A 60,948-nucleotide genomic window follows, 5' to 3' on the forward strand; every position below is an offset into this window, starting at 1 on the left:
TTATTAGGAACTATGTACATGTGCTTATTCATGTAATCATCCAATCAGCGGAGAATGATCAGACCAGTTTGAGTTGACAAGAAAGGTGCAATAACTCAATAACCACGCTTCACAGTTGTGGTGAGCAGAAAAACACCTCAGAATGGCGGATGGACTACATCTCAGGCGGATGGACTACAACAGCATGTCAGGTTCTGCTCTTGTCAGCCAAGAACATGAATCTGAGGCTACACTGGCCACAGGTTCACCCAAACTGGACAGACAAGGGTTGGAAAAATGTCACCTGGTCTGTTAAATCTTGATTTCTGCTGCAACATGCAGATTATAGGGCCAGAATTTGTTGACAACAGCATGAACAGTTCAGGCTGGTGGTGGTGGCGGTATAATGGTGTGAGGAAAGTTTGTTTGGCACACATCAGCCCCCCTAATACAAATTGAGCGTTTGAATGCCACAGCCAGTATATTGGCTATTTCCAGCATGATAGTGCACCATGTCACAAAGCACAAGTTGTTTCAAACTTGTTCCATGAACATGTATTCATTGAAACAGGTTTGGTTGCACTGTAATAGACTTGGTCATTTTCATATAATTTATGTATTTAACAGAAAATCCAGCATGCAATCCAACAATTTACTTATAATTAGTTGTTTACCAACAATTATCAATAATTTACTTACAATGAGTGCAAAATTACCTATTAATATTAGGTACTTACCGTTTTTAAAAAAAAAAGTACATTTATTACATCCATAACTAAAACTTTAGTTGGATTACAGATCAGAATGTTAAAATGTATTCTAGCTGCTGGTAGAATGTGGGTAGAATGAGACTACGAAATTAGTAAAGGGAGATCTGAGGGACAAAATTTAATATAAAACAAAAGCACACACCAGTGTTAGACTTTTAAAAAGACACATATTGGACTGACTGAGAATAATAAAATGGTGTGTTCATTTGAGAAAGCCTTCCTATGTGATCCAAACTAATTACAGCCATGTATTACAAGCAGAGCTGAAAATAAGATGATGGCAATGGACTCAGGAATGAGTGCAATCTGTTACCTTTAAAGAGATATGAGATTTCATGTTCATCAAATAAAAGTAGCATTTGCAGTGTATCTGATTCCTTGACACATATTTATCTTGACTAATTTGTGTAATTTAAAGTAGTTTTCTTGATATTGTTTTCTCAGTCCAGTACACGGTAAAAGGTAGCTTTCTGACCTACTTTGATCAACAGATCCAGTACACACACATTACATGACTATGCTCTTGGATCATACCGTAGACTACAGTATATGGATTATACCACCATGGACAAGAAAATTTGCTAGTTGCTGCTTTATCCTTTTCCAATTCCTGAGTTATTATTTATTTCTAATCATTGTTTCATGTCCTCTGTACCCAGTTTACATATCTTTTGTAGGCCTATCTCCAGGAAATCTAATGGGCTAATAGAAAAATTTTCATGCTTTCCTAACTCAGGAGGAGTCCACAATCGGATGTTACTTGACTAACATATCCAGCTGAACTCACCCCTGCTGGTGGCCAGGTGTATCATACCCTCTGACCACAAACTACAACACTACTAAACAGTCTCTGCTTTCTCTCTTCTGCTAATAATAAAATGTGTGATGGGTCTTACCCTCCACACATAAGCTCCAGTAGGGAAGTCCCTAAACATCTCCATCCTGAGACAAACTTCACAGTAAATTAGTCACAATTAGCAAACGCGACATTGGTGCTCCGGCCCCACTAATGCCATTACGAACCCACCCAATCATAACTTACAGTCTACTGGATCATTTCTCAAATCAATGATCTTGGTAAGTACTTCTAAAAGGGCCCTATTGCCAAATCAGCTGGATGCGTCCAATTAAAAGGAAATGGGGGGAGAAAGGGAGGAGGGTTAGGGTTGATTAGCAGTTAGCTTCAGGGCAACAGCATTATTATGCAGCGAATGGAGCTCAGTCAGAGTCAGGTTAAATGCTTTTAATTCACAAAACCTCCCCCCACTGGCTTTCAGAAAGAGAAGAGTGATAATGATCAGTGTGGATATAGCACACTACATTAAGAGCAGAAACAGATTATCAAGCTGAGGACTAGAACATAGATTTTACTCATGTAGCTGTGGCAATGAGTTTGCAAAACACTTGCAATTAAATCTTAATTTTAGTGTTTACCTTCTGAGAAGAAATTATTGTAATTTAGTTAATTTCATTCAGCAGTGTAGCTTTCTCCTGATGATTTGAGTAAAGACGGCAACTAATGGAACAAGGTCAACAATTATGATGTGGCTTTTTCTTTTTCTTTTAATGACTATGTAATATGTAAATATAGTTCATGTCTGTCCAATCTTGCTTTGTAATATCTTGCATGTCCTTACCAAGAGACTCTTAGCTATTCTTCCTACACTTTCATAAAAAAGTTTCATCTAGCACAATCATGGGTTCTACAGTTGGTCCCTTAAAGGTTCTTTGTAAAATTCTACAACAAAGGAGCTTCCTTTCAGAACAGGTTCCAAATAAAACCCATTAACCATTCCAATCGCCCCTGAGGAACCTTTTTTTCCAAGCATCCTTGTTTATCATGTGTCTCTTTTTACCTTGTTTGTGGACAGTATGAATATGGGCTTGCCTTCAATAACCTGCTTGTGTTCTGATCTGTGCTGTGTGTTATGAGAGCAATTATTACAATAGCCCTAATCGCGTACAGTACTGTACTCTTACATCAAACTGCCTCCAGTGATTCAGTTATTTACATTTTTTTAACCATGTGGTTACACTTTACATTAAGGTTCTCTTAACTAACATTATTTATTGCATTTAATTACATTAACAAATGTTAAACATAGCATTAATAAACCATTAGGCATTTAAACAAAGTAAATTAACACATGTATCAATTGATTCAAGTGTTTCTTCAATCCATGACTAAAAATAAGTCCACATAAATGAACAAAGCTCTTAATGAACTTACTGAACTCTGGTCTCCTTGTATAAAATTTAAAGTTGCTGTAACAGCCACAATGTGAATTATAATGATGGTTCAAATCTTACTCATTGATGATGGTTAATGATCACGTCGTGATTATTTGGCTTATTTTGTTTATTATTAAAAAGATAAATAATAATAAAGTGTTCATTTTTTTGTTAAATCTATTATGGTGTTTTATTACTGAAGTTCACAGTTTGTTATGTTAATTAACACATTAAATGATGTAAAGTATTACTAACTACATTATATATGCTTCCATTTGTATTGGTATTAGGCTATTTATATAAAAGAAACTGAATTAATGAGCAGCTGGAAAAGTAATAAATCATTATTCTCAAACAGAGGTTTATCCAATGTTTTTGTTTTATGTAGCATATATGCCTTAAAGCCATGTGGTCCTGATCAGTAGAATTGTTTTATAGACTATTTCTGTCTCTATACCTGTATTCTTGTAGCTTGAAACATCCCACCTCAAATTTCACAGCTTAATCTAAAATAAACACGCATTATTACAAACATATAAAAAATATTGCTGCTCCATACTTGTGTTTTCTACATAAAGCATTAACCTGCAGTGTAGCAGGAATCTATAATGATGGCTTGCTGTTATTCTGTCCCACAGTCCTGTACACACCAGATCAGTGCAGATCAGTGGAAATCGTTTTGTCTCTCTGCAGGACCATGGCCTCATGGGAGTTTTAATAGGTGGCGTAGCTGTACTCTACGCTCCAGCTCTCCACCCAGGCACCAGGTACCAAGGCTGTACCGCCATGAAATTAAGGAGAAAACGTTCACGCCGGTGGATTAGCTTTTAAAAAGCCGCCTAATGTAGCATGAAATGCTGCGGCCATGCTCCGGCGATCAGATGCACATGCATATGACCTATTTTCACTCTGTTTTGTCTCTTGCTACTTTTATCCTTCCCCCCACCCCTTCTCAATCCCCATCCCTGCACATATCAACATCTGGATACTGAGAACATTTAGCTGGTAATTGGTTTGGGCTTTTATTATTCTGATGGCAACAGAGAAAGCGTGTGGGGTGAGGGGTGGGGTGGTGATGAAAGGAACAAGCTGAGACTGGTATGTGAAAGACAGAAAGTTGGCTAATACAGGAAGAATGAAAGCTTCAGAGAAATGGTGGTCCAAGAGACATGTAAATAGTGTTACAGTTCATAGGAGCTAACCATGGTCAAACCTTCAATATTGCCCATTATATTCTCTATCAGCTCATAAAAAGGAATGTCCTCCATTAGCAGATGATGTGAGACATCATTAAGTGGTTTTAACTCAAACGACAAAAACAAATATGTATGAGCTGTACAGTATTAGGAGAGAAGACCACAGTTGGAGACCATACTTGTGACAGTTGTTTAACCATAGCTGAGCTCAACACATAAGCCACACTGTGACAGATATGTGGCAAGGCTACAGAGACCTCATATTGTTTAAGAAGATCATTGATTGCTTTAAATGTCTTGCTGTCAAGGAAACTTTGTGAATTTAAAGACAATATGGGAAAACTTTTACAATAATCACACATAGCAGCAGAGCTTTCCAAAGCCATTTCTGAGATCAGCTCTGACAATTATCCTACTTCCTTAAATCAGTCTGAGCTTTTTGAGTGGCATTTGTACAGTTGATGTAGACTGCAGTTGTTGTTGCATGCATGACAAACTTGTCTGTATGTGGTATTCACAAGGAATGTGGACAGGTCTGCTAGCCCAGTGAAAAATTGAGAATGCTTTCAAAATGAGGTAGTGTTTGTCTGTCTGTACATAGCTGTAATGAAAGATAATATAGACAGAGTTATTTAATCATAATACAATGTGCTCTCTTCCAATGAAAAGCATAGCACCATTTTGTATAGGCAGCTACAGTAAAGGCCTGGTAAAGCATTTCAAGGGAGGAACCTCAGCATTTGGTGATGTCCATGGTTTCAGACTTCAGGCAGTCATTGACTGCAAAGGATTTGCATCCAAGTATTAAAAATAATCCTTATATTTATAATTATGTTAGTTTGTCCAATTACTTTTGAGCCTAAATGATTAGTGTAATATTTTTGTTAAACCCCTTGAATTAAAGCTGAAAGTCTACACTTCAATCACATCTTGATTGCTTCATTTCAAATCCATTGTGGTGGTGAACAGAGGCAAAAACTACTAAAATTGTGTCAGTATCCAAATACTTTCAGTAATTTGTGATACAGTAGCTCTTCTGAGGGATCGGACCAGACAGGCTAGTCTTTGCTCCCCACTCGCATCAGTGAGCCTTGGCGCCCATGACCCTGCTGCTGGTTCACTGGTTGTCCTTCCTTGGACCACTTTTGGTGGGTACTAACCACTGCAGCACCCCACAAGACCTGCCGCTTTGGAGATGCTCTGACTCAGTCATCTAGCCATCACAATTTGGTCAGTGTCAAAGTCACTCAGATCCTTACGCTTGCCTATTTTTCCTGCTTCCAACACATTAACTTCAAGAACTGACTGTTCACTTGCTGCTGAATATATCCTACCCCTTGACAGGAGCCACTGTAATGAGATGGTCAATATTATTCACTTCACCTGACAGTGGTTTTAATGTTATGGCTGATCGGTATTCACTGTGTAATGATTTAAGTAGTATAAACTAAGTAAGATAAATTATTAATTATGACTCACACTTGATAAGTCATAGCAACTTACACATATCAATTTGTATGAAAATATTATCCAAATATTTAACCTTAATTCTTACAAAATCCACTTACATCACTCAAACTTAAATAAAATCCAACTACATTGCTCTAACTCTCATAAAAATCCCACTACATCACCCTTGCTTCAAATTCTAATTTTTCATAAGATCATGAAGTCGATGAAGCCTGTACTGTATTAAATTTTTGGTAACACTTTATACAAGGGCTGTCTATAATACATGTATGCCACGTATATTGTACTATTTTCAGTGAAAACGTTTGATATCAGAACAGCCAAAAATGGTCTGACTTTGCCTTTTTAATACATAACACATTTACCTGAAATCCCTAATATTTAGATCTTTTAAATGGAACATTAATGTGGTCTACTTTCCTTCACATCCTACTGCAGTATGTGTAAGGATTGGACTGTTATGGCCCTGTAAAATGCCCTTCAAAAACAGTGAGTTTTCAGTTTAAGTAACTTAAGGTTCGTTTTATTAAATACACACGATTGCTTACAACATATATACTTTCCATTGCAAAACAAAATTTATTAGCAAATAATACAATTTACAGGTTACAAATAAAAATTTTACAAAATTTAGTACACTGAATATAGTACAATATAGTACACTGCCATACAAAGCAATATTCATAGGTGATTCATATAGTATTTATGGAGGTGTCACAAAATGCATAAAAATATTTAAAGTAATTTAAATTACTTAAAAGATAATAATTATTAAATTTTATAATGTCACAACTGGAATGAAGATTAGTTTGAAAAGTAGGGACAAAAATTAATAAGTAAATGGAAAATTAAAAAATAAAAAAAAAAGAAAAAATATTTCAAAAGCATTTTGCTTTATAGACATTTTTTTTGGTATGTTTACAAAGTATTTCTGAAGCCTAGTCTCTGTCTTTCGCTCTCTCTCTGACCTGTTAAGATTCAGTCTAGATAACATTAATGTATATACAACACTTTCTCTGACTCTAAGGCATAGATCGTGTGATCATGTGATACATCCTCCCAAAAAGACATGCCTCTTTCAGAGCAAAAATAGGTATTTCTACACTAATCATAGGCATTGATGACTCTGATGACTTTGATAGAAATTCATAACTAAACTCATAACTAAACTGAAAGATCATTAGTTACATTATAAACACATCTGTGAAGTCAGATTAATAACTATATCAAAGTAAACAGAAACTGTACTTTCTTACAAGAGTAAGCAGGGTAAATCTTAATAAAGTGAAAACAGAATAATTTTTAAAAAAATTTTAAATACAAAAAGAGCATATTTAGTGAAGTTTACATGATGTAAATAAAGCACAAATCCCTGTACAGTGATGGAATAATTCCCAGGGTTGTCTTTCAGGGTTCACTGCATTCAGTTGAACTTATTTAATTTCTGTAGATAGTTGATTTTTTTACTGCAGATATCAAATTGTGAAAACGTCATTTTTCCCAGTGCTAATGTGGCACAAAGAAAAACTCAGTATTACCATCTTTCTCATCTCATTTGCACTGTTTACTTTAAATATTGGAAGAGTATCTTTTAAAATATGATGCTTACTAAAGGTCATAGTAAGGCTTAATATACCAAGGTGAATAACTAATGAGAACATTATATGTATATCATTACTAAGTAGGACATTTCTGTATAGCTTCCATCAGCCCTGTTTTTACTGTTGCTGTTGTAGTCCTGCAATTTATTATTAAAAAAAACAGTGCTGTTCTTATACATTCATGTCCAGTCTAATTTCTAACAAAAGCACATGTACAGCAGTGTTACTGGGAATAGAATGCCATGTCTCAAATATTTTTTCCATTATTAAGAATCAGATACATGGCTGTCTTTGTGGCTTTTTGCAGTTTGCTTCAGGGCAGTGTTACACTCTGGGGTTTGCCCTGTATGTAGTTTGCTAACCTCAATAATAATAATCCAATATTGCAAATATGAAGACTCAGTGTAGTAAGACAGGAATATTAGCCTATATTATTTCCCATATGTATGAATAAATGTCTGGAAATGTGTTTGCCTGCTATGTTATGCTGAGATTTGGATGGATTTACTACTCACAATGTGTTATTAGCCACATTGTGACACTTCAGAGGTCAAGGGATAGTGGCATGATAAAGAACATCATTAAATGCATTATTATTATGAATGTGTATAGCTGGACAGAACCTGGATCATTCACACTGGTTACACAGTACATGAAATGCATTCACTGTTAAACTCCAGCATATATGTTTTATATATGTATTCTACATTTCTTACTTTTTTTCCCTAAATATCTACATGTTCAGAGATTACAATCAAAAAGATTAAAACTTTGTTGCTGCTGTTGGAAGTATGTTTTCCTTAAAGTTTCGTTGAATGTAAGAATGCTGATAAGTTATGAGCATAAAGAGATGAATATTGAGAAGAATGTTAAATATTACAGGTAAGTTATGTAAAATATAAATAAAAACTAAATGTAAGGGAGAGTCCTTTAATTCTTCCAAAATACAGAAGGAATATAATATAGCAAAGAAATGAACCAATAATTAAAATATTATAGAGACTGTATTCGAATATATCCTATATCCTATATCTTATTAATAGCCTGGTGTTATGATCTTAACATCATTTTTTTCCATCCAATCTTCACCTTATTAAAACATACACACAAATGCATCAATTACTTTGTACCTGACACCCTGTTAAATAACCTTTTCTCTCTACTGGCCCTAAAATGCTGCATTAATTGTTACTCTCAAGTTTAAGCCAAGACGTTCGCATCAATCAAAGTCTCTGCATGGCCCCAGTTTTCTTCTATAAGGTGACAGGGCTTCCGCAGACACCAGCCTAATAGCTATTACATGCTAATGATGCTAAAGACCATAGATAGACTCTAACGTTTCTCTCCGCAGGCTGTCTTATTGTTCCCCAAATGCCATTTTGTTCTCCTTTATAAACATGCAATACTAATGATGTTCTTCCCCAGAAACCAGTATGTAAAAGTGCAATGATGAATGGGAAGATTTGGGCAGCATGGCAAAGCAGTAACGGTCGGAGAGACAGAGGGGAAGATGAGCAAGTCTGCGGCCCTCAAATGATATCCAAGACAAATAATTATGATAAACATGTTATTTTGCTCCACCAGCGACTGCACATTACCTAATGATGTTCAATGGCAGTGGTAAGTGATAAAGACAACAAATACATTACTGCTACGCATCGCAAATGGGAGTCCCCAAGGAAAGCCATCTGAATTTCAAATTTTGTTGCCATGCTCATTTTTCATAACAGAAAATGCATGTGGAGAGGCGCATTTCAAACAACTGTGTACTTAATGTGTAATGTTTAATGTTCTCAATGCAGACCATTTAGGTATATATGTATTTATTCTTATGAAATGTGCACTACTTACGGTTGTCATGTAATATATATATATATATATATAGCCAGTGATATAATACAAGTCTACTCCACACTAAAACTTTAGCTAAAGTAGGAAGTGCTAAGTAGATCCAAAATGAAATGATACCGAAATGCGCAATTTGGTTTGGATTTAAAAGTAAGGGCCTCTATTCAGAGGGCAACAGTGGTGCTTTCATTCTGCAGTGAATTAGTCATTAAAGTAAAACATTGGTGCACTCTGATCCTCTTTGTAAAGGAAAGGCTGGCAGAGAAGCGAGTGAAGGCATGACAATGTTGAGTCCTTAGAGACGCAAGCCATGGCCAGCATTAGGACTGGACTGCCATTGTGCAGTGGAAAATGGGTAAAAATCCTGGCAGGTGGATATGACATTGGATCCGAATGAGATGGAGGCAAAAGAGAGTGTTGGACTGTGTAGATATTTAGGAGGGAACAGGATTTGTAATAAGAGGGTTCCTGGGCTCATACAGCACTTCTTTGTTGCTGCAGATCCACAAACCTGTCAGCACTGTTCATTTAAGCAGGCCAGGAGATCTCCCAAAGGTATACAGCTCTCACCCAGACAGAAAACACCTATAAATCCCTGCATTTAGGCCATGAAAAATAAAATAAAAGTAAAAATAAACTAAAATAAAAAAATACTTTAAATGATACATGTACTGTTGCTTTATCCTCACAAACTTGTAGCATGTGAACATGTTGGTCAACCACAGGAACTTTCTTATGCCTTAGATCCCGGAGTAAGGCCTCGGGGACCAGTAGCCTGTATTTGAAAATATATAGAGAGAAATAACATTTTACTTACATATGAGAAATGTGACTTTTAAAAAGTTAACATTTTTATATGTTAAAAGAACTACAGAAACTGTTCAAGTTCAAATTTTAACAAATGCTCTCCATTTTCCTCTGCAGTAGTCTATAGTATACACTGCCTCCTTGAAATCAGGTCTGGAGACTGTGAGCTTTATGGCAAAACTTCTTTCTTTTAGTCCTTTTGATACTATTCTGTTGTTTCATTGTATGTTTTGAAGCATTGTCTTTGCTGCATGAAATACCACCATTTCATTTATAACATTTTACATATCTTATATTTTTTTCAAGATAATCTTCTGCCCCATGCCTCCAGGAAAGACTCCTATATGCACCATGATCCTGACAAGAATAAAGTGGGTGCTGAAGATGAAATTTTACAGTCATTACAGTATGTGTCCAAACAGTCTCTATCTGCATCCATTGTCCAGTTAAAATGCAAAGAGTGAAAAAATTCAGCAATTCTGTCAACTTTAAATGAAAACAGTAGAAATATCTGTGGGGTCTCTTAAACCCAGACACATGGACAGATAGAACCCAGAGGGGGCCTGAGCCCTTGCCCTTTTGCCCTCAGACTGTAAAAGTGCCCTCTTGGCTGCCGTGTATTATAATTACAATTTATATGGTCTTCAGGTGGCTCCCGGAGCAAAGATGTAGCCTGGAGTGCACCTGAGACCCAGGGATTCAACCCTGGCAGTGGCACTGAACCAGATCCGCTTCAGTGAGGCAATTGGCTCAGCCTCATCTGGGAATAGAGTGGATTTGGTCAACTTCAGTTCCAAGAGCTTTATTTCTATTGAGCACCATTCAGCTCAGCAGGTGGGAAATGATGCACGGTAAGAATTTGTATTGCAGCTTTCATCAGGTAACTTTGAAAAGTTCATGTTTGCCTACACTGTTGAACCAGATTTATGATCATGTGCATGTGCCTTGTGGCTCAAGTATGTTGTTTTTGGTGAGTACTATGACAATGCCTTTATTCTGTATTTTGAGGAAAGTTTTTTTTTCCTCTAAAGACCCCACTGATCTAATGTGATGGGCTGTAAATAACTGAGCCTTGAATCACTGCATTGCTTTCAGTGGACTTTGAATAGTAATGTGTGATTATTAATGGTAATTAATAATGATTTAACCATGAGTAAGTGTGTGTGTGGGCTTTGGTGGGGTGGGGCTATTTTTTTTTTCTTGAGCGTCTGCCCCTAAGATGTGCATGTGCTGGTGTGAAGTGCTTTTGAGTTGCATCTAAGAGTTTGCAACACCTAAGAGTTATTACAGGCAAGACAAGGTGCATAATCAAGTTAGCTCCACTAAAGTTAATTGTAACTTAGTATGTTTCTGTATTCTCTAAGGCAGGGCTTCTTAAACCTTTGTCCATGAACCTCTGGAGTAAAGTTTTATTTTTCCAACACAACTATTCAGATATTAGGCTAATTATTTAAATATGTACACTAATATTTTGGTTACTTATCAGAGCCAAAGAGCTTTTTATTTCCTGAAATGTCAACTGACAGAACTCATTAGGCCGCAGTTGACATGATATTTATATTGATAATATTGATTATTAGAAATTAATAAATGTAATAACTTTGATAATGGTAGGTGATTTTCACCGCTGTATGAAAATAAATAAATAATCAAAGACCCCTGGTGTTTCATGGACCCATGGTTTTCCTGGAGTGTCCAACATTTTTGCTTTGTGTTTTGGACTGTGAAAATCAAAATTGTGAATGCAAATATAACTTTCACAGTATAAAACACTGCTCTGAAAGCAATGATTGCTCTGTTTGTTAACACTGAATTTTATACAAAGCAAAATGGTGGTCAGATCCTTTCTTTAATTCTTTAGAGGACACACAAACGTACTAAGCTGCAATGCTTTGTGACAGGCAAGTTATATATGTAGTCATTAGCCTGTGGTTATAGTATTTGTTTTGCGATAGACCTATTTGAACGTTGATCTAGTTATCCTACAGATACCAGTTGCTGTCTGCCTGAAGCAGTCTGGGATAAAGTGTCCCGCTTGAAGGAATAATGGTAGTTGTGGGGCTTGTTCAGCTGGGACTAAACCTTTTGGTTCGAATTTGATGACCACTGCACCACCTCAACCTCTATGGACTTTGCCAGAAGGAAAGAGGTGATATGTGCACTGCAACTTTTTTCTGTAGGTCAGTTGGCTGCCTTTGTTTTATTGTAAATCTCACACAGCTGCTGTTTGCACCACAGATGATGCAAAGCCACTGTAATTGCTTTTGGTAAATAGATTAGCTTGTTGTTGCCAGCCAGTGTAATCTTACATAGGACACAAACATAAATCTAGCGCATGTAATCTGTCATACCAAGGTTCATCCCTGTTATAAACCAAAAGCTAACTAGGTTATCTAACATGAAGCAAATTATCACTTAAGGTCTTAAGGCGAAGTCAGAAATACTGTAGATTTCTTAGTGCTTCTATCTTCTATCTTACTTTTGGTTCCAGATGGGCCAAACCTTCAATAATTTTTTACCAGTTCAGCCATATTTGGGTTCAGCTGACATTTCCACAAGTAATCACACCCTGGTCCATTAGTTTTTTTTCTACTTTCCTTTCAATGTGTGGTCTATTTAAGGTTATGTTGTTTTGTGTGTGTTTTCTAGAGGCAAATGATCTGGAGGTCTGATCTGGTTTTCCTCACATTCTGTTGCTATGAATACAGAAAAAAACAAATTGTGTCAAGTTGTTTAAAGATATGCAGTTGTGGTAGTGGGAGTGTGGTCAAGTGTCACCTGTGGATGGAGAGGAAGTGGGAGAACCGGCAGGTAGCACGTGATGATTATCACCTGTGCCTTATTACCGTTAGGCTACTTATGTGTGCTTCTCTGTGCTTTCAGTGACTGCCATAACAAGAGAGAGTGGCATAACTGACAGAGCTTGCAACACACACACACACACACACACAGAGAGAGAGAGAGGGAGAGAGAGCGAGAGCTTGAACTTGAATCTTGAACTTGAGGTGGCGAAAGCCACACATTAGTAATGGCCTCTTTTCAGAGGTTTGTTTGATTTTTTTGGTTGAGTTTTTGTGCTGAAAAGCGCAGTGAAAAATAAACACAAGCCGGGAGCTCTGCTGAAATTCTGCCTTCCTCCCGAGGCTTCCTCTGTACACATACACACCGGGTTCTACAGCAGGTTAATATGATTATTTTTCTCTAAATGTCATACTGTTGGTTGCGTGAAACAGACCAGTTTCAGAACATAGATCAACCATCAAACAGCATTTAACTGTGTCGTCTCAAGTCCATTGCATGAAAATTTATTTTGGTGCTTAACCTTCAGACAAAGTAAAGGTCACAACACACACAAATATTCCAAATGACACTCTTCTCAATCTAATTAGCTACATTCTAATTTTATAAACAATAATAATAATCTCAGTTTATCCACTGAACACTGAATCTAGATCAAATGAAAGTTGTTGCTGTGGTACGATGGCATGCTTTTTCTTCTAGAGCCATTCCCCAAGGTAAAGCAAACATATTACATTCTATATTCTTGCTCTGTTGCCCCTTGAATTGTCCTTGATGCTGAAAGTATGTCATAACGGTACCAAGGGGACAGCTGTTAATCTGTCATTCGGGAAGAACACAGAGTCTAAAACAGTCAACTGCTATCAACAAAGCACTCTGAAAGGCGTCTGCTCTGATGGTTCCCCCCACAGTTTCATTCTCTGTGAGCCAAAAGGCAGGCCATGCATTGCCTGTCATCATGTGCTGTGTACTGAGAGACCAAACACTGGTCTCTAACTATTCTATGGGGATAGTAGTCTTTGTGCAGGGATCACTGAGGTTTTTGATGTGTCAGTGACACAGAGGATTATGAGATAGCGGTCAAATAGCCACGTCACTGTCAGGACTGACCTGGATGTAAGCAGTGGAAAAACAAATTAAGTGGAAATTAACAAGTGTATACATAAATACAATAGTAATACAATATTTTTTTCTTGAGCAGCTCTGACAATAGTGCCAGCTGTAATGCAAATCACCAGTTTATATTAATGTGCTCATTCTAAAACATTATTATTTCTATAGTAACAACTTCCCCAGGTGCTTGTATGGCAGGCAAACCACTTAAACAGATTTAAAAACAGCATTAATATTGTGACGTTTTCTGAGACATTTATTTTAGCATTTTTGAAAGGAGTTTTCAGTTCCAGTGAAAATATTGTAACAGTCAGAGGTAAAGCTGTAACTTTACATTTTCTGGCCTATTGGTCTTATTAAGTTTTTGTCTTATTAACTTCAAGGGAGAAAAAAAGAGGCTGGTGAAGGAACGACTGTAGGTAAGCTGGGGAGAAAAACTGATAGCTGTTATAATGTAAGTGTTAAAGTGTTGTGTTGTGTACATTAAAATGTGCAATTTTTGGTATGAGAGAAATAAAGCACTTGGTATTGGCATCATGCCACCCTGTAATTGTTGATTATTTCCCTAGCCCCATTGCCTTTATTCCTTACATATTACATCTTTCTTTTAACAGTATAAACCAAATGAGACAATAGATAATTAAACCAAATGAGACAATAGCTAATTAAAAAAAAACATTTTCCAATATGATTAATTGTAATATTGTTCAGTAATATGACAAATAACAGTATATCATGTGAAATGTGAAAATCTGTTCTATTTATCATTTTTTATGATTTTGTTATGAATGAATATTTTGGATAGTTGAAGAATACAGTGTAACTTAACATCAAAACTACTCAAGATATTAAGAAAAATCCCAAGGCTGGCCAGGATTGTAAAATGTCTGACATGATGTTGATGTACTTCCCTCAGAAGCTAAAAATGAGAGAAAATGATCAAACAAAGTAATTCTAGGAAATAATTAATCTTATATCATGAATCATATCATGATCTTAGGAAATGTCTATACATGAATCACAGAACATTATTCTATAGAACACAAGCGTTTCAACAATCTCTTAGGTAGAGTTATAAAAATGCCTCTTGAACTTCTGCCTGAAAAATAAAAAGGAATAAAATTAATGTGCCATTAATGGAGACATATATATATATAAAGAGAGAGAGAGAGAGGGAGAGGGAGGGAGAGAGTAAGAATTTATGCCAGTAATTGTCTATTTTTGGACATATTAAAGTTTGAAAGCTAGAGATGGAAAATAAAAAATTATTCTTGTATCCTATAAATTATCTGATAAATTTATTAATCTGTTAATTTGCTTATAGGATTATATTCCATAACGAATGCCTAGTAGTATAGCAAACATGTCATAACAGTTTATTTGTTACCCCTCACTGTTTAAAGGCCTCCTACAGCAGCTCACAATTCAATTCACGGTCCAAGAGCCCACGTTTGTTAGTGACCAATCTTTAACTGCATGCATTACATAGCTGTACACCTCTTACCCATGGTGCCCATGACCCATTCCATGTCTTTCCCTTTTTTGCTCTCCTGCAGGTCCCCTCGCCTCCCTCCACTAATTATCCTGCCATCTGTCCCACTCCTTTCTTCACAACCCTCATTTCTCCTCTCAGTAGGACTGAGATGAGTGTTTTTTTTTTCTTTTTTTTTTTTCTTTTGTGTGTGTGTGACAGAGAGTGAACGAAATTAGAGTCTCTCATTCTCATTCCGCTTGATCTAGTTCATAATCCTTTCTGGTGTGCTTAGAATAATTATTTCAAGTTAAATGTTGACATTGCAAATATTAACAACAGAACAGCTACTTCCATGAATAACTATAGCCATATTAGTTGTAAACGTTCAATTTGATCTTTTATTTTTCAGAATAAATAGACTAAAAAGGCTACCTGAAATGACGTAACTTCAGAATCAAGTTTGTAGTATCAATATAGTTTCTTCAACAGCAGTGTGACGGACCTAACAAAAACTACACCACTGGCCTGTCATCATGTGACATTTAACTTGGACCTATAACACATTAACTACATTAGGCATACATAACGACAATCCAAAGCTAAGCCAATAATCTGCCCATGACTTACCTCACTTAAATGTATAGATATGTCTATGTGTTGATTTGATGCATTATGTTGATTTGATGCGATTGATTTACCCTGCTGGGTTAAATGAAGACGATGCAGATGAAACACAGATCTCATATGAGAGACAGCACATCACATGAGTTGAGAAGTGACCTGTGACTTGAACGTGACAGCTACTGCTCGGTGCAGTGAGACGAGGCAGCTATGTTTTAAAGGTGGGTATGTATTGGTTATCCATCCTTCTCTGTGCGTTTACATTAGGCACATAAAACCTGCAGTAGCTCATGACCCTAGATTTTGGTGAGGAAGGATGAAATTAGCCTCAAACAAAATGATGTGGAGATGCTATCTAATACTGATAATATCTAGTGAATTTTAATCAACCCCCTTAATAGGCACTTGAGAATCGACAACATAAAGTTGTCGTTTTGAGCTGTTTCAGACATACCTTTTTTTCAACTGTGTTAAATACAGAAGTTGTGTTTCCTGTCATAGTGTGTGAAGCACACTCAGTTACTTACTTATCCTCTTTGTGTCCTTTAGGGCACATAAGCCTAATACAGAAGAGGTAATATTAACCAGCATTGCCAGGTTTTATCAAAATTTTCAGCCCAATTAAAGACCACAGAAAAGAACTGAAACTAGCCCAAAATATTCAGCATCGGAAAAGGGAGACAAATTTTTCTTCTTTTTCTTAGCTTTTGCATGTGGTTCTGATGTACAGACATTATTCAGTCCATTCTTTTAAGGATTTTTAAGCAATAATTAAGTAATTTACTGGCACCAGCTTCAGTAAAGTGCTGTAAATTTACAGTAAATAATGGTGTATATTCACAGTAAAGTACTACAGTTACTACAGTTAATTACAGGTAATTATTTTATTTTTACAGTATATCATACACAAATTTGAAATAAAATATAATCCACTTCATTCACTCATTTGGCTAACACTTATGACTTATGACAGTTGAACAGACCCAACCAACTGACCTTCTGATCTACTGCTCAAAGCCTTAACCACTGAGCCAGTAATTCCCTCAACTGGTTTGCACTGATTCAACCATGGCTACCATTAACTCACACTAAAGTTCAGTGCTTTGCTAAATCAAGGATTTTACTATCAGTTAAGCTTATGTTAAAGAGGATTTGTGTTCTCTTAAAATAGTCACTAAAATAAGTGTCACAAAAATGATCCACTAAGTTGCATGTCTACACAAAGAGAAACTTTATCATTCTCACTACCACCTAAAATGTTATAGATTTCCCACTATGAACTATATTTTCTGCTGTATTGTAAACTAATGCACTGTTCAGTTGCCAGTTGTTTACAGTATAATCCTGTAAAATAATACAAGTATTTTGCCGTAAAATAAATTTACAGCAATGCTTACAGTGTACACTGTACCCTTGACGATGCTGAGTAAATATACAGCTTGCCAAGCTTGTAGCTGTTACACCATTTACCCACTCTGCTCATAAAAGAGGACTTCTACAGCAAAGCATATCCATTTATAGACTAACCATCAGTACCAGTTGCTTTCCAGAGGTTATTATGATCTTTTAATATTTTTCCCAAGAGACTGCACACACATTCCACTGGAGGAAGATACAGTAGGGCTAACTAGGTTAATTTCAGTTAATTATATTGCGAAGCTCAAAACATGCTCATTGTGAAAGACTATACTATAATCTCACTCCACCAGTCAAATCAATAGGCAGGGGACAATACCTGAAGCAGTGAACTGAATGTCTATTTGCAAAATGTTGGCAAAGTCAAGCATCGTGCCAGTGCCAGCAATAACACACTATAGCTCAACCAGTACTTAGACTGTCTCAGACTCTGTTTTAATATGTTGATTATATGTGGTGTGTACAGAAGAGCTAGCCAGGCACATACTGAACATAATACAGCACATGTGTTCTTTTACATATTAATCATGTGTTAATCAAGTGTTAATCACATGTTACTCAAATATCAGCTGGTAGTGTATATGTGTAGATAGATAAAGGAGATAAGCAGATTAGGGTCATAAGCAAATTATAGACCCTGTCTGGCCCCATATCTCCCAAGCAGGATAAGCAGTCTAGGAAAACCCATGCTGCACAAGTATACAAGGGAGTAGTAAAGAGTTTCTCCCTCAGGTGAAAAACAGGGAAGGATATTTGCAGAATCAGCCTCTACTGAGCTATTTTAGACCAAAACCTGCCTAAGAGAAAATCACTTATGCTGATATTCTAATCATTATATTGAATGTTTTAATAATTAAAATATTAAACTTTAGTTATATAACACTGTTTATGCATTTAAAAAGTAACTCAAAGTGCTTTACAGTGAAGAGGTTCTTTAGGGTGCCACAGTTGCACAGTGGGTAGTGTTTCCACCTCGTGTCCCCAGGCTCCCTGGTTCAATCCTGCGCTTGAGTTACTGACTGTGCATGATCTCACTCTGCGTACATGTTGGTTTCCTCCCAAAAGCATGGCAGTAGATGGATGGATTGATTATATTAAATTATATTAAAATAGTTGTGGATGGTGCTTCTCATCAACTGGCATCCCATTCAGGGTGTGACCCTGCCTCATGTCCAGTGTTCCTGGGAGAGGCTGTGAGTCCTGACCTATTACTGAAAATAAATGGATAAATGAATAAATTAATGATAAAGGTAGGCTGATGAACATTTAGTTTGTGTTCCAGATCTTTGGTGAAATAAAAACAAAAGGCTGCTTTCCCAGCATTCAGTTAGATAAGAAGATATTTTATGATTAAGAGATTTAAAAACTGATAACAGAATTTTATAATACATTATAAGGAAATGGGCAGCAATAAGATCTCGTTTTCTGGTGGTTTTAATATTCTAGCTCTTGCATGTTTTGCACAAATTGTAGTTAAATTTAAAACAAAACCATGGACCAATTTCTTATTGTCTTGCATTTGGAGGTAATCCATGCTATTTAATTAATATAATTGTCAATGTGACATTTAGTTCAATTAAGTTAAACCATAACCCACACGTGTGTCATGAACTAATGCTAAAAGTAGCGGAACATTTGTTCTGTAAAACTATGTTTTAAAGGCTGTTTAATGTATTTTTCTCTTTGCTCTTTTTTTGTCTTCAGCTGCTCCCGTTAGGGGTCGCCATGGCAGATCACTGATCTGCATATTTGATTTGCACAGTTTTCATGCTGGACACCCTTCCCGACATAACCCTCCTCAGTTTTATCCGGGCTTGGGATCGCACTGTCTTGTGCAACTCCAGTGGCCGGGGTTGCAGTAGTGAGAGCGCCGAGGCCTAACCATGAGTCCTCCAGGGGCCCTTTCTCTTTGCTCTTTATCACGACCAATTATAAGTAATTCTATCTTACCTTTTTTTAATTCAAATTTTATTTATCCAGTTAACAATTCTAGACCAAACAGTTTACTAATATTTATCTAGGATTTCATCATCATCTCACGCTACAAATATACAATAGTGGTATGCCATAAAGAATGTCATATTTCTCTGCGAGAGGTTTCTGCAACACTGTTCCAGATTGTTTAAGAGGATTACTAAAAAATGTGAATTTAAAAATGTCTGAACTTCAGCCCCCCTTAATGTACTGTTTTAGATGCTTTCGGATGTTTGGGCTTAATGAGCATTAAAAACCCAAACATTCACCGAGGGTTTTATAAAAGTAGGAGAAAGGAGTCATTGAGTGGTAACACTGATGAGCGTAGTGGAATCATATAAGAGGGTGTTTAAAGGGTAATGTGTTGTCCTGGGCCTCATGTAAGGGTACCTCTGCATGGAATGCACTGTAAAGTCAGCACCAAGGACAGCGACGTCAGCACCACCCAGAACACTGAAAAAAGTGCACATGCTCCAGGCAGGCACACTGAATAATCTACGACTGAAGGCAACTGATTGCCATAAACCCACCCCACACATAGAGGGGGGGGAATAATACTCGCTGCCAGAGAAGATGGAGACAATGGACGAGGGGCTACATGTATAAAATCTCAGCTGATCCGGTTGTTGTTTTTTTTTGGTATTTGTGCAAGTTATCATTCAGGGCACTGTCCATCAAGTTCCAAGTATAAATCACATCTAAACAGGTCATTCTGTACAGGGTTCCTTAATCAGCAAAGAAACTATAGATAGACATGAACAAAATTGCAGAGTAAAGAGAATTTCAGAGTAAAGGGAAAATCTGGTAAAAGTTTTTTTTGTTTGTTTGTTTTTTTTGTGAATCTGTTCATTTGGAAAAGGACTCTGCAGTAGCTTCCATGTTACATGGTGTTCAGTTACTGTATCAGTTACTGGAATTGTTATATGTTTTGCTTTTAAGTTCTGAATTCAATTATAGGTACACACACACACACACACACACACATGGCCAAAGGCAGGTACATCATCCACTCACTCTGAGAGCCCAAGGTAAAATGGATTCTGTACAGTAGGAAAAATATTTCTAAAAAAATAAGCAAATATCATTTCAGCCCCTTGACTGGTGTTCTTTTAGGGTTAGTTAGGTGTACCACAGTAAGTGAGGCCTCCAATTATTCAGGTCTGTATTGGCCTCTGGGCTGGTGATTATCTGTAGAGATATGCTACACTATGTGAATTACACAGTTATGAGAGATGACAGTGGCTTCTGGGTGGCTGGTGACCCCCTTCATTTGAACAGAGTTTTCTAGTTTGTCCAATTTTTAATGGTTTCCATGAAATCTTTGTCCAGTAAAAGTAAACATCCCACCTCTTCAATACCATCTGAGCAATGAGCTCTAGAAAACTGATGTAGAAACTGATGTAGAGTCTTTAATACATGTCTTTAATAAAAAGAGTCATTAATATTTCAAATAGGTCTTTTGGTTGTTGTTGTTGTTGTTGTTGTTGTTTTGATTTTGTTGCATTTGTAATTATGTAATTATGTTCACTTAATTGGGTTACTAGCTTTTAAATTTTGGATTGCTGGAATATCTCAGTTCCACTTCTGTTAGTATGTAATAATGTTATAAAATGTTATGGCTGACCCACTTCTTATGACCTGGAATATGCAGTGTACACATCTACTGTTTGGCTTTTTGTTTGTGGAAACAGTGTATAAGCATTGTTAGTTTAGTGTTTTGGTGTTACTTTGGTGTTTGTTAAAAAAAAAAATTACAGATTTTACAGATTTACAAATTAATTGTTATTTGTATTCAATTAAATTACTATTTATCTCCTCAAGGCCCAACCATCTTTAGGCATCTATGCTTATCTCTCCCTGAAAAAATAATTTAGCATTCAGATGTACATTTTAAACCTGTTCAGGGTAATGTTCCTGGTAAATAATGCTTTTGAGTTTCACTATACCAAGTTGTGTAGTTTTACATATGTAATGTAAGTGCAGAAACAGTTTAGAGTACTGTAGGTCACCAGGTGTAAACAGTATTCCTTCATTTTTAGAATTTTTGTTTTTATTTTTGTTCCCAGTTGGGACCATTGTGGATGAATATGTTTTAATGCCATCACTGTACATGAATAATTATGAATAATGTCTCTGCAGGAAAACACTACTGTGAGCTATGCTTAGAAAAACGCTTATTCTACACTTATTCTAACATGCAACATGTTGCATCATTCTCCACTGAAAAGCTCATTGTGTCACAGTGTCCAGAAGTTTGTTTTCCATCAGAAACCAGTGCACTGAAGTGCATATACACAGGTGTATAGTGCTGTAGCGATTAACCAAGCAGAGCACAACTTTCAACATTCTGAAGCTTGTGTCCACAAAGGTATGCAAAAGATGTCAGTCTCTCCCTGGCCCATGGCTGGAGCATCTGATGTTTAGATTAGGTGATGCTTTGCCAGGGGTAGGGGTTGCTGGGCATAAAATCTGCCTTTCTGTAAAAATGTTACCTATTTAATGTCAACATTTGCATTTTCATTCCATTTTCACAAACATTTGTTATGAGCTATATTCAGTCATCCATGTTCCCCAGCCCCACCTTCACCTTCACTCTTGATGTTGAAACACCTCATTTCTGTACAGGTTTGTGTTAAACGTGAGCTTCCACAACTGACCAAGCATATGCAGAGTTTAGTAAATTACTAATGAGATGAATTAGTTCTAGTTTTGATTAGTGACAGCAGTCCCAGAGACTGGGACTGCGAGGAACCAGTTTAGATTTAGCCTGTAGCTGGACACACTCTATTGAGAGGATCTACAAAATCTGCTGCTTGCCTCTCTCCATAAATATCAGTAAAGAGATTTGCATCACACAGTGTCTTCTCGGCAGTGTCAGTGCCCTTAGGATCTGTGGGTGGAGAATTGTTAGGACAGATTTGTATCTAGTCTTTTCTTCCACAGCTATGAGATTATGATTCATTCTTATTATTCTCCACAGATAAGCGAGAGGAAGTCTGACAGACATGAAGTGTCCTCTTCAGTCTCCTAAGGCATTGGAACGCTGGTCATGTCCACCAGTGGGACAAAGCTGAGACACATATTTGAGACACAACATATGTTAGTCGCCTCTGCAAGGGCCGCCATGCCTTGCAGGGGGAACGTCACTATCATATTATGACACTGAAAATAAAAGAGCCAGGCTTGTGCCCCAAGATGGTCTTGCACAGGCCAGAAATAATATCAAGGATGCAGACATATTCGGCTGGTGACAGTTAGACCAGGGACTTCAGAAACAATATGTCTGAGTTTCAACTTTAGATTGAATAGCCTGTGTGTAATTACAGGGATTTGTCTAGAACAAATATTTCCTTTGTCCTCTGCTATAAACCAGTTGTCATTTCCAGTTTGCAAATAAATGAAAAGAAAAATATGAAAAACATATAAATAGAGCAGGAAGAGCAAGGATGATGAGAGGTTGGCTGATAGGATAGGAAGAGGCCTGCAGCAATGTAGGGGCTGGATGTAGCTACAGATTGCCACTGCTCCCTATTTTCAGTGTTCATATTCATATTCAAGTGCAGAAAGGAGCACACAGAGTCCTATAATGCAGTTATATTGTTGTTACAGCAAGGCAAAGACACCATGCCAAAAAGATGAGAAGATAAAGACATTTTTACAAAAGAAGACTTAACGCTATTTTAATGACAATTTGCTTCAATTTTGGTATCATCCTCAAGAGTATTATTACCAGTTCACATACCTCTGTGACGCGGATATGAGACCAGTCATGATAAACTGAAAAACATAATAATACACTTTTATGAACATTTGATTCTTATATGATTATTGTTTATTTGTCATTTTTGGCCTATATTTTCAATAGCCAGTACACTAGTGTTAGTTTTAGAGTTACCCCATAACTACTGAATTTAACTGAAGTTGATCTGGAGATCATTTGTTCACAGGCTTCATAGGGGAAATTGGCCTCTTCAGCTCCTCTCTGTAATAGCAACCTGGCAAAGGACATCAGACTCTACTGATGAGTAAAACAAGACATAGAGCCAAAGAAGGGGGATGAGAAGGAAAAAGAAAGGGAGAGTGGGAGAGATAAAAAGTATGAGGAAGAATAAGGTCTAACCATGATGAATGACATGGTTAGGTCAGTTATCACGGACAGAGAAAGGGACAGTAGCTGAAAGTAAACTCTATTCCTGTTGTATGTGTGTGTGGTGGGACCAAGGACTATGTAAATGTATCTGTTCGTATTAGGGTTGTATGTGTTGTATATGTATGAGCTGATATGTATGTGCATTGATAAGTTTATTTGTGTGTGTGTGTGTGTGTGTGTGTGTGTGTGAAGAACGTCCTCTGCTGAGTTAGGCTGAGGCAGGTCAGGGTCAATCCTTGCTTGCCAAATGGGGGTGAGATCTGATTGGCCATGACAGACATTTGACAAGTAATTGCTCTAATCATGTTGGGAAAAGGGGATAACGGGGTTGGGTGGAGTAGCGAGGCTTCACTGATCCTACCTCCCCTTGGATGTGACATTTCCTTCTCTTCATCTTCTGTGTTGCTCCTCTTCTGCCTGCATCTCCCATGCAGATCTTCAGCTTCATTAGAGCAGCCAGCATCACAAATGTGGGTGCAGATCTGAATGCAGCCCGAGCACCATGCGCAGTTGGTGGAAGAAATCAGGGCTGGATAACGAGACAGATGGACAGTTAGGACTTGACCCTGGCAATGAAGTGATGGACCAGTGAAAATGTGATTCAGTGAGTGACCTCTTCTTTGGTCCTAATCAGAATAAAATCAAGACAGGCCAGTGGCCAATAGTGCATGCATGGACTGTTCTTCTGTGTGTGCCTGAATGGACAGGTGTGTGTGTGTGTGTGTGTGTGTGTGTCTGTGTGGTTTGAGGGTGGAGGTGGGGGGTGTATAGGTATATTACCCTGTCAGCTCTACTCATAGGTAGTGCAGTGCTGAGCCACTGTAATGATATGAGTGTTGTCAGCAGAGGCAGCCTGAGCTGGCTAGACAGGGGGAAAAGGAGAAAATTGTTACAGAGATTGAAGCACTGATCAGACAGCTTTGACAGGAATAAAGTCGAGCTGAGAAGGGCCACTCCTGGCCTAGTGTGTCTCGATATAGAGGTAGGTAAAGAGATATGTCTGCATTTGTGTGTGTGTGTGTGTGTGTGTGTGTGTGTGTGCGTGCTTGTATTATTATTATTATAATAATAAAATTGCATGTGCTATTATTATTAAAATGTACCAAACAGTTTAACCCACCCATGTCATGGACATACACTGAATTAAAGCCTTAAACTAAGGTCCACATAAGCATGCACTGTATTTGCAGATGCCATGCTAGGCTCCTAAAACATTTTCAGAAATAAACCAAAAAATATTACAATATGGACTATAATCCATGCATATAATGGTGCAGTTAAGGGTTAATGGTCCTGCTTAACAGCAACTCTCTGGCAGTCCTAGATCTGAACCCTCAGAACCACCTCAAAACCTTAACCAATAACCTATCAGTGCACAAATTTATTAGTTAACTGTTTTAATATTTGAAACACTCTGGGGAAAAACTAGGTAGCTCAGGGCTTCTTTGGATAATTCTTTCTGGGTTCTACATAGAACCTTTAAGGTTTCCCCCCAAGAGGGACAGAACAGTTGTTTAGGGTTTTGTTTTTTTTTTCTTTCTAAAAATGTAGTCCACTTGCTTAGTTCCAATAGTGCAACATTTTAGTATTTTTATAAATGTGTGTATTGGTATTGTGGACGTCTTCTCTGACTGGCACTTGGTCACAGCATGATGACATCATAGGTGGAAGTGAATACCCATGTGATAAGCATCAGTAGTTTCTCTCTTTAAGTGGATAATGCAAATAGGAAATTAACAGATGGACGACCTAAATGCATATGACTGTTTTTAAAGCCCCAATTCAATAAGTGCTTTTAGCCTTTAGGGCATGTGAGAGAAAGAGAGAGAGAGAGACAGAGAGAGAGAGAGAGAAAGAGAGAGAGAATGATTACAAAAAAAAAATAGTATTGCATATTATTTATTTCAATCTTAATTTATTGAAGTAAAAAACACCCATGGTTCTGGCTGATATCAGATAGTTATGTAATGCAGGATGCACAAATAGCGCACATTTACATAATGTTACATAAGTTACTCAAATAATGTACAGCACCCAACTACACTTGCTAAACTTGTAAGAGCATGTAAAGAAGAAAAGTGTCCAAATGTACTATGTATGCTGTATCATTCATAAAAACAATCAGTATACTTCATTGTTCTTTATAATGTTCATTTTTCCTGGTTTTATCTCTTTCTGTCTCTCCACTCATGTGTTAACTGTATTTCTTGCCTGGGATTCTGATTATCTACACACTCTGAGGCTGCTTTATGTTATTGAGTTAAGCAGCTCAGCCTATAGCCTGAACCGCAGTGGGCTCTGTTTCATGCCTGTAGCAGAGGAACAGATACTCTAGGGCCCAGCCGGAACAAAACCCCCTCTTGCATTCCTCAGATGTTTTCCTGAGATATTCCATCCCCTACATATTCAAGCACTGTGGCACCAAATCCCCTTAAACAATGAGATTTTCCAGCCTCCCACACAACAGAACTCCCTCTCCTAATTTTTCTCAGGTGGTATTTTGACACCACAAGTGAAGATTCTGCTTTTGTCATTTATTCTTTGAGCCCTCAAGTTAGTAGATTTATTCCTACTTAGAAATTACTAGGAAACATTAAACTCTCCTATCACAACTATGTACTATATACCTGGTATTTGTGAGTAGTTTCATTATTCTATTTTATTATTTTGGCATCCTTTCATGTATGATATCATTAATTATTTTCTATTAGCAAAAAGAAATTACACAAATAAAAAGCTACCAAGCTGTTCAGGCCATGTGGCAACTCAGCACCTAGTCACTAGATGTGTGAACCTAGGTTCAGATATCTGTCTGTCAAACACAATAAAGAAAACAGAGATGTAGATGTGTAATGTGGATGTAGAGTGAAAGAGAAAGAGACATTGACTTTGATAGAGCCAAATGAATGGGCTGCTGTTAGTTCTGGGTCATTAACCCATTAAATTAGGGTGTCACTGACACAGAAAAGGGGGAGGTGACAGGATGGCTCCTTGGCCCCTTTACAGTCCAGATCGTAGGTGGCAAGCTTTTTCATCCAACACACGTGATAGAGATACCGGCATAATCCTTAGACAAGAAGCATCAAGGATTCATGCCCTTACAAAACAGCATCAGAACTAAAGAAGGCATTAAAAAAAAGAACTACAATGTTTTGAAAGTGTGGTGATTAATCTATCTTGTTAAATAATCTTGTTTGATAGGGCTGGAATGAAGGCCACATAACTGTGGATGCTTGTCTGGAGACCAAATTTGCTTGAACGTCTTCCCCTTCTCTTACACTTACACACTCTTCTGTCTGTCATTTATTGCTGCAGTTGACCTCTGTTCAACTGCATGAATGTAACATGAATGTAACACCATTATGAGTTACAACACAGCAAAAACATATCACACTCACTCTGCTCTCCTCCTCTGCTTACGCTGTAACCAAGCCATTTTAATATTCGCTGGTTTCCACCAGCCCACCTTGTGTGCCAAGATCCACAACACAATTACAGATGTGTTAAACTTGTCGTACATCTGGTCTGGGGAAAGTGATTCCATCCTATTTCTTTGTAATCACTGAAACAAAGGCTGTTGGCGGCGGTGGGAAATGTAATTAGCTGCTTCTAGCTGGCTTTGGGGGCAGTAACAGAGCCCAGTTAATGTTGTCATAGTGATGTTTGGGGAAAGGTATTGGCTGTCTGTGGCCAGCAAGGCCCAGGTTTATTCCCTCTTAATGGGCTTTGGGCTGAGCTCCCAGCGGAGAGTTTGGTTGACAATCTGACAAAGTTATCTGAAGATAAGTAGGTTGGGAGGGAGAGAGAGAGAGAGAGAGAGAGAGAGAGAGTAGACCCATACTGTCACATAGTACCATCTCTCTCATACACACACTCACACACACACAGTCCTTACCGGATCCCTTTATAAACTTTGTGTGAGCACTGGCACCTATTGCTTCCATTTGTGTCTTCATAATATTCGCTTCATTAGTCTTCATAAGGTTCTGACACTGTTGTCAGTGCTATGATCGGTCCTCTACTACTGAGACTTGAGACCTATCTGAACAGAATTTGTTTTACATAAAGAAGTGCAGTATTGTAATTATTACTAAAGCATCTCTGTGATTTTAGTCCTGTATGAACCCATAACTCATATTTTTCTGTTTTTTTTTTTGTTTTTTGGGGGTTTTTTTTTTGCATATTTGAAAAAAAAATACATATTTTTATAAAATGGCCTGTAGGTGTTATATACCTGTGTAAAATGACCTGTTGGTGAAGATTCTGTCATATCCTTTGGGAAAAACTCCAGAAAGCACTCTTTTGTATTGTTAAAGTAAGCCAAAACCAAGCAAAATGTCAAATAATAAAATATAGGCAATGCTGAAAAGAACTTGTTAGAAAAATGGCACTTCTAGAGACTTTAGGTAAAATATTACTTTTTATATATAAGTATAGCCTACATAGATGTTACATGTTTTTAGTCTACTAATCATCAAGCCCAAACTTTTTGTATTGTTTGTATTGAAGAAAGGGGATGCATGGATTATGCATGAAACCTTTTTGGCAATGCATACATTGGTAAGTCTCTGTGAATTACACAGTGATTACTTGTACTGTGTGAATCAATCATAAACTTTACCCATATTTATTGGTATCAGTATATAACATACATAGAGTATTTAGGGAAAATATATTCTGTCTGAATAGTACTTGGAATGCTGTGATGTCTGTAGGTCTGTGGTTTTTTCAATGTAAAGCTAGCATCAGTTGATCACTTTAATTAGGAGTCGAGGGAGAGGAGAGATGAGTGGGAGGCCTCATCATCATCATAAAAACAGCTGAGAAGAAGTGACAAAGACTGGGTACGGATGCACATGGACTGGCTTACACATACACACACACACACACACACACACACAGAGTTCCAGGCCAACTGGTTCCGAGCACATCTGTGTGCATGTGGGTGTGTTTGTGCGAGAGGTGCAGAAATTGATTTAGCTCCATGAGACAAAGAGTGTGTGTTAATGGTCCCCAATTCTGACTGGAACATAAAGTGGAGTGATTATTCATTACATGCCCATTTCATGGTGCTCATCATTCCGCAGGCTTGTTTTTCAGACCAGCAGTGTCGGAATTGCCTGAGGAAACAGTGTGGAAGCTGAAAGACTCTGCTGCAGTTGAGCCAATTCACTGAGACCCACAGAAATAAATGGAAAAATATGCTAAGGGGAACTGCCCAAGAACGCTGACGGACAACAGTCTAATGTGTTAATGTAAATCTGGTTTGATAAGAAATGACAGCATTTTAGGACTGCTTAGTGTCTCTCACTGGCCACCTTAATAGGTACACCAGTACATCATGCAATTATCCAATCAGCCAATCATGTGGCAGCAGATATGGCTCAAAGGCTGGAAAAAAATATATATATGTATAACTATATATATGTATATAAATATATATATATATATATATATATGTATATATATATATATATATATAGAGAGAGAGAGAGAGAGAGAGAAGCTATATATATATATATATATATATATATATATATATATATATATATATATATATAGCTTCTCTCTCTCTCTCTCTCTCTCTCTATATATATATATATATATATATATATATATATATATGTGTGTGTGTGTGTGTGTGTGTGCATTCATCATGGCCAGAGCCTCAGCTGTCCTACCACTAAAATTGCCAATAAAGCTGAACTCATATAGATCATCTCAGCAGGAAAGGATGGACTTGTCACCTAGACCATCTCTCTCTTTCTCTCTGGCCTATCACACACTCACACACACACACACACACACACACACTTTATGTTAACAGAAGTGAATGAACTTCTAAACACATGAAAATAATTGCAGAGATGCACACAGGGTAAACTGTCAAAAATAAATAAATAAAATTTTAAAAAGACCACAGGTGCAGGTCCAACATGTTTTAGATTTAGATATCAATATCAGACTGACAAAAGTGGATTTGATTTGTGTTGCTAGAGCATAAGTGAGTGCATAGTTCAGAGATTTTAAAATATATTCAAGCACAATGGCAATTACATTTGCATTAATCACAGTATTTAAGATTGCAGCCAAGGTCATTAACCTGATCTATTTTGTGAAGATACTCCCTTGGTAGCATGTTGCCAGCCCCAAAGCTTGGAGTCCATTATGGATCAGTACATCATCAGCCACTCTCCTAATCTGAAAGAGCATAAAGTGTTATTTTTGAATCATTTTTCCATTACTATACGTTTGGTCAGAGGCAATTGTTGATAGGCATTTCCCTGATCCTGATGTGACTTGTTTCTCTCATTAATTCTTGATTTAAAAAGAGGTTGTCGGGCCACACAACAGCTTGGCTTTGCATGTTAGAGTTTTTCTGCATGTTAAAAAAAAAAAAAAAAAAAAAAAAAAAAAAAGGAAAGAAAAGTAAAGTAGAAAACAAATAGCTTTCTCAGTTGTCTGTCCATAAAGAGAGTCCTGTGATGGAACCAGTTTGGAAGATCCACAGTGCCCCCTAATGATTAAAGACCGAATGAGTTTAAATGACACTTACATTGGACTAGTGAAAAAAGGCTTGTTTATGTGTGTGTGTGTGTGTGTGTGCACATGCATTTACTGTAATAGCCTAATTACCCTAGCAGGCATTGCAAAAGCCTAACTAGAATTTGTCTAAGTCACAGACAACCTGCGTGGCCAATGGGCAAGATCATCGGACTTTTCACAATGTATAACAATCATCATCTTTGCTGTAGTTATTTCTCTCATGAGGAGTCTTTTTGGACACTCCAGGCTAAAAATTCACAGTGTAATTAAGAATCTTAAGCAAGTGCTGCTTGAGAGAGCTGCTTAGTTCATCCTGTGGCCTCCAGCATGACCATCACCTTCTGCTCACCAGCAATAAAGATAAAAGTGTCCTTTCAGTGTGGGACATTTTACTCTTTCTGTTTCTCTTACTGGTTCTCTCTCCCTAGCTGTCCCTTCAGGGCTACCAGAGTGTGGTCATGACAATGTTGTGTCACAACACTGTTTTAAATTTAAAATTATTATTATTATCATTAGTAGGAATAGCATTGATGTTAATAACAACAATAATAATAATCCGTTTTATTTTTATGGCACTTTTAAAGAAGCCATTTCCAAAGTACTTTACAGTGCAGATATAAAAACAAAAAGATAAAAATTAAGTGACATTAAACAAATGAAAAAAAAAAATGTGAGATAAAAGTGTGGTTAAATCCATTGAAATTAAAAAAAGGCACATATATCTGTGCGTCATGTGTATATATAAGGGATTAAATGCCAGTTTGTAATAATGCCAGTTAGTGAAACCCTATAAACACTAAAAATTAGAGGAACAAGAAAAAATCATTGAGCGACATCACAGGATAATAAGTACTGCATTGAGACATGGGTTCTCAGTACAGGACTAATACTAGATCCTTCCATTTATATAGAATACAGTCCCCTCCCAAAGTATTGGAACAGCAAGGCCAGTTCTTTCGTTTTTCCTGTACACTGAAGACATTTGGATTTGAGATCAAAAGCTCAAAAGATCAAAATTTTCAGCTTGCATTTCCTGATATTTACATCTAGATGTGTTAAATAACTTAGAGCATGGCAGCTTAGGTGAGCAAAGGTATCCACTCCCTCAGGCTGTGGATGATTTCTGGGAGTGGGGTTCTCTGTCCTGCAAGCCGGTTTAAACATACAGGAAGTGGCAGCTTAAAAACGTTACAGATCTCAGTGAACAAAGAAAAGCAGAGAGGAAGACAAAGGCTGCATTAGGCCTACCTTGTTTTCAGCCACCTATGCATTTCTGATGCACTGCATATCTAGTGTAGAGTTGTTATTAATTTTGTGTCAGAGACAGGCTGTGAGACAGCTATACATCAAGTTTCTATTCCCCAAATCAGCTTAATATGTCCTATAGCTATGGTATGGAACAGGTTTATAAATTAGGTTGCTTATCACTTAATTTACTACAGAGATACCATGTTATTGAAAATCCAAGCAACTGTATTACCAAAAGCTACCTAAATAAGTGGCATTTAACCATATAGAATTCATGTGAATACTATAATGTAGATTTGTCTTATATCCTGGGAGCAGCCCCTATTCACAAAATATATTATTAGTGGTTGTATAAAGCACCAATTTAAAAAAAATCATAAAGTGAGTAAAAACTATTCGGTATGTTATTCAGTGAATTTAATAGCAATTCGGTAATTTCATTTGTGGAAAACAATGTCTGTGTTTATAGTTTATAAAAAGTTTTATAATTTATAAAAAGTCTTTTGGATCTCTCTCTCCCTTACTGTCTACTAAGGAAAACATGTTCTACTTTTGTCTCTACATCTGAGTGATAAATTGTGATCTGACTTTTGGAAGTGAATGAATGAGTTGGAAGACACTCCTATCCCTCAGTCACTTCACAGGATGTCATCTCCACCTGGTCCACATAGTTACAGCTCCAGTTAACTGACAGCTGACGCGTCATTACAGGGGAATCATCCAGTGGCTCCTTTATCCATATGGACATGAAGCCAGTGTGGAAGAGAGAGAGAGAGAACTCTGCAGAACTTAGGGAAACTCCACACATCTGCTTTGTCAGTATGAATAAGTGTTCAACTATTCCAGTGAAAGCAGATTAGTAAATATGCATATGCTGCAGTGTTATCATTTTATCTTCATATTTACAGCTGGGACAGACAGAACAATACCGAGGTTCTTCTTGCACTCTAGAGGAACTGAGGATCATTAAAGTTTTGAATAACAATTTGAATATGTCCTCCAGCTCCAACTACACACCCTTATTCTTATGTCATTTGGCAACACTTATTATATATTGTAACTGAGAAAATTAAAAAATACATGTTAGCGGTTATCAAGCACAGAACTAGTTCACAAAATGGATGATGCAATTATTTGTTAGTCGTGGGTTTAGCAGCATTAAGCCGTCTGTCATCAGATCACGCCTCTTTTCCGCCCTCGCTCGCGACACTCGGCTGTCAGGCCTGGCTGGGGGTGTGGCCGAACCGTTTCCACCAATCAGCGACCGCGTGCTGCTTTCCTCGTGCGGCAAGATGGCGTTGAGAGAGCTCTCTTCGTTGGAGAAATTTCTGGGATTGAAAAAGCTGAATAAATACAGTACGCAAGGACAAAGAAAGGTGATTTCACACACTCTTACCAGATATTTTTGTTCTAGGAAGTAGAGAATACTGAGTGTTAGATACCCAGACGCTTATAATTGTTACCTCGGGACTAAGCAGAATGGTCCATGCTGACAGCAGGTAGCTAAGCTAGCTGCATTAACAGTGTAATACAGGGAATAGAGATCGGCTTTGTGGCTTCACACTGAATAAACAGATTTACCTGCTAAAGCAGTGAGAGGACACGTGCTAAGCAGAAACAGGCTAGCTGCATGATTACACGCGCTTATGAAGGGACACAGCACGCAGTGGTGGTTTAAATTACTGGCTGTTGCCTGGTGTTTACTCTCTCTCTCTCTCTCTCTCTCACACACACACTCACTCTCTCACTCTAAAACTCTCTCATTTACTGTCTCATTCACTCTCTCTCTCTCTCTCTCTCTCTCACACACACACACACACTCACACACACTCACTCTCTCTCTCGCACACACACACACACTCTCACTCTCTCTCTCTCTCTCTCTCTCACACACACAACCTCACTCTCATTCACTTACACTCTCTCTCTAACTCTCTCACTCACTCACACTGTCACTCTCATTCACTCTCACACTCACTCAGTTCAGTTCATCAGTGCTTTATTGGCATGAATGTTATAAATCACATTGTTGCCAAAGCAAATATTGCAGGTAGACACTCACTCTCACTCATTCTCTCTCTCTCACTCACACTCTCACTCACTGTCACACTGAAAAAGTCACAGAGCCCCTGTGACCCCATTTTAAGAACCGTCTTGTTGCAGGATCCACCCACATTTTATTTTTAACTTCTTAAAGTTAAAAGTTTAAAATTCAGATTTCATTCCCCAGAAACTATCGGGGATACAAACATTTGTACTCAACTGTAAATCGGACATTTTTTAAATGCAGCTTTTTGGGCAACTCCAGAAAATTGTGCTGTGCATACAGTGAATAGGGATCAGTGTGTACGGTGCTTGGTCATAGATGTGTGTGGTGAAAAAAAGGGGAAATGGTTAATGAACATAGCTTTAGACAGTGGAAGTTTATTGAATTGTTTTGAACTTAAACACTGTGGATTTATGAATGTGTTATTTACTTGACACACACCCAGGGCAGTTTTATGTTTATCATGATTTACAGTTGTGCATGGTTTCATTCAGTAGAACTTTTAGGACCCACTACACATGTATTATTTTAATGTAATTAAAATGTATTGGGGAGGATGAAGACTATGGCTACATAATGTAGCTCTTCCAAAGATCCAAGTCATCACTTACTTTCTGCATTCTGTATTAATGCACATAATTAGCTTGTCATACTTTTGAGATATATTGGTTAACACTCTTTAGACTAATTATTTGGATTGCCAGGCAAGTAGAAAATGGGATGGAGCAGCACGTTGGCCGGTGGGCTACCTAATGAATTTATAATATGTCCACCCCTTTTCAAACTACAGATTTTTTTAAGCTCACTAAGCCAGTCATTATCCTCATTCTTTCACTTTTTAGGTCCCTGTTCTCCAGAACAACAGTGGTCCATCTTTGGTTGGTTTGGCCACCATCAGCTCCCACCTGGTACATGAGGCTAAAAGAAAAGAGCTGCTGGGAGATTCAGCTGAGCAGAGAGCTGTTGTCCAGCAGTGGCTGGAGTATCGATTGACTCGACTTGATAACTGCTCTAAAGATGAGATCAAGATTATACTCAAGGTAAGAGGCTTTGTTTTTGGCTGAAATAATTATTTCTGGGTATAGTTGTACAGTGTTAATAGCCCCAACTGATGTCTCTTGCTTAATTCATAGGGACTGCAATAGTTTGGGTTTTTATAACCCTCAATTCCAAGTTGAATGTGTCATCCATTCTCTGTCAGTCTGATTCCTTCTATGGTAGCCATAAATAAAACGAAAACTCTTTTATAGGATATACAACAGTATTATTATACAACAGCATTATTAATCAGCTAAGCTCCTTAGTCTGAATTTTCCAAAAATAAGAACAAGATAATGACTAAGTGAAAAACATGTCTTTAGAGATTTTTGCAAATCTATTAAAAATAAAAAACTAAAATATCTCATTTAGATAATTATTCAGACTCTTGGTCGAGGCTCACCACATGGAGCTCATGTTCATCCTCTTTGCTTTGATTATCTTGAGGTGTTTCTAGAATATGACTGGGGTCCAGCTGTGGCAAATTCATTTGATTGGACGTGATTTAGGCACACACCTGTGTAAATAAGTTCCCACAATTCACAGTGACTGTCAGCCCAAAAACCAAGCCATGAAATCCGTGGAACACATTGAGCCACTCCTGAGTAAAAGGCATATGGGAGACACTTGAAGGACTCTCAGTGCATGAGGAAAAAGATTGTCTGGTCTGATGAAACAAAAATTGCACTTATTGGGCTGCACTCCATTCTCTATGTATGGCAAAACCAGGTAATGTTTGTTTACCGGCTAATACCATCCCTATGCTGAAGTACGGTGGTGCCAGCATCGTGCAGTAGGGTTGCTTCTCAGTGTCAGGGATGGGGAGACTGGTCAGAATTCAGTGAAGGATGAATGCACCCACATACAGAGAGATCCTTGAAAAAAAAAACCTGCTCCAGAGTGCACACAGCCTCAGACTGAGGCAAAGGTTCACCTTTCAGCATAACAACGACCCAAAGTATACAGCCAAGACGATGGCGTGACTACAGGACAAGTCTCTGAAGGTCCTTGAGTGACTCACCATCTGTGGAGACAGCTGAGATTGGCAGTTCTCAGACGCAACCTATTCAATCTGATTGAACTTGAGAGGAATCGCCAGGAAGAATGGGAGACGCTGGCCAAATCCAGGTGTGCAATACCTGTAGAGACTTACCCAAGAAGACTCAAAGCTGTAATTGCTGCCAAAGGTGCTCCTAAAAAGTACTGAATAAAGCAGGGTTGTTAAACTCAAATTCTGCCTGCGCCACATCCACATTTCTGAGAGATCCCGACGGGCTGTAACCTATTAAATCAGAATAGGATGCTTCTAGGATAAAAAAAAAAACTATTAAAGAATTTGCACTATTAGGTAATAATATTTATAATACTGATTATAATAAAAGATTTTTATGAATGTATTCCTTTATTTAGTCACTTTTTATTAGATACCAGCTGCTCTGATGAGAAACAGGATTATCCAGTTGAGACGATGCATTTTTGCCATGTGTTTGAAAGCTCCATAGCTGCACTATAAGCACAGAGATATGGAATTGAGAGCTGATGAAGAAGTCTGCTGTAATTTACAGCAAAAGGAAATTTTTTCCTCATCCCACCAAAATGAATTTCTGGTTACTCCACTGCCAGCACAACACACAGCGTGCTGCTGAGTCATTTTTAGATGCGAGTGTGACTTACGCAACACACAGGCGTGGATTTTAAACCGCTTTTCAGACCACGGTCAAGCCAGCTTTGGTAGAAATGAGAATGCACCTATATATGGCGGTTTACAGTGTCTGCCCTTCAGATGGAGAAAAAAAAGACTGCAGCTCATCAGCTTTAGTTAAGCACTGCAAGCTCACACACTGTGCAGTGGCAGTCATTGTACTACGGATCTGACGTGAATTCTGCAGTGCGAAAATGTTGAGCAGTAGAGATTCATCTAAATGAGAAATTTCAGTTATTGATTTTCAGTAAATTTTCAAAAATTTCTAAAAGCACACTTTCACTTTGACATTGTGGGTTATTATGTGTAAATTAATGGCATAAAGTCAATTTATTAAATTTTTTTTATTAAATTTTTTTTATTAAATCTATAACACATTAGCTACACCTACCATAGAATTGCACTTTGTGGCTATACAATTATAGATTCCATGTTATTTTTGTTCAGCACTGATGAAAATAAATAACAACTAAATACAAAGTACAGTTAAATACAGTTGAGGCCAAATGTTTATATACACCTTCACCAAATTCATGTTACCACATCTCAAGACATCAGTCTGAAAGTAAAAACTTGGTTGCAACTGAGTTTTCCAACAGGATGATGAAACTGAAGCTTACCTCCAAAGATGTAACAAAATAGCTTAAAGACAACAAAGTGAAAGTGTTGGACTGGCCATCACAAAGCCCTGACATGAATCCCATAGAAACTTTGTGAACTGAACCGAAAGTGTTTCTGAGAGAGTTGGCCCACAAACCTGACCGAGTTAGACCAGTTCTGTCCGGAGGAATGGGCAAAAATTCCAGTAAAGTATTGTGAGAAGCTTGTGGAAGGCTACCCAAAGTTCTTGATTCAATTTCAAGCAGTTAAAAGGCAATGACACCAAATACTAACAAAGTGTATGTAAAATATATGATGAAATGTAATGAAACATCCATAAATCAAAAAATTAAAAAACAGATAAAAGAAAAATGGAAATGTCAGAACCAGTTGTTTGCTCAAAGGTGTAACTAAAGCTCCAATTCTTTGCACACTCACTTTACTTTGCAAAAGCAATTATACAGAGGAATTAATTAAAATGTACTGCATGCTGTACTCTCAGATGTGAGTGAGAGGACGGAGCTGTGGATGTTAGTTTGTGTTAGTTAGACTCCAGACCTGTCTCTTTTGATCTGTATACGTCTGAATAGTTGGAGAGAGACTCTGGTCCATGTTGACATGATTGCATCAGGCAGTTCCTGCAGATTCCTGCAGAAGTGCACTTTCATGCTGCAAATCTCCTGTTCTACCACATCCCAAAGGTGTTCTGTTGGATTCAGGTCCAGTGACTTGGAAGGCCACTGAAGAACATTTAACTCATTGTCATGTTCATGAAACCACTTTGAGAAATATGTTTTGCTTTGTTACATGGTGTATTATCATGCTGGAAGTAGCCATTAGAAGATGTGTAAATTGTGGCCATGAAGGGGATGCACACGTTCAGCACCAATACTGAAATAGTCTGTGGCATTCAAGCAGTGACTGACTGGAATTAACAGGCCCAAAGTGTGCCAAGAAAACATTCCTCACATCATTACCCCACCTCCACCAGCCTAGACTGTTGACACATGCAGGTTGGATCCATGAATTCATGCTGTTGGCCCTACCATCTGTGTGCCTCAGCAGAACTCGAGATTCATCAGACCAGGCTGTGTTTTTCCAGTCTTCAACTGTCCAGTTTTGGTGAGCCTGTGCCCACCTTTCTGTACTTGTCAGGCAGAATTGGAAGCCAACATGGTCTTGTGCTGTTGTAGCCCATCATGTTGTGTTGTTCTGAGATGCTTTTCTGCTCACCACAATTCTATAGAGTGGTTATCTGAGTTACAGTAGCCTTTCTGTCAGCTCGAACCAGTCTGACCATTCTCCATTGTTCTCTCTCATCAACAAGGCAGAACTGCCGCTCACTGGATGTTTTTCCTTTATTGCACGATTCTGACAAAACTCTATAGAGACTAGTGTGCTTGAAAATCCCAGGAGATCAGCAGTTATAGAAATACTCAAACCAGCCCGCCTGGCACCAACAATCAGGACATGGTCAAAACCACTGAGATCACATTTTTCCCCATTCTGATGGTTGATGTGAACTTTAGCTGAAGGTGCTGGCCCATAGCTGCATGATTTTATGCATTGCACTGCTGCCACATGATTGGCCGATTAGATAATTGCATGAATAAGTAGGAGTAATAATATATTGTGTATATGTTGTGATACATATCATATATCATAGAAGTGACTTGACATATCGTGACATGATATTTTTTGTCATATTGTCCACCCATAGTAGGAAATATTTATTTTTGTACTGTCTTGTTAGGCTAATATTATTCTCGCTAGCTTGAACTAGCACCAGAGTCACTGTAATTAATTTTCTTTGATTATGCAGCATAATAAATGAGCTCATTATAGTAATGTCATAAAATTCACCTGTTTCCTCCTTCCTGAAGGAGCTACTGCATGTTAAAAACTCTATTGTATTGTATTGTATTATTGTATTGAACATAGAATTGTTTGTCACTTTAAAACCTGCTGTAGTTTTAAACATTGCTGTAGTTTTTTTTTTTTTTATTGTAATTTTCAATGCATGAACTTGCCTAATAGTAACAATGATGAAATGACTAAAATACTTTTCCAGGGTTTTCTCTGGGTTTTCAGAGGGCTTGGGTGCTGTCTGGGTTTTCCGTGGGGTGTTGGTGGCTGGGGGGGTTTTCTTCACATTGTTTTTGCCCATTATCCTTACAATATTTGTGAAAGAAACCTGGCAACATGTATTGTACTTGTAGTCAAAAGTCTATTCTAAAAGTCTATAACATTTGAGATTTAATGAAAATATATGTGGACCTATTGAAATATGTATCACCTTTAATAATAATAATATGATATAATAATAATAATAATATAATGTTTCAACCAAATAATATATATTCACAAATATTAATAAATAATTTACAAGTTATGACAAAATAAGCTACAACTTATTATGATGAAATATGCAAATTTTGTAGGCAACTCGCACTACATGACTGTCTAGATGAGGACTTGCCTCGCTGTCTGTGATGGTTCTCACACTACACTGCAGGAACAGGGGAGAAAACTATTTCCGTCAGGGACAGTTGTGGGAATTGCCATACAACCCGCAAGTGTTTAGAGAAGAAATCTGTGTTGGGACATAACGTCATAACGGACATATAGTGGTCAGCACCTGTTTTACATAATAATCCTGTGGAGTAGACTGTGTTTTCAGAAACGCCCTGGGCTTGTTTTGGGACGCTCTCAACTGCATTTTGGAACAGCATTTTTTAATTTTTATCTTTTAATGAAAAACGCATTGACCAATGATTTTCATCAGAAAAAAAGTTGCGTGTGTACACAGCCTAACTTTGTTTAGCTACCAAGCCAGGTTAGATAATAACGTTTGTTCAGTCGAGGTATCTTTATGTAATGTCAACTAACTAGCTTCGTAACTAACGTAACTTAACTCAGTACATGAATATCTTATGTAAGGTAGCTAGGTTAGCAATCCTAAAATAGGCTACATTAGTTATATCTTTTTTCTATCTGCTATTGCTGTTCTTAACAACCACATTAATTACTCCCTAAAAAAAAAAAAAGTTTATACTTTTTATTCTTTGTTGAGGCTTACCTTATCGATGGCTTGCAGCTTGCTTATCCGAGTCAATGGTTGTAACTACCATCGCAAGTTGATACAGTGAAATATCCAATCAGCTGTTTGATTAGCTTTGCGATGAGCATGTAACACACCAATCACAAACATTCGTTCAGACACCGATTTTTGATTGGCAGGTCATTTCTGTTGCCAGCGTACCTCTCTATTTCAGATCAAGCCACCTATCCGTTTTTTTTTATCAACACACAGAACTCTCACCATAGTTTTTACGTTCATTTTGATACAGTATGTCACCTAAATGCCTTTTTTACGTTAATTCATCTTAACGTACTCTGCAGAAACACTTCTGTGTTCTGTGTTCTATGGTAAGGTAGTTTTTTTCATTAAAAAACTAAGACAAAAAGCTAAATCCAAAATATAGCCGCAAGCAGCAGTTAAGGGGCCAAGCCGTTTCTGTTCCCACCCCTTAGCGAAGGAGGAAGACCAGAAGCCCCTTGGAGCATCAGTGCTTGCTCCAAAGGAGATATGCTAAATTTGAAGGCAGAAAGTAAAGGTTGCTGAGATATTATCGCACTTCCTGTTTTAGGTAGCCCTTCCAAGTCACTAGTGATGTCATATCTTGTTTTTTAACTCACACTGCCGTGATACAAATTTTGTTATTCAAATTTTGTAAATTGTGTGATTGAACAAAATTTGTAAGAGAAGAAGCCAAAAAAACTGTTTTCAACATGGCCAATTTCCTTTTTGGCAGATTACAATTCATTACATCTCTTGGCACCTTCAAGAGAAATCCAGAGAAAGAAGAATGATAATTGCATGTTAAGCGGTTCAAAAGTTATGAGCGGTTGTACCAATGAGTGAATTATAGCACCCCCCAGAGGAGAGTTAGGTCAAAGGTCAAAATCTGTTTCATTTGTGCATCTGTCATATCAAAAACTCTGAAACAAGATTTGTTCCAGTTGGTCTCCCGATTCTCTCTTACAAATTTCAAGGTTATGGGACAACATTGGTAAGAGAAGAAGCCAAAAAAAAAAAAAAACTTTTGTTAAAAATTGGCCAACTTCCTGTTTGAGAAATCACAAATTTGTTTCATTAGTAAAACTTTGCAACTTAAAGGGAATCAAAAGGAACAAGAATCTTGATTGAATCTTCATTATCTACAAAGTTTGGTCAGAGTACGTCACACCGTTGCTGAGTTATGCCTTCACCTCCTGTTTGGCGGCTTCACCGTCAAATTTGTTTGCGTGTTGTGGACGAACTTTCCCATATACCAAAGATCAAAAACATTTTTTTAGGGATGGTCTCACTATGCTTTGATTCAAATTTGGTGATTGGGCAAAGTTTGTAGGAGCAGAAGTGAAATAATTTAAATAATTCAAAATTCTACATGGCGGAAACTGACATGTTGTCCATTAAATTCGGCTTGGCCCAAAGATTGAGAGGAAAGCGGAATTGCATTTCTACAACTTCGTGTTGTAGAGTTATTATTGTAAAGGTATGTCCAAATTTGCCCTATTGGTGGTGCTACAGGGCTTGAGTGGTGTATACCAAAATTGCTGTGAAGGTAGCTGAGACTGTCCTACATCACTGTGCAAAATTTCATAAAAGCATATGAAGCGTTCTATGGGCTACCATAGACTCCCATGTGGAAGTATAATAATAACTAGAAAATTGCATTTCCTGAAGAAAAATGCAGCAGAATTGCGCAGCCAACGCAACTCCCTGGTGTCACTAAGAGGTTGATGGAGTATTGTCAGGCGGTGCCTATGGTATCGCGGGTGGTTCCTAGATTGTTCTTAGGTGGTTGTAAGAGTATTTCAGCTCGATCGGACATATGCCAGAAAAATCCCCTTTAACTTAACCACACCTTCTGAGGGTGACCACGCCCCAACCATAGTGCACAGCCTCAGAATCTAGCCCTAAATATGGCTTTCAAGTTTTGTGCATATCCATCTATCATGTGTTATAACTGTTTGAATAAATTAAGCCCCACCTTGGAATGATTGATTGGTAGGCAATGGCCACATTTTTACAATCATCCACAGATTCTTACTAATTATTGATGACTCTGCTGAGTAATTTGACACCACAGTTTGGAAGACCTGGCCAAAAACCCAGTAATAGTTTGCAAAAGATTGATTGATAAGTGGGCGTGGCTAAATGACAGAAAAAGCACATTTCTTCTTGTTTGTAAGCAACTGAATCAGGAGGAAAAAAAAGAATATTCCTTGTCCACATTTTTTACATGATATGCTTGTTTATAAGTAGGGGGGAAAAGTAATAGCACCCTCCAGTGGCCCATTTGAGTGACAATGCAACTTTTTTTTTTTCTGGGTCACTAGAGGGACCTGTGTTTCAAGTTTTGTATGATTGCTCATTTTTTAACCTGATTTAAATGCCCGCTGAAACCCAATTGGCCTACGGCGACTGTGTATGTTTTTTAAGTGACCAGGTCCTCATTAATAATATACCTACAAATTAGGATAAAGCATCCTCTTTAAGGCAGAAAAAAAGAAGAAAAATACTAACAATTACAATAGAGTTCAGCACCTTTGGTGCTTGGACTCGTAATACTAATAATAAGAAGAAGAAGAAGAAAACATACAGTCACTAAAGGGTGGCCCCCTAAATAGCTATTAAAATCAACACTGTACTGACTGTAGCCCACTTCATGGTGTGCACAATTTGTCAGCCCCCCCTCTGCCCTGTCCATTAATGGAAATGGACCACCACTGATCAAATATTTAGGTTGTGGACCATTCTCAGCACAGCAGTGACTTACGGGTGTGGCACATGTACAAGTGCTGTAAACACATAACAATGGTGTGTTCCTAAAATAAAGTTCCTCTTTTTGGTGGGAAATTGCATGGCCATATTGCTCACCAAAGATCATTAATATACTACTTGGTCCTCTCCTGTTCTCCCTCTATACCCGATCTCTTGGTGCGGTCATATCCTCACATGGGTTTTCATACCACTGCTATGCAGATGACACTCAACTCATCCTCTCCTTCCCTCCCTCAGACTCTCATGTTTCTGCTCGGATATCAGCTTGTCTGGCTGACATCTCATCATGGATGACAACTCACCAGCTGAAACTTAATCCCACCAAAACTGAACTGCTGTTCATCCCATGTGATTCATCCCCATCTCAGGATCTTGCAATCTCGCCTTCGGTTACCGCACGCAACCTTGGGGTAACCATGGACAATCAACTGTCCTTCTCCTCTCACATTGCTAATCTAACTCGCTCATGTCGATTTCTCCTTTATAACATCAGAAGAATTCGTCCATTTCTTTCCTCACAGGCCACACAGGTGCTTGTTCAGTCCCTTGTCATTTCGAGACTGGACTACTGCAACTCACTCCTGGCAGGTCTGCCTCTGAGCGCCATTCGTCCTCTGCAACTGATCCAGAATGCAGCTGCACGACTGGTTTTCAACCTTCCTAAATTTTCCCACACCACCCCATTGCTGCGCTCCCTCCACTGGCTTCCTGTAGCTGCCCGCATCAGATTTAAAACACTGATGCTCGCCTACAAAGCCAAAAACGGACCAGCACCCACTTATCTCAAAGCACTTATCACACCTCGAGCGCCACCACGCTCCCTCCGATCCTCTAGCACTGCTCGACTGGTCCCTCCATCTCTCAGGGTACAAGGAAGGCATGCATCGAGACTCTTCTCTGTTCTGGCACCAAGGTGGTGGAATGAACTTCCCCTAGATGTCCGAACAGCTGAGTCACTGGCAGTCTTCAAACGACGGCTAAAGACTTACCTCTTCATAAAATACTTAAATTAGCACTTTCACAAAAAAAAAAAAAAAAAAAAAAAAAAAAACCCTCCCCAACAGAGTTTTGGACTGATGGTATTCCTAGTTTGTGACCTACCGAGCCAATATCAGAATGTACTTGATAGACTTCAAAGCACTATTGTAAGTCGCTCTGGATAAGGGCGTCTGCCAAATGCCATAAATGTAAATGTAAATATACAATACTACATTTCAGTATTTTGACCATGTTTAACATGTTCACTAAAGTTTAATATGGCATCTAAACAGGGTAAACAGATTCAGACTTCATAAACTGACTCAGGAGGGTTTAATTGCTTATATCACACATAGTCTCAAACAGTCTTCAGAATCATGTTTAATCATGCTATTTACTGGGTGCCTCTGTCAAACTTCACCGTATCCATGATATATGGACTGTATCATGGATACGGTGAAGTTTGACAGAGGCACCCAGTAAATACACACTTCTCTAGGTGTTGCTGTTAGCAGCCGGGGTCAGTTTGCTTTAGCAGTATTGGACTGCTCAGGAGTGGAACTGTGGTGATCGACACTTAATACTGTCACTTTAAACAGTAATGAAGGGCCCGTGGTGTGTGCCCAGGGCTGCTCACTGTCTGTGACTGAGCAAGTCAACAGGAGTCAGAGATAGCACATCACAACACTGAGAAGAAAGCAGCCAGGATGGACTTGCAGCCACAAAGGCATCAGAGCGCTCTTCATCCCTAACTTCCCACTGAGCAGTCACTAACTCCATTAGCCCTCAAGATGCTAAACCATACAGACCAAAAGTCTTGTCCTGTGGGACCTACATGCACATTGCACTGTAACACACACTATCATCTGTCCACATGCAAATTCTGTGAAATGCCTTTGTTTCATTTAGGCTAAAAGGTCTGGCTGTGTGACAGTGTTATTTCTTTAACAAGTGCTCTGTTTTGTTCCTTGAGTGAGTTATTGGGTTGTCGTAGGATAGATGTGAAAATCACACCACAACACTAAATTAATGTGCAATTGATAATGTATAACTGATGTCAAAAATATTTCCACTTTAGTTGTGGATAAACAAATTATCCTCTAAAGTCAAAAGGAAAAGAGTTTTGTTGATTATTTTGCAAAATATTCCTGATAATTGCCATTTCCAGCATCTGCTAGGGGTTTCATAGACTAGCCAGCTAATACATTCTCTAGACACTGCTGATAAAGTAGATTAAAAAACAATGTCCTGAATAAGTTTAGCTTTAATTATAGAAGAGAGTCACCAATTTATTTTTTTTAAACAGGTCTACTAGTAATAATTTATAATCATGCAACTTCTAGTGCCTACAATCAGAAACATTAATAAAAAGTTTATCACATATAATTCCTGTCTATAAGTTCATGTCCTAAGATATAATTTTATTCAGATATTCAGATTTCAATTAGGCCAGTTAGAATGCCGGCGGAGGCAGTGTGATGCTCTGGGCAATGTTCTGCTGGGAAAATTGGGTCCTGGCATTCATGAGGATGTTACTTTGACACGTACCACCTACCTAAACATCGTTGCAGACCAAGTACACTCCGTCATCGCAGTGGTATTCCCTAATGGCAGTGGCTTCTTTCAGCAGGATAATGCACCCTGCCACACTGCAAAAATTGTTCAGGAATGATCCAGGAAAGGAAAGTCTTTGAGGTGTTGACTTCAAATCCCCCAGATCTCAATCTGATTGAGCATCTGTGGGATGTTCTGGACAAACTGATCCATGGAGGCCTCACCTTGCAACTTACAAGACTTAAAGGATCTGCTGCTAAAGTTTTGGTGCCAGATACCAAAGCACACCTTCAGCGGTCTTGTGGAGTCCATACCTCGATGGTTCAGAGTTTTTTGGTGGCACAAGGGGAACCTATGTAGTATTAGGCAGGTGGTTTTAATGTTATGGCTGAATGCGTGTGTGTGTGTGTGTGTGTGTGTGTGTGTGTGTGTATATGTGTATATATGTATATGTGTATATATATATATATATATATATATATATATATATATATATATATATATATATATATATATATATATATATATTAGTGAAATTTAAATGATGTATATGCAGTGTAAGGCTACACTTTAAGACCCAATTGCAATCAAGGATAAAAAGGTTGCCCCAGGAAGCAGAAGCATTTTAAAGCTCACTGTCAGATGGTAGCAGGCCATTAAACACGATATTTACTAGAAACAATGAGCAGCAATCTATAAATAACCACAGAAATCAGTGTACAGTACATTTCCCTTATCCCCCCCATCAGCCATGACTAATTTGCTTTATAAAACAGAATGCAAAAGAAAGTGTAAGTTTGTTTATGCCATATAGCAGAACATGAAATATGAATATAAAATGCAGTCCACATTGTTTTTATTGACACATACAGTCTGTGTGTTTATGCAGTACTTTGATATTAGTTTCACACTGAGAGAATACAAATGTTTAGCTTCAGTATGGGTCGATAAAGGGTCCTGATCCTTCAAAAGAAATTCTGTGGATATGTGAACTTAAATATAAATTTGATTCAGTATAGCAGTTAGACTTTAAGTTTAGAAGTACTACTGTCTTTGTTTTACAGGAACTTAATCAGTACCTGGTGGATAAAGTGTATCTGGCTGGAAACTGGATCACTCTGGCAGATGTGCTGATGTACTATGGCATCCACCACATCATTGTAAGTTCCTCCGGGTTGTGCTAGACGGCAGGGAAGATGGATAGACTTTAGGATGAAAAGCAAAATGAAGATGGACTTACTGTATTTCGGTGTCTTTATGTATTTTGTCATTTATGTATTAAAGTGGTGACATGCAAAGTCAGAGATCAACAAAAATGTTTCATTTTTGAATGACAAGGGGGGAAAAAAGGAAAAAATGGTTCTATTGCTGTATATGGTTTCAAAATGTATTTCTATGTCTCTACTTTGCCAATTTATTAAAAATTATTATCGTTTCCCTAAATCTTCCCCTAAATCAGATGGAGCTTGCAGTACAGCAGAAAGAAAAGTACTTGAACGTGACCCGATGGTTTGATCACATCCAACACTATCCAGGAGTGCGTCATCACCTGCCGCCTGTGGTAGTTCTGAGGAACAGAGTTTACCCGAGCGGTCACCACTGACCTCTTTCTGTTGGCCTTTTCCTAATGGGTAATGCATGGGACAAGACAAACAAATGGTTCTGACTGAGTTGTTGTGGGTTTTTTTTTTTCCCCCTGTTTGTGTTTATGCACGAGCTGGGCAGTGAGGAAGCATGTAGTTCCTTTTTCCACATTTAACCTGTGTAATTTTAGGCAACTATATTTATAAGGAGTATACTACATAAGTATGAAGAATGAAGCAAAGGAAAAATACACATGCAGCTAGTTGAGCCAGCCAGACTCATGCCAGAGGATGTGCAGTATTCCGATCTATTTTAAGTTTTATTTTAGCTCCCTTTATTTATTTTCTCTTTCCTTGTTTTAGGCTATTCAGTTTTCTCCTGCTCGTCATCATTTTCTCTCTGAGCTGCAGTAATAGTAGTTGTGTGGGCAGTGTACAGTGCTTAGCCTGGCATGCTGAGTTTGTGCTCTGGGGCAGAGGGCAGGCTACCAGCTGCAGCAGGCAAACCAGTGCCAATGCTGCTTCCTCTCCTCAGCATCTCCACAGCCAGTTGCCGAGAGCGACTGCACGTTATTTCATCATTTCACCCACAGTCTCCCACCCTGAGCTGGAAAATCCTATCATGGCACAGAAGTGGGCTTTCAGCTCGATCCAAATGATTACCAGCCGAAACACTAACAATATCACAGATTTGAGCATTTCAGAATTGTATATTGTTATTTTTTTATTGTAATAAGGTGTTTGTTTAAGGAACTGTCACGCATGTCCTCTGTAAATGAAAAAAATGGTAATTGGGGGGGTTTAGAGATAAGATTGCTTGTTTGTGCCACATTTCTGAAAAATGTTTCTTGCTTTTTTTTTTTTTTTTTTTTTTTTTAAGTTAGTATGCACAAAGAGCAGAGTTCATTTCTGCTCTGTGTGCATATACTTTGTCTTGTGCCAATAAAGAAAAGAGAAATCAAAATTTTCATGTCTTCTATAAATGCTCCTGTCATTGATATACCCTCTTTTATGGCATTTCAGGGAAAAAAAAAAAAAAAAAAAACAGTGGAACAAAGTGGCATGTGTTTGTAAGACATACAAACTGGGGAAAGAACACAAATAACACAAATCTAGCAGTCATCAGGACAGGCCTTGTGACTACATAATAAATATCTCCACAGTGGAGTGTTTGTTTCCCTGCTTATTTCTGTCCCATCATATTTAATTGTCTGGGTAATCTAAGAGAAGCTTTGCAATGATTTGAAGTGTCAGAGGAAAGCACCATTTATATTTAACTGACCTTGCAAACAGTGAATTTTAAATTAATAAATATTCAAGCAATAAAAACATGTTTTGTCCAAACTTTTTATCCATGTACTAGCAGAGAAATCCAAGAATTAATGTCTTGAAGTCTGAAGGTTCATACAAAAAATAAATAAATAAAAGCATTTCAGCCAGCTGTGACCTGGATTATTGTAATATACTGTAGAAATCAACAGCTTGTTATTTGGGAAAGCTCAGTAAACTTGGCCTTTTCTTCTGTACTGAAAGGCAACTCTCTGGGGGAAGGTCACATAGGGAAGCAAAAACTTGTTCCTTTTCCCCCATGCGGTTGAGCTACTTAATTTCCCTCACCCTTTATCAGAGTTTGGGTCAAAGTCCAAGATGTTTAAGGTATCAGAAAGAAAGTGTGGTGACATTAGATGTTGCAAGTTTGAGGCCTGATGATGCCACAGCCATCTGCTGCTGGGAGCACTCTATAGTCCTGCTCTCTGGGTGGGAGACATTACCCTCTCCCCTTTCAATCAGTGCAACACTAACCAGTTGTGGGTGTCGGGGGTACAAGCAGTCCATCTCTGATCTTAAAACAAGCTAAATCAACTTCACATTCCCATCAGTACCACTGCAGACAGCACTTAATTCTGGATGCACTGTGAACTTGAGACATTGAATATCTGTACTGAGAGACCATTTTCTCTTTCTTTTACGGTAACAGGGTACAACCTGAACGTAATGGCATACTTTCCAGTCTTTCTAGGCCTATTATTGCCTAGACAACACTGTTTCTCTCACTGGAACTGTTTGGCACTCTTGAGACAATGAAGCTCCATTTAGAGCTGTATAAAGATAAAGACACATGCATGGCAAGCCAGAGTCAGAGTTGAGTGTGGGTCAGTTAACACAGGGAAAGTGGTTCTGGCAGCTTGCACTTCCATTGCTCTAACCAGCAGTGACGATTCTATTTTACATAACCTTTGATCTTTGATCATCTACTGCAAATAGATTAGAGTAGAGGCAGAAGCAGATGGGGCCATAAAGGGGAGGATGTGCTGGCGTTGATGATTCTACTGTACACACACAGGCATTAGTCGAGGGGAAGATTTGTGGGAAAGTCTGTTTCCTTTTCTTATTTCATCCATTGTTTTATATTATTTAACTTTTGGAGACATTCTAGAAAAATTGGTGCTTACATTTATTTATGAGTGAAAACAGGCCACAATTGCTGATTTAAATACACTGTCAAGATGCAGTGGTCTAACCGCAGAAGGAACCCCAGTGCTCCTCACGCAACTCAAAGAGATTGGAGAAAAGGTGCATGTGTGTGACCCAAGGCACAGGGAAGGCACTTTAACTTGGGCATGGATGACAGACTGCTCCAGAATTAGACTCTGTGGATCCCTGCCTCAGCTGGATGAAGTTCCTTTTTTCGCTCTGAATAGCATGGATATGCAGGCTTTGTGTGCACTTTGTGTGTTCATTTGCTCACTGAAGGAGCTGTACATATGGCTCAAGGGCATCAGGAGTTCTGTGGAATGAAGGGGGGACATAGTGGAGGAAGACAAAAATTAATCCTGCTTAAGATAGGGTGGAAGTCAAGATTATTCACTCATAACTCAAGTTTTATCATTCATAACAGTAAATCTCCACTAGAGAACTCCACAAGGCTGCTGTTGTTGATAAAACTGCTAATGAGTGAAATTCTGCATGTCAAAATCATGCTTCATAATATATACTTTAACGTCAGTGAAGGATTTTAAAGCAGTATCAGTATGGTTGCCAGAGCACCTTTAAGTTATTTATATTGATTTTTTTTGTTGTAAGCACTTGCTAAAGTCAGAGCCTTGATGTTGTTGTAAAAGAGAATTATTTAATTTGATTAAGGCTTCATGTCAGCACTTTTCAAATTTTCATGGACGGTCCACCCATGGGATACAGCGTGTGTGATATTTTGCACACTTTTCTTGCCACAAGCTTCAGAATGTTGAAGGTTGCATGACAGGCAGTGATAAAAGTCTATGGTTGGTTATCTGCCATGCTTCTTTCTGAGCAGTTCATGTTGCCATATTTATTGATGCAGTGTAAAAGACTCTCTGGCAAAGCTAGAGGTCTGGCTTGATTTGCTTGATTTTTCTATTCTAGTTGGATTCAATTACATTTTGACAGAAAGTGTATTTTGTACCCACTGCAGCACGCAGCAGCCTGCAGTAAATAAATTCACAAGACCACATTGGCTGTAATGTGATATAACTCTGATAAAGCATGTTTGCAGGTGGCAGCTGCCTGCTACAAGTAACAAATTATTTTCAGCTCTCTAACAAAACGCCATGATTCTTAGTTTAACTTTTATTGTTTCGAAAATTAAGGCTGTAGTTAGAGCAAGCCAAATGCATGTTAAAAAAAAACTTCCTGACATCTATCTTTTTCACAGAATTGTCTATAAAGACACTATAACATTAGGCCAAATTGTAAAAATGCAAAATGCTTTTTTATATAGAGAGCTCCAATAACATATTTTCCCATGTGTCCTCACTATAGTGTCATTATAGTATACTTTACAAATGAGTAGGTATCTGTCTCATCTACCCGCCTTCCACATCCACCCCCTCTCCCCTACAGGTCTCGCCTGAGAACTTCAGTCAGGCCGCGTCTCTTAATGTCTTCTGATAGGGTGTCTCGAGGCTGCTAGGTAGTGATACTAAAGGTAATTGCATCTGAAATGGTGTGACAAAGAGGATCCATTATAAAAGCTCTCTCAGGGCTTGAGAGGCTCAGAGATGGGACACTCTACCCTGCAGTTCTGTTTCAAGGTTTGTGCACTATAAGGCAAGGAGCAAGAGCAGCCTATAGCCCCCCCCCCCCCCCCCCCACTTCTTCTCATTTAAGAAATCGGTTCCTATAATGTAACTGATGAATGAAACTGAAAGCATGTCTCTTTAGCAGAATAACATGAAGATAAGTTGCTGAATTAATTGTGATAACTGGGCTAGACAGCTGGACTCCTGTGGGGTTTTTTTTCAATGTTTCACATTGCTATGTTTAGAGTATAACACTAGGTATATCAGTTATCAAGCTGTATATGAACGGATTTATTCATATATAATTCATATGAGTGTTTACACATTTGGTATTAATGAAAATCCTGAAAATTCAGAAGAACGTTCATATCCTACTCATGCTCCTGATTGTGTGTAAATTTACACGTAAGACTAACTAATGTAAACTTTGATTTGATCAATTTCAAATCATATAATTTGCAAGGATTACAGCACTTACTATATATAACATCTCTGGTGGTCTCGTGGCTAAGGATCCTGCACTCTCACCACCCGGGCAGGGATCCAACCCAGCCACTCAGAGTATACTCTCAGTGCCGGTCCCAAGCCCAGATAAAATTGGAGGGCTGTGTCATGAAGGGCATCTGGTGTAAAACCTGTGCCAAATCAAACATGCAGACCAATGATCCGCTGTGCTGCTGTGGTGACAATATATTGTGATATATATATATATAGTTTGATGCTCTGGGCAATGTTCTGCTGGGAAACCTTGGGTCCTGGCATTCATGGGGATGTTACTTTGACACGTACCACCTACCTAAACATTATTACAGACCAAGAACACCCCTTCATGGCAGTGGTATTCTCTAAGGGCAGTGGCCTCTTTCAGCAGGATAATGCGGTTTTAGGAACATGACAAAGAGTTCAAGGTGTTGACTTATATTAAGGTGTATATTAAGTAAAGTCATAATACAAATATATATATTTGTATGGAAAATACTGTCAACTTTAAATTGCTTATTTTAAAGAAGTGCTCTGGAGTCTCTATCACAAACACATCCTCTTGCTAGTTCACTAGGTCAGGGACTAAGAATACCATCAAGAACATTTTGTTTCTAATATAAAAAAATATTTTATTTTATTGGCATTAATTAAAGAATATAAAAAAAAATAAAGAAAGCAAGCCAACACAAATCCATAAATTAAGACAAATAAAACTAATCATTTAATTATAACAAAAGAAATGGCAGCATATAAACGGAGGATGGGCTCGTCTGTCTGCATAGCTGTAAGCCATAAACAAATTCCTCATCTGACGGAACATTAAGGTCACACGTTTGAGGGAGAAGATGGTTAAAGACCAGTACAATTTTCTGGAGGATTAAAGCTTGCTAATATATCAGTTTTGTTTCCCATAGCATCTTCTTTTAACGCTGCGCAGCATGTCGGCCGAGACACTTAAAACTATTTTAAATTTGCGGTTTCTCCGTGTAACGTTCTTGGTGTGCATGATCACCTGGGAACAGTGTCTTTTTGCTCCTCCATTTTCCCGTCGCACCATTTTCTTTCTCACCTCACTTAATTCACACCTTATTCTGTAATTTGTCTCTAGTTTGAACTTTTCAGGTGCTGTTACACTGCTAAATATTTTTATTGGCATAGAAATGAATAAAATAACTGCTTTTACTCTTATTGTTCATTTTGTGCTCCCAGATCCCTGCTCTTGAACTTTTATGGAGTTTTGTGAATTTTTGTAAATCTGGCAGAACTTTTTTAGTTTGGTTTGGCTTAAGCAAACATTTACACACTTTACAAACTTAAAATACCTAAATGTAAAATATTGATAAATGAGGCCCAATGTGAGCAATTTCCCTACCGCATGTAGGGAAAGTCTCAATAACTCTCATCAATACTTTGTCTCAGCCATAACAGCTTACTTTTCATTCAAGCAACGCGAGTGATAAGAAAAATATTAGATTCTCATTTAACACAGTATCTAAATTAACAAATGATGGGACTCTGTATGAATCACAAATTCCTCCAGACCTTAGCAGCAAGTAGTTTTCAGACTTCTTCAAAATAGCAGCAGCAGGCTGCTAGCAGTGCATTATACAGTATACTACTCCATTCTCTCAAGTATAGCAGTGCATTATACAGTATACTACTCCATTCTCTCAAGTATAGCAGTGCATTATACAGTATACTACTCCATTCTCTCAAGTATAGCAGTGCATTATACAGTATACTACTCCATTCTCTCAAGTATAGCAGTGCATTATACAGTATACTACTCCATTCTCTCAAGTATAGCAGTGCATTATACAGTATACTACTCCATTCTCTAATGATGATTATTCCAGGTGGCACCGTAAGCCAAGAACATCTGAATAAGTTTAGTCCCATTGGGTATATTGAGCTCTGTACCTTGTTGCTGTCCTCTATATCAGCCACCTGTGTGCTTGACTTAAATGTGCAATAGGCCTTACTACTCATTATATACTACTCCATTGTGACCCCAAAGTGGTTGTTTTAAACTTTTTATTGTTGTTGTTAATTATAAAAGTAGATGTGGACATTTTCAGATGTACTGCTATTTTTATACCATTGCCTTATTTATGAAGGTCAACACACTTTTGTCTCATTTCATTTGTCTATTCTCTAATTTTCCACATGTTGAATGATTAATCTGGCCTCTCTCTCACGTCATATTAATTCCTAGATACTCAGATGAACTTTACAAAGCAAAATATAAATGGCAACATGCTTCGGTTATATTTTATTCATAAGAATTTCTAGGAGTGACAATAATTGTAAAAAGTCATTTTGTTAAAAACAGATGTTTTATTAAGGGGTTTTTATTACTATTTTTGCAGAATAAATGTACTTCAATTGTTAGATTTCTCTCATTTGTAAAGTGAGATTAAGCTGATTAGCCACAAAGACATTTTCATTAATCCACCTTTACCCATCTTTACCAAGGGTTCTAATAATTCTGGAGCTGGCTATAAATTGATATATTGAGTTAATTACAAAATAACTCAAAATACCTTTTATCAACAATATAAATTACATCTAATTTACTAATATGCATTCATGCTTTGAAATCAGTAAAGCTTATTACAGAAACGCCTTGAAAACTGGCAAGCGGGAGGGTTTGTGTGTTGGCTTCATTTGAGGAAATGTTGACTTACCATGGCATTTTAGCCAGAAGTTATCCAGAAATTACAGAGAAGGCCCCAGGAAGGAGGAAACAAAGGACATTTGTATTGGGCTGAAAATTTTCCTCTTCCTCCACTTTAGGTCACTCACCTCCAGGCTTATCTCCTCTGACAAGAAGATCATCTAACCAAGATGAGTGTTTGCTTATTGGGGACCGTTAAAAGAAAGCAAATCTTTTATGCTATATTTAAACACACATGACACACTGCTGATTTCTGGCTCCTTTGAAAAACACATGTGCTCGAGGCAGGCGTGAAATCGACATTTGCACCCAAGAGTGGCGCATCAGGATGCACGACAAAGGCTCCTTATTGTGCAGAAGGCCCAGGAGGGAGCGAATCTGGTCTCGTGTTCTCTCTGCATTTCTCTTTAACTTGCCCAACCACCTCCTCCATTGCTAGAGGGTCACTTTGTCCAGTGCCCGCCATCTTAAAGCCTTTGAACTGATCACGTAACCAGAGGCACCAGCCTGGTGGAATCTTAAAGGCTGTGTTGATGAACACACTACTGTTAAAGAACATTATATCAGTGCTTCATGCCATCTAGTCCATCAGCATCACAATAGAGCTACTGTCTCTCTCTCTCATCTGGACAAAATAACAAGCACTCACAGCTGTGTGTAGCTGAAATGCCTCATTTTGCTTAACAATTTGATCCTCAATTTGTAACATCTTGCCTGGACCCATTTTGCTGGAAATGGTTCAGTATTACATCATGCTTGAGGATTAACATCTGAATGATGGTGGTTATTTGCACCAAAATGGCCAGTAAAACAAAGTTTATAGTATAAAAGCAAGGACCATCTACTCCCTATGGTCTATTCATTTGACTATATACCATTTAAAGTTTTAGATTATTAGTGCTGGGTGTGTATAATTGTTAAAAATTTGATCATTTTTGTCAAATGCATTTGCTCACTGCTAGGATTTCAATCTATGGTTCTTACAGATGCTTTTTAAGCCTTAAAATACCACATTCTTAAGCTTATTTTCTGAAGGTTTGATTTTCTGAACTGATTTTCTGAACCGATTTTCCAATTATAAGTGGACTAAATAACATTCAATAGAAATTACAAGGTTCCATAGTTTAATTAATTTGCAATTAGTTACATTTTTCTTGTGTGGCAGTGGCAAGGAAAAACTCCCTGAGATGATATGAGGAAGAAACCTTGAGAGCAACCAGACTCAAAAGGGAACCCATCCTCATCTGGGTGCAACAAACAATTATAAATAATTCCCTTCTATAACTGTGTACTACATGGTCAAAAGGTGCAACTGTTAAAGTGTTAAACTGTTGAAGTTATCAACAGTTCACTGATGGAGACTTGAGTGCAAAACTGATTGTGGCAACTGCAGTCCAAAGCCATCTTCATGGCACCAAGTGGTACAAGTGGTACCACCCTCAGTAATCTAATTGATCTTTAGGCATGCTACAAGACATATATAACACTTTCAGTATTATAAACTTATAGCACATGCTCAACATGCTCAGTTTAAAATCAGGACCTTTATTCAACTCAGGTAGAAATGTTTTCATTCATGCAATGTTTATCGTAAATGTTATTCTACAATGTATTGGTGGAAAATGTCTGATTATCCACCTTAATTATGCTGGAAAAATGCTAGAATTTAAGCTAAGAAAAGCTTTATGAACCTGGCTGATCTCTGTTTCTCCTGTTAGCATTTAATCAAAAATGAATACTACATGCAAAGCAGCACAGCAAACACTCAAATTTAAAGGACAAGAAGAATGTTGTTCCCTCCATTCTTATGAGTTGCACATATCTCTGCTTTCAAGACTGCAACTACCTTAAAGCCCTCAGGAGTATCATCAAACACCTGGGTGATCACAGAGTTCACTTCATGCCAAGGAATGGGGACGAGTGTGCATTCTAGGGTGTTTTGTGTGCAATGTATAATGGAAATGTCTGCTGTTATGGTAGATTTTCATTTTTCTTTGTTATTTTTGTTCCTTTGTTTCAACTTCTGATCATATTTTTCTTTAATGAGGTCACAACTATATTCAACTGGATGAGTCTTTCTATTTTTTTCTTTCCCACAAACGTCCCAGGTGACTGTTCAGCATGGGCAATAATTGTAAACTTGCCTTTGGCACGTTCTGTCTCTGAAAATAAGTATTTGTGTGTGTATACACAGGGATGACACAGCTGCATGTACATCTTTGTTGTGTTGTGCATGTATAATGCTTGCTATGTTCCTAACTGCAGGTCCCCTATTTGGCTGTAGTTACTTAAGTATGTATTTTTTATTAATTCTGTGATGTGATACTTTGCTTATCCATTTTTACTTACATAACCGTACATAACACAATTACAATTACTAGAATGCATACTTAAGAACCACTATCTTCTGTATTTTTAAATACTTCTCATACTTTTAAGCTACATTTATAAATGTCTAAAATAAATTATTATCCCGGAACAGGGACTGAGAAGTAGCAATGAATGAACATTTTCTAATCATCCCTGTTCGCGACATGGGGCCACGTCTCCTCAGCCTTTCCAGTGTGATGAGCTAATTTGACAGCTCACGGTGTGCTGTGGATCCTTCCTCAGTGAGACAGGTACCCTAGGGCGAGTCAGCTGGATCGTGGCTGCTTACAGATTTGGCTGCAGCTTCCTGCTGGGTGTCATCTGTCTCCGTGCTGTGGCGCTGCCTAATTTTTTTTTTTTTTTGTCCTCCTGACATCATGGGGCTGAGCAGTTTGTGCCTGGCAGGCCTTGTCTGTCCAGGTCTGCCATCAAAGCAGCCATCAAGCTCCTGATCCAGCCCGGCATTGGTCCCAACACACACCCCCGAGCTTCTTACGGAAAAAAAACACACAGATCCACGAAAACTTCCCACAAATGGTGGAGGAGAATGAGTGTACCATTCCTGTGTACCATTCCTGTGCACCAATAGCGGGATAAAAAAGGGTGGGAGGTGTTTGTTTGGAGGTGTGTGCGCGGGGGTGGGGGCTGGTAAGCAATGTCCACAGGTCCACAGATCGACACAGAAAGCGACACAGAAATACACACACATGCACACTGTGGCCTTCAAATCTGAAGGCCGCTGTGAACCTTAATCGTAAGCGACACAATGATTTTCTACCCAAGGAGGTTTACAGTTTAGCACTGCAAGACACTGTTGACAAGGTTGCTGGGGGAAAGTTGGGCTTCCCACAAAAGCACATGATGAGTGCATATGTTGATTTTCAGTCAGGAGCGACTGCACACACAGCCCCTGGAGAACAAGAACACCAACTCCAACCACACAGTGTGACAAGGCAGAGTTCTGACCAGGAAAGGCTGACATTTCTGTCTTTCCCGTCTCCTTATCGCACTGTCTCTTTTTTCTGTCTCTTGCTTGCAGACACTCAGGAAGAAACAAGACTAGTGACCTGCTCTTTGCTCAAGGACAAAGCCAGCTAACAGAGAAAGAGGGATGGACAGAGAGAAAAAAGGAGTAGAAACAGTCAGGGGAAGAGAGAGATAAAGAGAGAATGCAGTTAAAGAGTTAAAGGTAAAGGTTAAAGTGTAAGCAAGAGATGGAGAGAGAAAGCGAGAAAGAAAGAGAGAGGGAGGAAGGCAGTGGAGGCCAGGCAGGTTGCTTAGCCCCAGGATGTGAGCTCTTGCCAGGGCTGTGAGTCGTGTAATCCCCCACCTGTTTAACGCCACTATTAGCGGTATTCAGCACACTACGATAAGCTTACTGAATCCCTACGGCTGACTCGCAGGGCACTGGATCAAGACCCAGACGGAAAGAGGGGGAATAAAAGACAGTGAGTGCAAGTAAACAAGAGAGAGAAAAAGCCATTCGATGCAAAATAATTACACCCATTGGGTAATGTGTGTCCTGTGGTCAGAAATGGTGGAGTAGATGTGTGTGTGTGTGTGTGTGTGTGTGTGCCTGCAGCATCACTGTGCTCCCAGGAGAGTCGGGGCCTATCCAAGGCTACAGCAGCCTCTGTAATAGCAGATATTAGTTATAATTTTAATGGCACTATGATATTACACATTATAAAACATATACATAATGGTTGTATAATACATTTACAATATATGTTTATAATGGTTGTATAATATGTCCGAGATCTCCATGTATATAGAATAGAATAGAATAGAATAGAATAGAATAGAATAGAATAGAATAGAATTAATGAATCATTTTGCTTAAGGGTTCATCATCTTGTTGGAGCATATTTCATTTTAACAATACCATATCATAACTATGCCTATGCAAAAAGACACTTCTATGTGCTTTATTGACATGATAAACAGTGTTACATTTGTATTACCAAAGCCTGTGTTCCGAAATGTGTGAATAAATAAAAAAATATACAGTCAGGTCCATAAATATTGGGACAGTGACACAGTTTTGGTAATTATATAAAAGGAAACAGTAAGCAAACTGTTCAAACAGATCAGACACAGCAACAAAAATAATAATAATAACAATCATCATACAAATAGTAACAAATAATAACAAGAAGAAAAAGAATGATGTTGTTATTATTATTATTATTATTATTTCAAAGTAGGTCAAACAAAACTGTCAAGTCAAAAAGTCAAGTGGCTTTATTGTCATTTCAACCATATACAGCTAGTTACAGCATGTGTGTGTAATGTGTCTCTGCGTGTCTGAGTGTGTGTGTGTGTGTGTGTGATCACTTACTGTCCCTCTGAAGGTGGCAGGTGAGGGCATGTCATACACTTGGTGTTCTCTAGGTTTGTGATGTTGAATTCAGAATGTTAGGTGCAAATTTTTCCTATATGTTTTCTGTATTTGACTCTTGAACATTTTCTTATGGTCTCTCCTCTTCAGCTCCTCTCACAGGTTTCCAGTGTGGTTTAGGTCAGGGACTGGGACGGCCATGTCAAAAGCTTGATTCTGTGGACAGTGAACCATTTTATTGTAGATTTGGACATATGTTTTCAATCATTACTGGGCTGGAAAATCCCAGTGACCCAATTGTACCCAATTGTAACTTCTTGGCACCTTTTTACCCATCTTTATGCTATTTTAGGTAGTTCCAGAATTTGATTATCCTTTTTATATATCTGTATGATTAATGGATGTCGGCCTAATTCTTAGAATAATTTGGATCATTTTTAGAATATCATAACTTTAGTTTTCTTCTGGTGTACTGGTGTACCTGGGTCTGACATACTGCTCCACCAAGTCCAGGCTGTTGTACAGTAAGAATTTGATCTTGAGTTGTGCAGAGTGCTAGCAGAAGCTGTAAATTCCTTCAGAATCTTGGCCAACTCATTAATATAAATTAACAGCAGCCCTGTCTCACCCCACAGTCCTGACAGATTAATTCTGTTTGCTTATTGTCAATTTTTATGCTGTATTAATCGAAGGGTCAAATGGATGTTGGTTGTGTTTAATTACCAATTCCAATTCCTCTGGTTTATTTGTATATTCAGAAAAGTGGATTTTCTTTTCCTTTTTAGAGTAATACAAAAACAACTGGAACGGAAGCAATTAACTACTGTTTTTCGCTTACAGAAATATAATTTTTTAACACAAAAAAAAAATTTTGATTAGTGATGTAACTGTTGTAAAATGGAGTTACTCTTTTTTTGTACTTTGCCTCCATCTAATGGTTACAAAGATAAGTGCAGACTAGGAACTCCTGCTATAAAAGGTGCTATAAAAAGGGTTTTTTAAAATACTTTATTCAAATATTTAAGAATTACATTTTAAAACTTTTATAGAATACAGACTGTAAGTAAATATATAAAAAGCACTCCACATTCACTATATCAGTATGCTTTATTTCCTTAAAGCTCAAGCAGAATTGCTACTCAAAATTGGTTCTGAAGGTAGCTCCACCTTAAAGCCAGGAGGAAATTACATGAAACAGCCATGAGTAGATGTCATGGATCTGTCCCTGGCAGCATACACCCAGCCCTCCATCTCTCCTGACTACTGTCATGGAGAATTCTTTCCATCTCACATGTAGGTTTGAGGATAGCAAGGAAACCAAAACTTCTCAGAATCAGAAAGAAACTATTACAAAGAGAAGAAAAAAGAAACAAACAATAAAGGAGGTTGGACACTGAAGAGCTGACCATAGTGCATGACCTTAAAAGCCCCAAGGGTGGGACATATTTGCCTCCTCTAATTGGCTTATTCTAATTTGTCTTACTTATTTTAACTTTCTTTACAGTCACTAGATGTCTCCCCACCCATTTGCCTTTTATGTATGTCATCTAAAGCAAACAAGGCTGAGGAGATTGCACCAGATCACACTCAAGTCAAGTCAAGTCAAGTCAAGTGGAGTTTATTGTCATTTCAGCCATATACAAGTACATAGTGAAACGAAACAACGTTTCTCCAGGACCAAGGTGCTACATAAGACAGCACAGAACTACGGGGACTACATAAATTAAACATAAAGTGCACAAGTGCAAACGTGCGGACGCACAAGACAGAACAAGACAGTACAATAACTACAACTACAACAATAACACTGACCTAGGAGATGTCTCAACTTCCCTCCTTCTCGATATTTGACATACATATCTCCTGCATGTGTACTGTGAGTTCTGCCTGTTAATCTGTCAAGACATTTACTTCTCCTCATCTTAAGCAGTCCTCTGCATAGCCTGGTAAAAACTATATTTATTAGAGAGACTTACTGGAGCCTGCCTAGGTGATGGGATGTGTTTGCTCCACTCTTCTTCTAGGTGATGTGCACGCTCTGCTCTCCGTGTAGGAATTAAGGCCATTTGATAACAATGAACTTGTTTTTCTCATGTCTCAGGGTTTCACCCTGTCTAGTTTTGTTACCTCAGTAGTAATTTTTTCCCCTTTTGGTTAGCATTAACCCTTAACTTAATGTTTAGCTTAGCTTAGCCTCTTGCTTTGCTTGTGTTTTATCTTCTTTATCTGGTGTCTGCCTGTTTCTTCATTAAAATCCTCTGCACTAGTGTTCATGACTGCCTCTGCCTGCATCATTACAATACAGCTGCACACCAAACTTGTTCTAAGTCACCTAATTGTGTAGGTTCATATATATATATATATATATATATATATATATATATATATATATATATATTGTGTTAACCAAAAGTGAAACCAT

The 60,948-nt window shown here is 38.1% G+C and overlaps 1 protein-coding gene across 1 annotated transcript; it reads left to right on the forward strand.

Annotated features, from left to right (window-relative positions):
• The first annotated feature begins 32,462 nt into the window (after nt 1-32,462).
• Nucleotides 32,463-48,032, forward strand: eef1e1 (eukaryotic translation elongation factor 1 epsilon 1). The gene is made up of 5 exons (XM_026924967.3): nt 32,463-32,620; nt 34,134-34,331; nt 46,079-46,174; nt 46,474-46,645; nt 46,961-48,032. The coding sequence occupies exons 1-4, from the start codon at nt 32,537-32,539 to the stop codon at nt 46,615-46,617; spliced, it is 522 nt and encodes a 173-aa protein (XP_026780768.3). The 5' UTR covers nt 32,463-32,536; the 3' UTR covers nt 46,618-46,645; nt 46,961-48,032.
• The last annotated feature ends 12,916 nt before the right edge of the window (nt 48,033-60,948 follow it).

This window comes from Pangasianodon hypophthalmus, chromosome 22 (genome assembly GCF_027358585.1).
Source record: "Pangasianodon hypophthalmus isolate fPanHyp1 chromosome 22, fPanHyp1.pri, whole genome shotgun sequence".
Taxonomy (NCBI): Eukaryota; Metazoa; Chordata; class Actinopteri; order Siluriformes; family Pangasiidae; genus Pangasianodon; species Pangasianodon hypophthalmus.

Bases quoted from the DNA above. Each gene is read 5' to 3' on its own strand.
- eef1e1 (XM_026924967.3), top strand. From the start codon at position 32,537: ATGGCGTTGAGAGAGCTCTCTTCGTTGGAGAAATTTCTGGGATTGAAA. The intron at 34,332-46,078 runs GTAAGAGGCTTT...TTTGTTTTACAG, and splicing joins AGATCAAGATTATACTCAAG to GAACTTAATCAGTACCTGGT. The intron at 46,175-46,473 runs GTAAGTTCCTCC...CCCCTAAATCAG, and splicing joins ATGGCATCCACCACATCATT to ATGGAGCTTGCAGTACAGCA.